Raw genomic sequence first — 72089 nt, forward strand, 5'->3', positions numbered from 1 at the left:
GCAAAATTTATACATGCTACAAGCTCATTGGACCCCTCTCCCCCTAGCCAATCACATGCAGCCTGCAGTCAAGCACATGGGTAGTCTTTTGACAAGTGTCCTCCTTACCCCTTAGAGAGCTTGAAAATATCTAGATATTTGTTAGATGGAAGTAGAATATCATTGGACCCTCTTTAGCCCAACCAATAGCATTCAACCACACCATGTGGTTAAGCTTAGTGAGAGTCTAACATGTGTCCCATGTGCTCTTTTAGAATTCCCCTAACTTTGAGATTTTTATGCATAGGCAGTTTCTCAAGCAACTTCCTCATTAAGTGTGTAGGTCTCTTTTTGACTCAAGCATCTTACCCCCCATGCATAGGGAGCTTCTCAAGCAAGTTCCTCATTAAATGTGACAAGTACCTCAAGTACCTTAGTCATCAAGCATGACAAGCACCTTAGGTGGAGTTCCCACCTCAAGCACAACCCTAGCTTGCTTAAGTTTAGGTCGGGTTGCCACCTCAAGCACATCCCTAGCTTGCTTAAGTTTAGGTCAGGTTCCCACCTCAAGCACAACCCTAGGTTGCTTAAGTTTAGGTCGGGTTCCCACCTCAAGCTCAGCCCTAGCTTTCTTAAGGTCAAAGGACTTTTAACACTAACCATTGGAGGTCTTTAATGAAGCTAACCCTAAGGTCTTTTAAGCTTCATTAGTTAACCTTGCTCTTTGACAGACCATCTCTCATTTGTGCCCCTTTACCATTGGCTCCGTGTTGAGATAGATCCGTAAGCACATGTCTATATTCTAACTCTTGTTCTCGTTTATTATCCCATATTAAATGATCATTTTAATATGAGAAAATTGTTATAGAATTGATATTTTATTATCCATTGCAGTTGACAGGTGGCAAAAGCATCAGAAGATAATGGATTATGCAAAAGGATGTTACATTTTATGTATATTTGATTATTCAAGTGCTCTTTATGAGCTTTGGCCAATTATGTCCGGTCGGCCAGTTTGTACTCACATTGACCATTGAAGAAATCTATAAATGAAATACGTGCAAGAGGGAGAGGGTCACTCTTGCACGGGGGGAGATTGCACCAAGTGTCCGTCTCATTCTTCTCTCCTCTCTTCTTTCCTCTCTCACTGTGCTAGGCGTAGCACTCCGCTCTAGGAGGTGCGCTTGCACGTTCTCGCTCGCTCTATCTCGCTCTCTATCTCTCTCTGTTTGCATACGTCGTGGTTATGTGCTATGCAAGTCGACAGGTACGTAGATTTAGTCATTTATGTCTTGTTATGTGCTATTTTCCAGTATGTTGCAGGGCAGCCATGCTTCCGGTTGTAGCAGTGGTATCAGAGCGTGGGCTACGCTCCGAGACTAAAGATTTTTGTCAAGTAGCAGCTAAGCGTTTTATTTCCTTATGCTTGTAGATTTCGTTAATTACTTCAATTTATAATAATTAGTGACGATTGTATGAGATAGATAGTGATCTTTAGAAAATTGAAGAGAACCCTTTCTTTATTATGATGATATAATGATTATTAGTATAATTATGTTAATTAAACATAATAATAGAATGGATTAAACTAAATTATACGAGGACATTAGAGAGAGCGAGGAATTTCGTGGACTATGAAAAAGGAAGATTTGCAGAGCTGCGAACTGAGTGCAAGCTCGGGTGTGATCATTGTCGGATGTCTTTTGCACGTAGCCCAGATTCATAGTCGCCAAATGGCAAGCAAGATGAGGAGGGTCGGAGAGAGCGTCGTGTGAGGGAGGCGGAGGTAGCAAAGCAATTGTATGTTGTTGCTCTCCCGCCCTTGGCAGATATTGCCCAAGCAGACTTACAAAGACCACCGGCAACGTCACTGGCATCTTCCATCCGACAACATCCGCAACCTGCAGGGGTACTGGCATTCAACCACCCCCTACCTCTTCCTCTTTGGACTCACCAACTAGCACTCATGGTGAAACACTAAGGACGACCACAAGCTCGTGCAACTGCACTGTTTTTTTTTTTGCATGGCGGCGAACAACCTTACCCACATACAAACGGTGGTCTCAATTTATATGAAACAATAATAATAATATGAATAAAGGGAGTGTGATTGAGATCTCATGCGCATGCAGGTCCACAGCCTTACTAGCTTACGATGATCACCACCCCATTATAAGCCCCACGTTTTCACCCTATTCTTGTATGCTTCCATGCAAGGTAGGCCTTGACCAGTAAAGGGTGGCGACAGTTGCACTACACACCAACTCTCTCTCTGCCCACCAACCCATTGTTGATGACCTGCGGTCCCTCTACTTTGCATGGCCATTTTTGCGCATGAAGTGTGCATGGCTTGAGAGCAGTAGTAGCGATCCACTTGCCAAAGCATTGGCCAGTAATTTCTATCAGTGTAGATCACACTTTCTCACTCTCTCTTTCTCCCCACTGCAATCGCCACTCCGTAGAATGCTATGCCGCCCACCTTCTCCACGCATTCCCTTGGCATGCAGCTCCCACCACCTCCCCCTTACTTTGGCATGCTGTGTCTGTGTGTCGGTTATCATTTCACGTTCTTCAAGTTCTAGGGTATGCGTTTAGAAGTGAAGGCAAAAATCTGCCTCTGCTTGTTGTTAATGTAGGGTTTCATTCATTTTGTCAAATTAGATGGATCCTATGCGTTGTATTGTTGCCATTCTTGCATTGTGTGTCTTTGTCTTCTCTAACGACTATCAGAGGTCCTTTTCCGGTTGAAGCAGAACTAGGTGGCGAACTTGCAAGGTGGTTGCATTAGCATATCGGCTGTGTAGATGAAAGCTTGGAGCTTCCTAGCCTCTCATTCTGCTGGCATGCTGTGATTTGTAAGCTTTACCATTGGACTCCACATAGCTCATCTCATTGTGCCTTTAGCGTTCATCTAGAAACCTGTTTCTCGAACTTCAGAAACCTTGAAACTTCAACAAACAGAAATGTTTTTTTTTTTTTAAAGGTGATGTCAAGAGGCCAAGCTTTCCAAGTTTTCACATTGCTACATTTCTTCTCATTGCAAGTTGCAGAGTACATATACACGCAAATGTAAATATGGGTGGGCATGTATGTGTATCTATGCCAGTATACTGTTTGGTAGGGGTGTGCGTGTGTGTGGATGCTCACACAAATGCATCGACATGTACACTTACACTTTGCAACTCAATGTGCACACTCTCATACCCGTTTGTTTTGTACAACTGCACTTTACAATCAATGTCATAGCACAGGCACATGTGTACATGTATTCTCTCTCTCTCTCTCTCTCTCTCTCTCTCTCTCTCTCTCTCTCTCTCTCTCTCTCTCTCTCTCTCTCTCTCTCTCTCTCTCTCTCTCTCTCTCTCTCTCTCTCTCTCTCTCTCTCTCTCTCTCTCTCTCTCTCTCTCTCTCTCTCTCTCTCTCTCTCTCTCTCTCGTTTCTCCTGGTATCCGGACATCTTGGGACGTAGAAGCAAGCCATGGCCACAATTCCTCTTTCTGCGTGCTATTTCACTAACCTCAGCTTGTCCTTCAATTTCTGCTCTTTGTCCCTGGATCTCAGCCTTGATGTATAATTCTTTCTCGGCCTCTACATCAAGTTTGGCCAAGGGCGCAGCAGCTGCTATGGTCAAAGCTTTTGTATTCATGACAATTTTCAGGACTTCCTCCATCGGAACTCCACTGTCCTTGCAAGCCATATTACATCAGTAGGCCATGCTAACTAGAAGAGCAAACGTTGGGCAGTAGATAGTCGAATGGTGTTTGTTGGAATACACTGGTAGGGAGGACATATAAACTTTAGCATGCCTTTATCAGTGAGGAACCAAACAAACCAAACCAGCAGTAGCTCAATTACGAAGCTGTCGCAGTTGGAAATGGTAGAAATCCACAGTTGAGAGCAGAGTCGCTCATCTATGAAAATGTGGTTTAAGAGCCTTGTTATCTGTTTTGAAGGCGACAGTAAACAATTGATTGTATTTGTTTGCCCAAAGAATCTCTCGGCACTTTTGGCTTGCATGTGTTTATGGTATCGAAAGCTGAGCTTCTAAATGGGATCCATTAAAAGCAAACTTACATGGTCCTTGTCATTCTCTCCCAATTAGAGTGCCTTTCTTTTTTGACAAAAGCTGGCAAATGCATTTGCAATATTTCCTAATGCCAAGCTGGTGCTTATTCTTTCTGGCATGGAAGATGAACTTGAGATGCCACTTCTCCGATCCAAGCGACCTCAATTACTTTGATTGTATATGTATGTGAGTATGTACAACATTCTACACTACAAAAGAAACGAGATGCTTCTGACTCTCGCTCCTTATCAAATGCCCCAAAGCACAGGAGTGTACCCTTGTCATCACCACTACACTTTGGAGATCGACGTAGCTGGACTTGGAGATTTTTTATAGCCATTGGTGGCTCTTTATAATTGTATAGATGTATGATTGGTTCTAGTCGTCGTATGCATCATCTACTTTTGTGATCTAGTCTCTTGAGTCTAGTATCTTGCATCCAGCACCACACAAGCGTAAGTGCATAGGTGTTCCTCATTAACGTGTATATTACAATCCTCTATTCCAACTGATGATGCAAACTTTTGATCACCCTTATGGCCATTTGCAGAGGTCCACCTTGGACATATTGACACCGATTGATACAATAATGGGAAATAGTAGACATGAATTGGCATTTACGCCCGTCTAGTTAGCATTATCGTCTTACAATTTCCTATGAGCTCTTGATCTGTCTAATAAAGAGGATGACGACGATGAACATGTGGTGTTATAGAACATGGGACCCGTTGTCTTTTAGTTTATTTTGATACTTTCATGTCCTACATTGTCAACACCGTCAATAATCATAACGTGCTAGGGTCAAATTTTCATCCTCAAGATACATCCTGCCTTAATATTCTAGCAATGATGAACCTAGGCGAACTCTAATTAGGTACATTTTTTAGCTACCAACACCCGGATTATTAAGCAATTATCAGCCATAAACAAGAAAATCCCTCTCTCATCATTATTTGCAAGAGCCATTATCCCCATAATGTAAGTTTATACCCATTAGCAATGATGTTGTGTAATTAGATTTTCACTTTGATTGCTCTACAAATTGTTTTAAATGTTACATCATATGGCAGCCAAATTGTTTTTGCATATTACTCAATATTATTCCATTTATTTGCTTCTGTATCACATCCCTGCCAATGTTTCTAATACTCCTTCGTAGAGGACTGTGTTTATTGCCCTCTACAACAGAATTTGAATCCAACTACTTTAGGAGACCTGATTTTGACCTATCCTAACATTCATACATTGAGTGTGACCTCACTTTCTCTGAAGACTGATATCCACTGGTAAACCCAGTCTTGCAAACCACCGTGTAAATTTAAATAACACCTCTCTTATCCGCTCATTTGTACTTCAAGTTGTGTACTTTCATTCTCTTTTCTTGGCAAACTGACTTTGTATCAAATTTTTCCTTCATGGTGTTTCAAATGTTAATGCATTTGATATGTAATTATTAAAGTCTTCTTAAATCTAACAAGCAATTGTTTTTAGTGCTTTGTTTTTTTTTTCTTTGAAAAGTTTTGCAGATAAATCTAAATACAATGTTCTCATATCAAACTCCAGGTATGACACTCCTTAGTGCATTCTGATAATACCCCTCTTGAAACATCATAAGTAAGATCTATCTATGTATCTTTAGACCTAAAAGTAACATTAATAAATTCTAGATAGGATCAATATTATTTTATTTTACGGCCAAATTATTAACACAACATTCACACATTTTCGATTTGTTAACTATCCCTTGGTGAAAGTTTAATAGTCACACTTTTCTCTTATTTGTACCTCTCTCTACATGCACACATTGTTATATACATTTTTAAATATGATCTATTATCCAGGAAAGTACCTCCAATACCTCATTTCTCTTTTCAAGTTATCTTATGAGCTATCAACCCAGTCATCTCTCATATAATGGCTTAAATTTCGTACTGAATGGAATTTTTATTAAGGTATTTGATATTATATAGCTCCTCGCATGAGCTAAGGTGTTTTTCACCATAAACAAGAGTTTGTAAGTACTTTGCTATTCCACTATACTCCAAAGTGGTGTCAAACAAATAGTAAATATTTTTTTGTTTTATGTCTTGTCTAGTCCATTGGTCACATGCAGACAAATCCGCCAATTTAGGCAGTGTGTAAATGCTCATCCTGGTGCAGATTCGCCTAGATAACAAACTGCAAATTCACACTTTTTCAACAATACCAAATGCAGATTTGCCGATTTAGGCAACACCGATCACAAAATCATGCTGCAGTGATGACTGGCCACCACTGTAACTGGTATGATTTTGTTACCTTGGTACATAATGAAAGTGAATTGATTTGGACTTATATTGTGGAATTGGAATTGGATTGGGATTTGATATATGGTGATTATTATGGCAATGTTTATGTGATGAGACTTGACATTATGAGATTGATTATGAGTGTGACCAATAATATTCTGATTCATCAGGGTATGACATATACTGCTTATTCTAGTGGTATGGGACACTAGAATAGGTAGTATGTGGATGACGGCAGGCATAAGCTAATGTTGCTTAGTTTCATAAATTTTTCTGTTATTATGTGATGTTTTGACACAACTATCATTGTTTTTGACAAGTATTGTTTGCAGATATCTATCTTCGCAACTGAGGACAGTTGCTTTCCAACGGAGAGGTATGTTATAGAATTGATATTTTATTATCCATTGCAGCTGACAGGTAGCAAAAGCATCAGAAGATAATGGATTATGCAGAAGGATGTTACATTTTATGTATATTTGACTATTCAAGTGCTCTTTATGAGCTTTGGCCAATTATGTCCGGCCGGCCAGTTTGTACTCACATTGACCATTGAAGAAATCTATAAATGAAATACGTGCAAGAGGGAGAGGGTCACTCTTGCACGGGGAGAGATTGCACCAAGTGTCCGTCTCATTCTTCTCTCCTCTCTTCTTTCCTCTCTCGTCGTGCCAGGCGTAGCACTCCGCTCTAGGAGGTACGCTTGCACGTTCTCGCTCGCTCTATCTCGCTCTCTATCTCTCTCTCTGTTTGCATACGTCGTGGTTATGTGCTATGCGAGTCGGCAAGTACGTAGATTTAGTCGTTTATGTCTTGTTATGTGCTATTTTTCAGTATGTTGCAAGCAGCCATGCTTCTGGTTGTAGCAAAAATCATTTGGGTTGGTTAGATATTAGATATTTAATGACACCGTCTGCATCTATACAAACTCTTAATAACTTTCATCCCTCAACAAATGAACTATTAATCACAAAACAAGCAATTGATATAAAGTAGTGTTAGTACTTGCATGTATCTTTGTAGCGCAGACTCTTTTGGGAAGCCATGATTTTGAAACACAAAAACTTACTCTCATTTTCTCCTTTTCTCGCATCTCTCTCGCATCTCTCTCTCTCTCTCTCTCTCAATAAATATGATACCCCCTAGCTCCCTTATTTTTAAGCTTGAAAGATAACTTATCGGGGGCCTACCCTTAACTTATACGCTTATGTAACTTGTAAAATAACCCCCCTGCACACGTTGGTGCACCCAATCTGTGTCGACCCATGGAAGTTCCAGTAGTAGCAGCGGTGTGGAAATCAGTAACCTGATGGGGAAATGCTTGGGTAGGTACTAGATGCAAAGAACAAAAGATGTTATCAAGAATTGTATGCCGAATGTGTTTTTTAGCAGGTCAAGCATGGGTTTTTTGACTCGGCTACTCGAAGTGCCCAAAGGGCACTGCCTATCAATGTGTCCTGCTCTTGATGCTTTTTGTAGCATGGTTTTTATAGCTCTACATTTGAAACAATTGGGGACAAGGCTATTATACCAGAGAGAAGCGACCTGTTTTGCAAGTGGGCGACCTTGATGTAATCACAGTCATGCTTCATTATTGCGAAGTTTTTTACGAGTTGCGCTCTAGGTGGATATCGATGCAAGGGGCTTCAAACAAAGCGAAGCAGATGTTTTTTAAAAAGTGGAGAATCTTGGGAGTTGAAGGGTGTGCAGGCAGTGTGGTCAAGGGGGAAAAAAAAAAGTTTTTCCAAAGTTCGGCAATTACGCGGTTACGGACGTGGGAAAGTAAAAAATTAGCTTATAGCTAAAGATTTAAAACGGCGCTGATTGCATGGAGAGGGAGCGCCATCTGTTTGGATGCATGGGAGGACAAGTTGGAGTAGCCAGGGCAAGCAGCCAAGGAGAAGAGGAGAGTGTTTTCCGGGTTGGTGGGGGGCCATGCAGAGGAGCACTGAGCTCGGGATGGAAAGAGCTGGCCTGGAGTAGCTGGGGTGGCATGCCAGAAAAGATAATACCATGCTTGGGGTGGCCACCAATAGGGTGAGCAGGGTTTGATAGGGTTGTCAAGGGGCGTGCATGAAGGGGTTGTAGAGGGAGCTCGACCGAGCTGGTGCAGAAGCCGCGAGGGCTGCAGCTCATCAAACCAAGGAGTTGGAGGGTTATGGGCTGCAGGGCAGCGCCACAGGAGTTTTGAGGTGGCAAGGGGCTGCCTTTGAACGACCGAAGGTCAATGCTTCAGTTGGTGGCAGGGCTGGTATTAAGGAGAAGGGTGTGAAGCCAGAGGGGGGCGCTATTACAGGCAGGGTCGGCCCGTTTGCAGAGGGGGAGGTTGGGACCACTAGCGATATCGCTAGTGGCCCAAAGCAAGGAAGACCGGGGGATTGTTACGGTGAGCATCACAGGAGGGACTTGGTGCTGTAAAGGAGTCGGGGCATCCATGGCTGCAGGCTATATAAGGCAAGGCCGTAAGCAGGTGATGGGAGAGAGTTATAGGGCTGCAAAGAGGATCACCGAGTGCTAGCCGAGAGAAGGGGCGGCAAGCAGTGGATGAGGCAAGTGCTGGAGAAAGAGGGGGCTGCAGAGGCCTGCTTCAGAGACGGGTTTGTGATGGGCCATGAAGAGGGCTTGATGGCGCAGGCCTGAGGACCTATGGATAAGCCGAGGGCAAGTTAGCCGACAACACGAGGAAGGCACCGACTGCATGAGAGAGAAGGGGTACTGAGCGGGCTGACATGCCGAGTACAGGAGGGCCCAGAGCTGCAGGAGGGCGAGACCCGCTACAAAAAGACAAGGAGTCCGGGACTTTGAGGGCTGATGGCCGACACTGATTTTGCCCCTCTCTCTATTTAGTGAAGTAGTATGCTCTCAAGCTTTTTACCACATAATGATGGCATGGTAATTTTTTTTATTATTAATGATGTAGCACAATATATACATATATATATATATATATATACATACATACATATATATATATATATATATATATATATATATATATATATATATATATATATATACATACATATATATATGTACGTTTTTTTCGTTTGTGGAACTCATTGTGTTGATAGTGCATTTGTTCTTTTGTGTATAAACTTGCCAGGTGGTTTTGGACATTGTTTTTTGCATGTATATTTTCTCTAGAATAACGACTCTAAAAAGCTCGCAAAATTGTGCAATGTTTAAAAAGCACGAAAATAAAAGCTCATTAAAAAAATGCACTACAAAAATACAAGATCTTGAACTTGCATTGTTGCAAGACGTTGACACAAGTGAAAAGGTTCACAAGGTTGCCATTCTAAGATTGCTTGAAAAATAGACATCATGTCCTTGTACATGGAAATTTCTTTTATCAACTTTTCGTATGCGATCATTTCGATTGCATTGATTGCAAGATCACCTCTGCAAAACCGAGGTAGGGCCCAGAAGGTCTAAGTTGTCCGTCACAAATGCAAAAAAAATTCTCTCTCCAAATGGTCTCTTGTAATGGAGTTTTAGGGGGAGATGTGTAGCAAGCATTCTAGCCAAGAAAGCTTTGGACTATTTCAATGGATGCGACAAGAGGGCATCTCCCATATGGAATCACTTCTGTTTATGTGTTCAATGCAAGCAATCCCTCAATTTTAATGAATGGAGCTCAAATGTATTTTCACAAAATGACAAAACAATATACCATTCTAGTTACAAATAACACTACACGTCTTACATGGTTGATTTCTTTGCATAAAGATATTTTGTCAAAGCTATGAGAGGAACCAAGATGATTCGATCATGTGATTATCTCCCAATTGGAATGTTCTTCTAGATACTTGTCAAAAATGGGGAATGTGAAGCTTAGAGGTTTCCATTGAAGAACTAGTAGAATGGAAGGGTGCAACACTGCCATTTGGTACAAATCCATGAAATTGGATGTATCTATGCTTAATTATTTTCTCCAAGAGGTAGACTCTAGCTTGATATCGCTCGATGTTTATACATTGTGTTAAGGAGACTTTTGCACGTTGGGCTAAAAATTTGGCTGCTAAATGCGACTCCTTTGTCCTTATTTTCTCTTGCACAAAACACTTTGATAAGGCAAACACTCAAGGTTTTTTTCCCGAATTGGTAAGAGCTAGGTGGAATAGGGGGTGTGACAAAATTATAACCACAAAAAAAAACCATTCACATTATTTATTACAAATAAGAAGGATTAATAAAACCAAATCACTCAATGGTCATACACAATAAACAGCTAGATATTCACGGTGATTGCTATGTGGTTAGAGTCAACCAAAATGCATCTCATGGAATAATGGTGGAAGGGATTTCTTTCGATGCTTTTTTGAATAGAAGTAGCACTCTTGTGAACATTAAGTTGGAAGACGATGGCATCATCACAATGAATATGATACCTTAGCCACAAAACCTCGTACATTCGTCATTGAAGAGCTACCTACCCTTCTGTAAGTGCATTCTAAAGGGCAAGATCCTAGAGACAAGCTCATCAACAACTTCTCCTCTACACGAAGCATTGGTTTCTTGATCCACACTTACGTGTTCCTATGTGTTATTTCCAAGTAGCCCCTCGCAGGGAACGTTGGCATGTATCCTATTGCCAATCCAGACATTGCTAGACAAAAAGCAACACACAAAAAGAGAGAGACCAAACAAAGACTTGGATCTTACCTTGATAATAATATAGCCTTTTGAACAAGCGGCATCTCTTTTGGGAGAAGAGATTGATAAAATTTTAAGATAAACTAAGTCAGTTGACATGTTTAAGTATAAAGCATTGAATTGATCCATCCTCTTGTATGTTGGGGTACTTTTCTTGCAAACACTAGAGAATAGAGCCATTGAAAAAATGCTCATGAAACGGTTGTAACAAAAGAAACCTAAACAGAACCTTCAAAAAAGTGGCAAAGCTTGGTCGTACTGTGGGAGAAACGACTTTTCAAAGGCAATATTGCGCACGCGCGCACACACACACACACACACACAGAGAGAGAGAGAGAGAGAGAGAGAGAGAGAGGAAGAAGAAGTAGAGAGGAAAGATTTTAATGTCTACCCACTTGAGCCTTGCTTGAGTCGCTCGAATCATGTTGTTCCATGGAACTCAAAAAGCACTTTAATCAAGTGTGAGATTTGTACTAATGGCAGTGCTATCAGTTTTTTGACCAGTAGCATCTGTATTGAATGCGTTGCATGTCCACTAGGCCATGGCCCAAAGCCATGTATTGCTTCCCCTCTTCGCCAAGGTCTGTCCAAAGCCATGATGAGACAAACTTAATGAGACAAAAATGGGATACTCGAAAAAAGCTTCATGGCATTGAAGAGCGAATTTGAGGTTACACGGTCGAATGCAGGAGATCGGTAATTGAGCTTATGTGAGCAAAGCTTGCAAACGACAGGAGAATCCCAAAAAACTGACTCCAATTAACAGCAGCAGTAAGCTTCATATGATACATTGCAAATGGTGGATAAAACAAACAGCCCACCAAATGTGCTTTCATAGGACTGAAGACCAATTTGAGCCATAAGGCGCAGAAGAATCTCCTTGCCAAGCTGAGCACGCCAACTACATCTGGCAGCAAAAAATATGTCTCCAAATATACAAGCCCACAAACAATAGCAATTACTGCTGTGTAGAGCTCCCTGACTCTTGATAAGATGAGCTAGACGAGAGTTCCTGCGCTTTGGAAGAGGAGTCCTCAAGAATTTGCTTCAAGTAGTCTAAGGTCCACTCTGATGGCGCATTGTATTCCTCCACAAGGTGTGAGACAAACTTTTCAACTTCCTCTTTCTGACATCACAGCAGGGCAAAAGAAAGGCAGCAACTTAAAACTTGTGGAGCCCTTCATACCAAGACAAAATCCTAAGTCCTAATATGTATGTATGCCTGTACATATTTACTTATTTATAATATGAATCTATTTATATTTATAAATAGATACATATATTTCCGCATATGTTCAAGCCACCACTTAGAATACAACATTAAGCATTGAATTCTTTACCTCTTTTGACCGTCTGAACAAACCTTCAATAACTCTCCACTTTTTACCTTCAACATCTCACTCTTAAAAGAACTGACTTACCTGGTCATCATATGGCTTCAAAGGGTCAATAAACTGCAAGCCAGCAGCCTCAATATGTTTCTTTAGGAACAGTTTCTGGTCAGGACTTGAGCCCACCAGCTCCTGTATATCAGCAACTGGAAGGCTTTTCGACATCTGCATGAGCAACATGCAATTAACTAGTCAAGCAAAAATGTGGACTCTCACTTGCATGCACGTGCCAAATTTCAAATGTGACTGAAGGACCAGAGTAATTAGAGTTGGTTCACTTCTGTTTCACAGAGGTAAGCTGTGTATACTTTCCCCGCGTTGTAACATGCATGCATTACCTCTTTCAGTTGTTCGTTCTCTAGATTTGCTTGATCTCTTTCACGAGCTAGCTGAGATGCCAAGGACTCCAAAGCATTGTTCTCTTCTTCTTTGGACTTTGCAAGAGTTAATTCTTCCTTCAGCTCAGAAAGCTGCAAGCTAAATAAAAATTCCACTTAAACTGAAAGATCATGCATGGACTAAAACTAGCACATGCTCTCAAATCTATTTCCAAATCCAGACGATGACGATGAGAATATGCATGCAGCTGAACTAAAAGTAGTGTACTTTAGTATGGAACCTCTTTCAAAGCAGAATCTCGTTCTGAAGCCAACTGCAGTGCCACTGTTTCCAGGGCCTCTGAGCTTTGCTTTAAGGGCTCAAGTTCTTTCTGTAGAGCATTTTCAACAATCTGCATTCGACCTGACATTGCATCTACAGCCTGTTTGAGAGCTACGACCTACATCCACAGAATTAGGACTCCTTCACTTTGAGAGCCAAAGTTAAGTCAGTGTATGCCAAATTTAAAAAATACCTGTGTGTGCACTACATTTGGAAATACTTCCATTGTCTTACCTCTGACATAGCTTCATCCCGCTCCTGAGCTAATTGCACTGCCACAGCTTCTAAAGCTTCTTTCTCAGCTTCAATCCTGGCATAATCTGCAACTTTTCTCCGTAGAGCCTCCAGCTAAAAATCAAAATGATAATCTATTGGCTCTCTCTCTCTCTCTCTCTCTCTCTCTCATCTTTTCTTCAGCCTCCCACATCACGATATATTTTGTTGGTTTTTTTCCCATTCCTTCTATTTATAAGGTTGGTTATTTCAATGTCCCCACATTTCTCTCTCTGGATCTGTTTTAGCTCGAGGTACGCAGAAACAGAGAGAGCCTGATGAGAGGAGAGGCTAGCCAGTCTCAGAGATGGATCACAAACTTCTTTAGAGTGGACACTAGGCAGCCATAGGTGCAACTACCACAGCAGAGCTCACATTCTCCTCACACCAAAGGCACGTTGATTGATCGTGCGATCGAGCTAGGGAGATCTAGACGCCCATGACTACGGAGGACTACACAGCATCGACGGAGGCTGCACCAGAGGATTCGGATCACTTTGGCCCGACATGCACAACGCCCGGTCAGACTATTGACCATGGAGGAGATTGATGAGATCTGCCAGCAACCGATGATGGATCTCCTCTTTTGAGGATTGTACATATTGCTCATCTTGTATCATCTTTCACCCATTATATCCCACACGCACACCCACATTGTGTTGTATTAGCCCCCAATCACTACTTTCAACCCCCCACCACTCATATCCTACACAATTCTAGCTAGCTGCTTAGTTCACATCTAGCAATTAAGATATTAGTTTTTCACTTTACTTCATTTTATTTTTGTACCCAGACATTGTATTGAATTCACCAAGATTGTATCAGTTTGGTCTCATAGGTCATTTTGGCCTTTTGAAGATGTCTAATATAACATTTCATTTCATTTTCATTCTCTCTCTCTCTCTCTCTCTCTCTCTCTCTCTCTCTCTCTCTCTCTCTCTCTCAAGTTTTTGGATGCTACTGCTGCCATGTGGGCTACAAGGTTGACGACGCGGCAACTGCATTACAGATGCAAGAGTAAATCGAACTGACTTATTAAGATCAAGCTATGGTTGAGGTCGTCGAAGGGCAAGCAACGTCGGCAAGCAGCGTCAGCAAGCATTAACAGAGGCAGCTTGGGGCAAGCCCAGCGTGCACGAGTGACCTTTGATAGCAAGCTGCAGCAAAAATTAAACCCTGCAATAAATTTTTCAGGCAGGGTTTCACACGTAAGGTTTCGAACATTGTTTCCAAAGTGTTCTCTTTCGCTGCCTCAGCCCACGCAGGTTCGCGTGCTCCTTGAGAGCAGGTTCACGTGCTGGCAGGTTCACGCTGCACGCTTAGGGTTTCTGCAGGCTGAGTTCAGTCCTTTGCAAGATGTTAATGTGCATTGAAACAACAGCCTGAACAACAGCAAAGCAGCTCTGACCAACCAGCAGCAGACCCGCGACTGTGCAGCACGCCCTTGCGGCAGAAGCAAAGGAAGGGGGATTCGCGCAGATTTAGGGCTTGCAGGAATAGAGAACAGGTCGTACCTCTCTCTCTCTCTCTCTCTCTCTCTCTCTCTCTCTCTCTCTCTCTCTCTCTCTCTCTCTCTCTCTCTCTCTCTCTCTCTCTCAGGGTGTTGGACAATGGACCAACCAATCGATGTCCGAAATGATAGCATTTATGAAACCACGCCTAAATCGCAAGCGATATTTAGGCGAAGGTTTCGAGAGAGCACACTATCGTCAGGTCCTGTGAGAGCAGAGAAACTTTCTAGAGTCAAAGATGACTTAATGTATGAGAAGGTACATGTGATGATTAAGGCAGAGCTGAGCCTCTTGGCTGACAATGAAAAATAGATGTATGCAAATGCAGAAACTTACAAAAAAGCTATGTATACAGATACGAGGAAAGAATTGGACAAAGAGATGCTTAGTAAGTGTGCCGAGATGTAAACATCATTGAAGCCAAAATGTAGACGATTGTGTGGAATGTATGATGTAGAAAGATTAGAAGATGCACTTGCTATGTTTGAATCCTGGAATAAAAAATGGAAGAACGCATGAATGAAAAGGATGCATTCTTCGAAGCACTTAAGGGAGACCTTGCAGTTTGCAAAAATACCCCTGCAAAGAAGGCAGAAAATTAACCCTCAATGGTCAAGGAGCTCGAAAGCATTAAAAAGCAGGTGAAAACTCTACGAGAAGAGGAAAAGCAAAAGGCACGAACAACCTCTTCATGGGCGGAGCACCTATTCAAAACACAAGAGAAGGTTGATAAAGCTGAAAAGTGGATTGAGGACGCAAAGAAAGGAAAAGATAAGATGCCTGAAGCCACACCGACATCGACTATTATCAATATGACAATTGAGGAGGAGCAAAAGAGAAAGACTAGAGCCCTTCATGTGCGTGTTACAAGTCTCAAAGACACTGGAAAAGTAGAAGAAGAAATGCAAGAGCTCTTGAAGCGCATGGGTATTTCTGAACCCACACACACAGGTGCTTGGAGAGTTGGCAAGATGGGAAGTGATGAGAAAGGAAGGCCCAAGGAAAGAGCACTTATTATACGTTTCCCTATATTGGAAGCTAGGAAGGAATTCCTGAAGAAGAGATCAACACTCAAGCAAACTGGGATATTTTTGGGTGATGACCTCAAGGCTCACTCGTAACACAGGTAGCACACATGCAAGAGCAGATGCCAGAGATCAAGGCGGCGAGGGAGAAAGGGAAAATTGCTTTCTATAGGGGAGGGCGAGTAGTGGTGTTGGAAAAACGCACCGTCATGAAAACGCACCGCATGACGGTGCGAGACCTATGGGACCAACCTTAAAATGGCAGCATGGAATTGTTGTCTCATTCGAGCTCAACACAGCTCGACTGGCACAGACACCTACGCATACCGATACACTTTTACTTCAGAGACTGATTCTGTCTACATAGATGGTATCTACAGACACTTATGCACAGAGGATCTGGGGAGACCTTTAGGGGAGCTCACTTATATATTGACAGAGACACTATAGGATGCAGCCGCAAAGGCATACCCACACACTAAGCCTGGGCAACGACGACGTTTTGGGAGCACACCCCAAAATAGCTGGTATGATGAGTTGTGCAGAGAGACCACAGCCCGCGACTTCAGAGGAAGGTACTTCTAGGAGTATAAATATGAGTGCTCAACTCTAGGTGTTACGAATGCTACAGGCCCATGAAGCCAATTTGTTTTTTCTTGGCATCTTTGAAACAGAATGCCTCGAAACAACGAAACGTTTCTAGGTCCTCGATTCTGATTCGGAGTAAAGCCTTTCTTGCGAAGCTCATTGTGCAAGAGCTCCTTCCGGGAAGCAATGGTACTTTTGCTCCATTTCCAATCAACCTGATAGGGAACCCCTTGTTTCGTATGTAGTGGTATTGTTTCGTATGCAGTGGCATTGCTTGGGAACCAAGTACACGTTAGATGGGATCCAATGGCATCAGGCCCAGCTTGGAGTCTTGAAAATTGGTTACACGTTTGTAGCCTGCCACAGGACGGCAGATTGATCAATTGAGTCACATCTGGGGTTTTGGGCAGAGCACCAGGCTCATATGGCAGAGGGAATTCCAAACAAATAAAAAGCTCTCTTCTGAGATATATACACCTAGTTGAATCCAAGAAGAGCCTAAATTCACCTATGAAGGAAAGTGCAGCTATGGAATCATGGAAGTCACCCATAAGACAATATAAAAAGCACCCTTCTAAGATGACATATCCAGCTTGAATGGGAGACATACCCTCGCAGATACTGCGTGCACAGCTGTTAAAGATTACTTCATTTTTTTGAAATCCTTGAAATATTATACTGCAAGAGTCAGAGCTGATTCACGAGTTCATCTTGAGAGAATTAGAGTGGTTGCTAGCAGAAAGAAGACAATGTGCGCCTTCAAGAAAATTATTAGGATGAGTGCAGCAAGAACCGATAACGGAGAGAGTAGTCCTTGTTACATACGCTCTGGAGTGATGCTGAGATTTTTTAAGCCCACTCCCTATGAACTAAGAAACTCAATACTTCTGAATCGAGCAGCCCTGAAAAGCCAAAACATGCATCTGAAAGACTACACAAAGTATGGAGGAGCAACAATCAGAATGTTATCAAAGTGTCATCTGTAAAGGAAGGCTCACCAGTCTAATTGTGCATGCAAAGAACCTTCTAAAAGAGGAATTCTTGGTTATTGTAGAGAATTGCTGATTGTTATATTTATATTCATAATAAAGAAGCACAAAGCATATCGAGGCTGCCTCTAAGTTAGCCTGTGGAGACCGGCATGAAAATCTGATCAACTCCCTCCCTCTGAAAATTAAGATGTGAACAGGCATCGAAAGAGCCCAACTTATGGCACCCTGAGTGAAGAACACCCATGTATCTCTGCTCTAAACATCAAAATGCAAACTGCACTCCATGAGCTTGTGTGCCTGAGGACAAGTCCATCAATGGTACGTTGGGAACTAAGAGTTGCAGGGTGGACACATGCGTTTGTACATACATAGATAAATATATCCAAACACACATATGCATTGCACATGTCCACATATCCACAGATTCCACCCATATCAAATCCCATGTGTGGGTGGACACTTACACAAATGTAAGAAAAACATTTAACACAATCTGCTTAACTCGTCCAAAGAAACTCAAGCACACAAAATAAATGTCGATTTCAATCACTTGCCTTATTCACTGCATCATCTCGCTCTCTGCTTAGCTGTTCCATCTTAGCCACTACTCTTATATCCAAGTCCTGAAACCGGATAGCTTTCAGAACTAGCGCATGTGAACAGGACCATCTTGTGGGCTTGGATTCCCAAAGCTTTTAAGCTAAATGCTCCAACAAGACAGACACACCTGAGGCAGCTTGAGATTTGTTTTCTGCACTAAAGTGCCTTTGCGATCAACAAGCTCGGTTATGGCCTTAACTGGAGAGGGCATTAAGCTGACAGGCTTCCCCTGAAACAATCGACTACCAGAAAGATGATTCAGAGTGTTATGTTGCATTTCATAGGTAAGGAAAAAGAATTAAGTTAAAATTGAGCATGTAATAATCTTAGCAAATTCATTTGACTAAAGCAATAACAATACATTTTGCACATTCTCAAGAGGATCTGACGTAAAAACTTCTGGAGCAATGTCATTCTTTTTGTTGGTTCTGATGATCTTAGAAATAAGTACATTGGTTCAAAAATTTGAAGCATTGGTTGCAAGCACAAAATGCACAAGGTCCGTGCAATTATTATGTGTCACCTTTCTCATAGAGCACATTTAACAGGAGGTCATAGGGGCATAAATGCTACAGTGAGAAAGATTGAACGATTCTGTGTGTGTAAAAAATGTGACGAAATAAGCTGTATGTTAAAAGTCCAAAGTCCCCCATCGTAAGCAGCAAGGTCTACTCATGCCTTCGCCTATTCCTAAGGGACCATTTGAGGACATAAGTATGGATTTTGTGACTAATTTGCCACCTTCCTTTCTACACAGAACACTCAATGTTTGACTATAGTCTTATCGCTTTAGTAAATTTTGCATGTTAATCCCTTGCAAGGCCAATGTGCCTACAAAATGATGGTGCTTGTGCGGAGTGTGCAAGAGAGGGAAGGAGAAGAGGATTGGGGAAGGGGATGAAGCATAGACAGTTTGGGTTAGTCAAGAGGAAAGTGAGAGAGAGTCAACTCTCTCACTCTCTCTCCCTATATTGATTAGGGAGAAAAGGAGAGGGTGGTTTCCCACAGCCATTGGCCTACATCCCAACAACCTCCCACTTGAAGGTCATGGTGGCCAATAGTGGCATCTGTATAGTTAGTCTATACAAAGTTGATGAAGCATCTTGTAGACTTCATCCTACACCCATAAGTTCTATGCAATGTGTAAATCGCTCCGAGGTTAGGCTCTTCGTGAGAGCATTTGTGGGGTTGTCGTCAGTGTGAACCTTGACAAGCTCGATGCGCTTGCCAACCAATGCATCTCGTATGACATGGTATCTGACCTCTATGTGTTTCGACTTTGAGTGAAACACCTGATTCTTTGCCAAAACAATGGCACTCTGACTAATACAATGCAGTATTGGAACCTCGTGAATGCACAAATCTCTCACTAGACGAGCTAACCGTATGGCTTTCTTGCTTGCGTCAGACGCAACAACATATTCTGCCTCGGTGGTAAATGAAGACGTGCAATCTTGGAGACACGATCTCCAAGAGATAGCTGCTCCAGCAAACATGAACACATAGCCAAATGTGGATCTTCTACAATCCACACAACCCGCATAATCCGCATCCGTGTAACCTACAATAGATGCATCGCTATTTCCGAAGCATAAACACTTGCTAGCTGTACTTTGTAAGTATCTGAGGATTTTCTTCACTGCTTCCCAATGCTTCTTGCCCGGGTTTGCCATGTACCTACTAACCACTCCCACTGCATATACAATGTCTGGTATGCTTGTTAAGTTTGGAGTATGCTTGCACTGGGGTACGCAGTGACTTCCCCCTTGCATACTAAAACGTTGCAAGACTTTGTGGATGTACTTTTCTTGAGATAATTCAAGAATTCCACGTTGCCTGTCTCTCTTGATGCACATACTAAGAAAGTGATTGCCATTTCCGAAATCTTTCATGGAAAACTGAGTGCTTAGCATCTTTCAACTGATTGATCTCATCAATTGATTTGCCTGCGATAAGCATGTCATCTACATACAAGATCAAGATGATTAAAGAAATTGTGCTACCTTCTTTCATGTTGAGCTTCATAAGCTTTTTCATGAGAAAGACTTTGTTGGATACACTTTTGCTCTCCCATGCTGAACATAAGCTATTCCAAAGTTCCTTGGTTGTTGTCTTCCCTATGATAATGAAGAACACTAACTTGGCTAGATGTAGATGTATCGTAGCCATGGCTCTCGCATCCAAAAGTTCCCACTGAGCTTGTGTATAGTCATCATCCTCTGCACGCTCTTTCAACGGTTCTAATAGGCCTTTTTTGTTTGTCAAAACATCTTTTATAAGCTCTTTCCACATGGTGAAGTTGTTGCCATCGAACTTGCGAATGAAATACTCCTCCTTTTCTGAAGAAGAAGCCATCGCTAACAAGAGGTTTGAGAGGTGTCAAACTATCGCGAGAAGCTTCAAAATTTGGGGAGAGTAACCTTTGTATCGGGAGTAAAATCTCAACCGAAATAGTCTCAAAGGTGCCAACAATGGAAGTCACGACTCATCGGAAGGAAATCCGGTAGAGTCTCCTTTGTAGGAGGAGTCAAAACTCAACTCAAAATATGCATAAATGTGCCAACTGCACTAACTAGGCATCAAAAAACTGATACTTTCACTGCCAATGTGATCGCCAACTCGGCGTCAAAAGCATATGAAACCTTCCAGATACATTTCCTATGGCGAGGGTACCGAAAGTGGGAAACTCCAGCTATTTGTATCACCGAAGGTGTCTCAACATTCGAGCACACCCAAGCTCAAAGAAAACCTCACGCTATCGACCCTCCAAAGGCTAATGCAGACACAAATGGACTAGCCACAGTCTCAGAAAGGACTCTTCCGATCCGAGTCTCAAAAACGGCAAGAAAAAACTGCCAAAATAGCCAAAAATGGCTCCACACGTAGTACAGTGGGCAGTGTCCGCAACTCAACGTACATGAGTGAACCACGCTCAAACAAGTAAAAGTGATCCCTACAGGGATATCTGCTCTCAAAAGAGCTCAGTAGCACTAGATATGCTTACACAAAAAATGCATCTGTCAACGTATCTATCCGCACAGAAACTATTGTCGAAAAGACTGCTAAATCGCCTGTGAAAGTGCTATGATTGGAAACCTGGAGACTGTGTGTGTAAACCAACTGAAAAGCCCCATGTAACCTGCGTGTCGGTGTCCCTATGTGCCGATTTCCGCCGCTGGGCGGAAATATGCTAATCGAATAGCTGCCAAAGGTGTCGTAACCAAAAACCGTGCCGTAGAGCGCGATCGGTGCCGATGCCGGGTGTCACTCCTCTATGTTAGAGGTACCTCACACGTGCGTGTGGCAAGCACGACTGTCGATCAGGGAAAAAGTTGTCCGCGTGAAACCAGTGTCGGGTTGGATGTCGAAAATCCACCGCAATAAGAAGTGAGGTCGAACTGATGCTATAACGTGAGAGTCGGTGTCGAAACGGCTCTAATCGCCGATGTTGATGTCGTCTCCCGATGCTGGACGGGAGTGGCTAGCCGAATAGCCGTAGACGCGCCGAGGTCCACGTCGTTGATGCTCGAAGCCGCCGTCGACGCTCTCTCTCTCACTCAATGCCTGAGGATGGAAATGCCCATACACTCAATTACTCTCTCTCTCTCTCTCTCTCTCTCTCTCTCTCTCTCTCTCTCTCTCTCTCAATCTAATGTCTCAAGCTCGGTCTATCTAGTCAAGCTGTCCGTGTGTGAGCGGGTCGAGAAGTCTAGATTGTCAAACACAAGCTTGAAAGAAAAGAAAATGGCCAATCTTTCTCTCTCTTACAAGTGGGGGCTGGGTCAGAGATGGAGTGCAAGGGAGAGAGCACCAAGGAGTTTTCAAGGTCCAATTGGTGGGAAAAGTCTCTTGCACACACACAAGCTTTGTTTTAGAAGGCTTACACAAAAAAAAATCAAATTCTGCTCTATCGATTTCTGTCGATTTCTACACGGCCTGACGAGCCAGAGCAGACGAGGATGTGTGTGTGGATGCTTCCAAAGCCCCAAACTTCTTTGCTCTTGGCGTGCATCACCACAACGCTACCTTGCTCTCTGCTGCTCACGGAAACCCTGCCTTGCAATCGGGTCTGCTCGATCTGCCCCTCTCTAACCTTCGATTGTACTGCAAGCCTTGGAGCTTCTTGAAATGCACTGGCTTCTCTCCCTCAATGGCTGCAGTGTGTGTGTGTGTGAGAGCACCACCACACAAATCATGCCCAATTTCCTGCTCTCGGTTTCCTTGGCTGTATTCCCTGATGCTCGCGATACCCAAGCTTGTTAGCAAGCTAACACACAATGTGTGTGTGTGTGTGTGTGTGTGTGTGTGTGTGTGTGTGTGTGTGTGTGTGTGTGTGTGTGTGTGTGTGTGTGTGTGTGTGTGTGTGTGTGTGTGTGTGTGATGCATTTTCTCTCACAAGCTCGTAGGCTTTCTATTCACTTCCTGAATGCCCTGCAAGCTTTCAATTTGCTCAATTCCCTTGGAAATTGCTTCAAGGTCTGCTCACGACTATGCTAGTGTCAGCTCGTCTGCCCGACTTACGACCTCAATGCTCAAACTACAAGTGACTGGCTGCAATTGAAATTGCCCCCGATTTCGACCTGCATCTGGTGTGCAATTCTCTATGTAGTGAGTGTGTGTGTGTGCAACACAACCACACAACCTAATCCCGACTGGCTTGATTTCTACTGCAATCCCCTTTGCCAAGGAGTGTGTGTGTGTGTCTGTGTGTTCACGCTTGCCCAAGGGCTTCGCTGCCCCAATTAACTGCTTACTGCCCGGTTCCCTGCTTTCGAATGCCTCATACTTTCTTTGGCTCTCTGGCTCTCTGTCGACTTGCAGTCTGTGTGTGTGTTCAAGCACAATCATCCCAAGCTCGCAACTGCCGACATGAGCTCGCTCCCGGTTTGAAGCTTTTCCTTGCACATGAGCTTATTGACATGAGCTTTTCCTTGCACATGAGCTCAACAATCCAAGTGGGAACAGTATTTCCCTTTAGTTCAAGCTAACTTGAATGACAGATACTCTAGTGCAATTGATTGTGCTCCTTACGAGGTAGCTTTTGGTTGACTTTTCCAATTTCTTGACTCGGTCAACATCAAAATTGCCTGATGCTAATCTTGTTAGTCAGACCTATGCAAAAGTCAAGGTTGCATTTCAAACACGTATTTATCAGTCTTCCCATAACATGCAATAAATACCATGCTGGTATTCGGTACTTTGTGTATTGGTTGTTATTTATCCACAGACACAAATACAGATACATATCAGTATGCATGCATGTATCTAGGGTTGTGTACACATGATGTATACATGCATGTACATGTGTGTGTGTGTGTGTGTGTGTAGTATAAACATGCATGTATATGTGTACATGCATTAACGTGTATACAAGCATGCATAAGTAGACATGTACATCTATTTGTATTCAATACCTAACGAATTTTTTGTGCTAGTAGTGATTACCCATATTGCACAACGTTTTTTTCATGTCGTACTTATCGTACCTATCCACTTGGTCGGAGGTTTTTGAGAGTATTAAGCTCAAGTTTAGCAATGCTCAAGAGCCTTACTCTAGGCATACAAATAAGCATCGTTAGGATGTCTCTTTTAAGGAGGGTAATTGTGTGTTTGAGAATCATGAAGCAACGTCTCAAGCAAGTTGATAAGAAGTGTCCTAAACTCCGTATGTATCGTCAAAAAGGTAAATGATGTTTCCAAGCAATTAGGTTTGCCACCTTCTTGGACAATGCATAATGTTTTCCATGGTTCTTGGCTTAAGTTGTTTCAGGGTGAACCTCCATGGAGCATTCCCAAGGAGGAGCAATTATAAATAGTTCATGAAGCTAAAGTTATAACGTCAAACACATCCTCTTACATCGACTCAAGCATGGCACTCGAGGAGAAGTCTAGCAAACAGTTGAAGACTATTTCTGTGGACAAGGTTGAAGAGTTTACCTCCAATGCTTTTGCACACTTTTGTGCAGACCATAGAATCAAGTGAGAGCTTATGGATATTGGATTGCCCTCAGAGAATGGAGTTGTGGAGCACAAGGATTGTGGTAGAGATGGCGCTAACAATGCTCGAGCATTGAGGTTTGTGGGCGGAGGCAATTGCGACAACGGTTCGGACCCTCAACCGGACCCTCAACCGGTCTCCTACAACTTGAATTCCTCGACTAACTCCATTTGAGGCATTTTGCATTTTCAACCCTTAGCCTCGTAGACCCAAGCATCTACCGCAAGATCCCATCAGCATATCAACATCTAGGACCATTGCATCACCATTTGTGTAGCCTAAAGCAGATACCTCTCTAGCGATAGACAGGGGGACCCTTGGAGGGGAGGTTAGGACCCCATCCGCTGTTACTCTTCTTCTCTCTCTATTACTTAGAGTGTCATTCTCTCTTCTCTCTCTAATCTTTTGCACATCTCTCTCATGAAGTAAAAGGAACATTAGAGTACGTACTGAGCACTCATCTTGCTTCTACTGCACATAACATTAGTATCAAAGCTCTTTGGCAGTGTTTAATATCATCACTCAAAGTATTAGCCACTCCCACCGTTAATCCATAGCCCGTCTTCATTGCTATGTCCTAAGGGTCATTAAACCATAGTTACCAGGAATGAGAAACCAGAACGGGAACGGGGAACGGGAACGTGGAACAAAATGCCATTCCCTGTTACGGGTACTCACGTTTGAAACACGGAACGGGGATTCGGAACGGGAACTTGGAATGGGAGCGGGGAACGGAGACCTGAAAACGGCCATTCCCTGTTACTATGCATTAAACCATAAAAGAACCACATAAATTGTTTTTTTTGCTTGTTTGTGATGGCATGCAACCCATGACCACTTGTGCATGTCGATCACTCTAATCTATGGTTTTAAAGAGTGGCAGGTAACCCAAAAAAGAAGGGCTTGTTCAGCCTCCCCTCATTCCTCCTTTCCACTCATTGAGGACGGACCTTTCACATTGCGGCAGGCCAATCAACATGAGGTGGGAAAAAGCAACCATGGTGTGAGCACAAGGCTGCAAAGGGGTGCACCCGCACAAAGGAGTTGAGCTTGGGTAAGACAAAATCCTTCTTAAAAATAGATTGCAAGCAGTACCAAGTACCAAAGCCCCAAATACCCCAAGTTCCCAAGAACCCCGGATACCCCAAGGATTTAGGGAACTGCTATTTTCGACCTGAAAATGTGTTCGCGTCATTAGCTCTGGAATGATAAGGGGAATATTTTATTGCTCTAGTGCCAAGTCAACTGACGCACCAGTTGAGATATTTTTAGCCAAGTTGGCCAAAGTCGAAAACTAGGCGAGGTGTCATTCTGTGAGAACTTCTGCCACTTTGGGGCGAGCCTACAAAAGAAAGGGGGTGCCATTTTCAGCTGCAAGCGGATTGCAACAGGTGCAAGAGCTATGGAGTGCTTCCTTTCCCTCTTATGTATAGTGCAGTGCCAGGAGTGATGCCCTGCACGCTACGCACTGCTCTCTCTCTCCCCTATGAGCAGTTATGTTATGCCCCTCAAGTGGGCTTCTCATTTGACCAATGTACAGCTATGTGGATCTATGCTTCTGTGCCGAGGCAAGAGTCTCTCTAAACAAGAATGGGTGTAGCTGACTACTACACCAAAGCAGGCACCGGTGAGGGTGATAACCTCACCAAACAGGTGCGTTTTCAGCGCTGCGTACACGCGGAATTTGGACTGTTTTGCAGCCGTCTTGGTGCCGGGAGCATTGGGAATAGTGCCCCGCTGTTAGATGACAGTTCGGGGGACTGTTTAGGACAGAAAACAGAGAGAAAACCAGTAAATACAGCATGCTGTAATTACTGTTTTTGCGCAGGAGACATGGGGTCTACGCTATTGGAAACGAGTCAGAGCTTGGGAAACTGTCCAAGGCAAGTTTTGGGGTTGTTACGCAACCGAAGTTTTGCCTGCACAGGTGATATCTAGTCATAGCTTGGAAGATTGTCCAGGGCAAGTTTTGGGGCTGTTATGCTGCCGAAATTTTGCATGCACAGGTGCCATCTTGCTGGATTCACGTAAAGGTCTCAAGGACTCTGGTTTTTGTAGTCTATTCCTCATTCCTGGAAGATAATAAAGAAATACTGAAAGGGGTGCCAACCTTTGGGGCCTACACGTGTCACTGTTTGCTTGGGAGCATTCTAGCTTCCTGGCCGTGCTATTTGTCTTGAAGTGTAATTCAGTCTCAGTTACAGGTTCCTTTTAAGTCATTGCTTTGTGTCGTATAGTCAAGTGTTAAAGAATTGGGTGAAAATTAACGTCTACCGCCCCACGGGCCGGTTTCATGGTTCCGTTGTCGGGACAAGATCACTTTTTCCTCGAGAAGTGAGCATTGGTTGGTTTGCGGCGAAGACACAAAGCACAAGAACTTGGAATTACACTATGGCTAACAGGACAGACGATGCTAGAGAAGAGGGTTCCTCTTCCTAGGGTAGACAAGCTATTCCTTTACAGCATGAAGTTGGTGAGAGTCCACGACCGCCACTGTCTACGCCTTTTGTTCGTGTGAATGCACAATGAGAACAGGTTCAAGGGTTCATGATTGGGCACTTTGAAGAGGACGCGTTCGGAACACAGTTAGTTGCTGCTGTGAATGTCTTCACTCAGTTGGTGCAGAATCCCAGGTTTATGGATTATCTGCAAGCACCATTAAAGTCACAACAGGCAAGGGAATGCCCTCAGCGTACAGAGCCCGTTGAGGCTCAAGCCCAGGTCCCCCATGCGACTGAGCAGGATAGGGAGCATTCACATGTGGCGGAGTCACGTCAGGCTCCTAGACAGGTCCCTCCTGTCCACGAACAAGTGGCGAGGATCTTTACTCCACAGGTTTTGCCAGTTCAGCCCGCCACCTTTCAGGGTCAAAATGTTCAATTGAATGGACAGGAACCGGTCTCCAGGCAATGCATCAGGTTTTTCCACCACCCACGGCACATCCCGGGTATTTCGGGAGTGGATCCGTGTTCCAAAGTATGGCTGGTTATGTGCCTAGAAACCAGCAGTACATGCCTGGAACAGTGTTTAGGGGTATGCATGGCATGACGCCAAACCCCATGTATGGTAACATTGGCATGCAACAAGGCTTTCAGAGCAATCAGGGCCAGCTTGGGGTGCCCACAGGTCAATTTTGGCATGGCTGGTTTTTCTGGACAGCAGCCACATATGGCACCTTTGATGCAGAATCTCAATGACCAGGGGGCACAGATGGTCCCTACTACAGTGCCCACGCTGCAGACGCTTCCCTATGACAATTTGGGACCAATAGAAAAGCCAAAACCATACAAAGAAGGTGGTGCAGCTGTGAAGTTCAGCACCTTTAGTGGCTTCGAGGATAAAGCAAAGGCTCTCACTTTCTTCCAGCAATTTGATACAGCTTATGCAGGAGGGAATTTTACAAAGGCTTCTAAAGTAAGAAAAGTTGTCACTTTCTTAAAGGACAATGCGCTCAAATGGTGGACGACATTGTTAATGCAAGGACAGGCACCCGCCACTTGGGTTTACTTCAAGCAAATGTTTGCATCTGCTTGGCTGTTAGATGAATTTGAAGCTGAAGTCATGCAGATTGGCACCAGCTTACTTCGGCTACATCCAAGAGCTTGCTGGAGTACAATAGGAGGTTTTGTAAAGCATTACTCTCAGTGACCTCCAATTGATTTGTGCCATTGACACAGCAGATTGAGAAGTACAGATTGAGAAGTATTGTTGTGGGTTGCCTAAAGGGCTTCGCGACTACTGTACCAAGAACAGAGTGGCTACCCTCACTCAGCTTATGGAAGTTGCTAACATTGGTCTTGCCTTGTTGAAAGGAGAAGACAGTGGGTTTCTGAGCAACGAGAAAGGAGGGCAGCAAAAGAAAAATTCAGCAAAGCAGCCCTTTACGAGAGCGGCTCCTAAAGTGTTCCACGGGCCAGCGAAGTTCAATAAAGGCAAGGGTTCAGCCGAGACTTCTAGAGCGCAGGCAAGGAAGCAGAAAAGGCAGCCTTTTATGCATAAGACGCCCGAGGAAAAGAAGGTCTTGATGGCTGAAAACAAGTGCTTTATATGCAAGCAGACTGGTCATTTTGCAACCAACTATCCACAAAAGAAAAGGCCAGTTGACTCAGATGACAAAGAGGACAGGAAAGGAAAGAAGCCTATGCCCTCGACAGGTTTAGTGCCAGACATGTTGGGCGACAGGCCTAGTACAGATGCCAGTGAGTTATGCAAAGCGTGGGGTAAAGTTAGAGACCAGATGGCACTTATCTTCTTTGATCCAGGTGCCAAAGAGAACTTTATCACGCCAGAATTAGCTATGAAGCTGGGCATCAGAGCTGCAGAGGCAGGATTGACATGTCCTGGCCACTCAGAGTGCGTTCCTCCCATCATTGGAAAGCTACGTCTACATATTCAGTCGTATGTGGACACAGAAGAGTTCTACATCATGCCGTTGGAAGGATGTGATGTCTTGTTGGGGATCGTGTGGATGTTCCGAGTGCATGGAGTCTTGGATGCCTACAACAAAAAGATCATTGTACACAATAGGGGCAAAACTCACATCTTGGATGTAAAGCTAAAAGGAGAGTCAGTCCCTATTGTATCTGCTTCTGCTATCACTTCTGTAATAAAGAATCGTCTTTCTGCGTACTTGGTTTTTGCACGTGATGTTTCAAATAGTTGTCAGTCAAATTTATCTGTGTTAGATAAAGATAGGTTAGTATTTTTGCAAAAGTTTAATGGCTGTTTTTCTGATTCATTACCGTCTCAACTACCGCCGGAGAGGCCCGAGGATCATGCGATTGATTTGGTGCCAGGTTGTAGCCCACCAAATAGGCCACTGTATAGGGTTAGGAGGCGTAGCGGAAAGAGATTATGAGCCAAGGAGAGGAGCTCTTAGAGAAAGGACTGATTCAGCCTAGCTCGTCACCTTATTGCTCTCCGATGCTCTTCGTACAGAAAAAGGATGGCTCGTGGTGCATGTGTATTGACTAACGTGCGTTGAATAAGAATATCATCAAGAATAGGTTTCCTATTCCAAGGATTGATGATATTCTTGACTTCCTAGAGGGTGCGGCGATTTTCAGCAGGATCGACCTTAAAAGTGGGTACCATCAGATTCAAATTAGGCCTGAGGATGTGCACAAGATTGCGTTTAGAACGACATTTGGTCTCTATGAGTTCTTAGTGATGCCATTTGGTCTTACGAATGCTCTTGCTACGTTCAATACGATGATGGATAGGATCTTCCGTCCATATCAGAACTTTGTTGGCACATTCTTTGATGACATAGTAGTCTATTCGAAGAATGAAAAGGAGCATAGGCATCACTTGACCATTGTGTTCGAAGAGTTGCGCAGGAACAGATTGCTCATCAATGGCAAGAAAAGCGAGTTCTTCTTGGAAGAGATCCACTTCCTCGGACACATTGTGTCAAAGGATGGTGTCCGAATGGATCCTGCGAAGGTGGAAGCAATCAAGACATGGCCAGCTTTAAGGATTGTGCACGATGTCCGTAGCTTCTTAGGGCTATGTTCTTACTACAGAAGATTCATTCACAACTTTGCAGAGATTGCTTCACCTTTACATGCTTTGCAAAAGAAAGAGGTCGCTTTCAGATGGACCCAAAAAGAGATTTCAGCTTTTAATCTCTTAAAGGAAAAGATGACTTCAGATCCAGTCATTGTTTTGCCAAATCTCAGGAAGTCATTTGTGGTCTAGTGTGATGCTTGTGGCAGTAGCATTGGTGCAGTGCTAATGCAAGATGGCAGGGTAGTAGCCTATGAGAGCAAAATCTTGCAAGGGCCAGAGATGACGATGCAGGTCTGTGAAAAAGAGTTACTGGCTGTGATTCATGCCCTCTTAAGTTGGAAACACTTTCTGCTAGGTGCTGATTTTGTTGTCCAAACGGATCACCAGACCTTGCGATACTTCCTGACACAGTCAAAGCTATGGGAAAAGCATATGCGATGGGCAAACATTCTCTCCATGTTTCACTTCCAGATTGTGCATGTGGAAGGCAAGAAGAATGTTGTGGCTGATGCGTTATCAAGAAAGCCACAAATTTCAGTTGTGTCAATTCCTTATCATCATGAGCTTGATGATATGAAGGAACAGTATGCGAGTGACGAAGATTTTGCAAGGATCTTCGAACGGTTACAGGAAGGACGTCATGAGCACTACCTCCTCAGACATGGTTTTATGATGATGTATGGCAGACTCTGTGTCACCAGGCCATTGCGACATAAGGTCATGGTAGAGAGTCATGTCCCATCGTATGCAGGGCATTGTGGTATAGATGCTACAGTGAAAGCGGTTGAGACATTCTTTTATTGGCCTACCTTGAGGAGAGATGTGGATGCCTTTGTGCAGCATGCGTGATTTGCCAAAAGGTCAAGTTTGACAGGCAAAAGGCACCAGGGCTGTTACAGCCATTGCCGATTCCAAATAAACCATGAGAAAGCATAGCAATGTTTGATCTTCCAAGAACACAGACAGGGAATGATGGATCCGGACCATTAGTTGCAGACTCAGCAAGCAAGCTCATTTCATTCCTGTTAGGAAGAAGATAAAACCAGATCAGATGGCACGTCTCTTTATGTATAATATCTTTAAGTACCATGGTATGCCACAGTCAATTGTCAGTGAACGTGACCCACGGATGACAAGTCTATTCTAGAGAGGCATATTTGAGAATATGGGCACTACGCTTAAGTTCTCATCATCGTTTCATCCACAAAAAGATGGGCAGTCAGAAGAGGCAATTTCTACTGTCTTGGATCTGCTAAAGTACTATGTGTTCGAGCACAAGGCGAAGTGGGAGAAGTATTTGCCGTTGGTTGAGTATGCGTACAATAATACAGTGCATTCTTCAACAGGCAAAGCACATTTTGAAATTGTCTAAGGTCATGTGAAAGTTCCTCCCATTTTGCATATCAAGGAAAAGATCTTTCAAGCAGACCAATATGTACAAAATATGGATGAAATGTACCAGAAGATAAAGCATGCCCTTGAAAGGACACAGGCAAAGCAAAAGAAAGTTGTTGATCTCCACTGCCGTGAATTGTTGTTTTCACTTGGTAATTGGGTACTGTTGCGGTTTGAAAAGGCATGCTTAAAGAAGCGAAGAGGTAAAGAAAGTCTCTTTACAAAGCTTAGTATGCGTTACTATGGGCCTTTTCAAGTAACAAAGAAGATCAATGACGTCAGTTATAGGCTGAAATTGCCTAACAACTGGAAGATTCACAATGCTTTTCACGTGAGTCTTCTCAGACCATTTATTGGTGATGTACCAGAGGATATGCCAGCTGAAGAGCAGCCAGACGTTGAAGAGCTTCATGAAATTTTGGTCCCAGAACAGATCGTGGCACACAAAGAAAGAAAAGTCAAAGGCAAGGTTACCAGACGATATTTGGTGAAGTTCAAGAACTATCCACCTATGGATGCAAAGTGGATGGAAGAGAGCGAACTGTTAGAGTCACCAAATGTATTGCAGCTTTACCTTGAGGCCTTTGGTTTACCACCTACGTATTCTCCAACTCAAGAAGAGCAAAGGTCAAAAGGAAAGAGACCTGCACTAGAGGGGAGTGATCTAGGAGCTAGCACTTCTCATGTATCTATAGATTTAGTGCAATAGAAGTGTACCTTGCTTGGCAATTGCCCTTGGGGAATAAAAGTTTCGTCCAAAAGTCTGTTCAGTGCTATAGAAGTATGTCTTGTCAGTTGTCAAGAGTATAGTAATTGCTTCTAATGAGTACATGTTGACGCATTTTTAAACTACTAGTTTATTATACTTGAAAGGATTCGAAGTGTACTAAAAATTATGGACTCTATTAAAGCCAGTGGCACAGTGTGAAAGCTGTCCACTATGTCAATGGAACAATCTCACAGGTAGATCATACATGAGTTAACAAGTATTGAATACACAAGAGTGTTAACTATGAGCATGTATGTCTCGTACCATGTTGACCAGGTGTGTACACACGAAAAGGTTGACAGCCGTGATACGGTATCCACGAAGTGCTGTACACAGTAATGGATTGATATTCATGCAAACGAGGACGTTCGCGATTTCAAGAGGGGGGTATGTCACGCGTCTGTGGCAACTTCACTTGTTGATTTCTTTTTGGGGAAATTTTATTTGACTTGTTTTAAAGCACCCCTCTGGAAACATCAATGCCCGAGTTGCATGATGTGAGGCGGACAGTGAGAGTCTAGGCCGGACGGCCAGTGAGCACTGAATTTGGGCAAATCGACTAAGGTTAGCCACGGTGGGGCTACGAGTGTAAATCACCTGATAGCTAGCCGACATTGCATTTTTCGATGTGGTTCCAATGGTGATTGATGGTCAGATGATCAATGTGAGTGCCATGGAAGCATCTCCTAAAATTTAGGAAACTGCTATTTTGGATCTAAAAACGTGTTCACGTCATTAGCTCTGGAATGACAAGGGGAACATTTTATTGCTCTGCTGCCAAGTCAACTGACGCACCAGTTGAGATATTTTTAGCCAAGTTGACCAAAGTCGAAAACTGGGCGAGATGTCACTCTATGAGCACTTCTGCCACTTTGGGGCGAGCCTACAAAAGAAAGGGGGCGCCATTTTCAGCTGCAAGCGGATTGCACCAGGTGCAAGAGCTATGGAGTGCTTCCTTTCCTTCTTATGTACAGTGCGGTGCCAAGAGTGATGCACCGCACGCTACGCACAACTCTCTCTCTCTCTCCCCTATGAGCAGTTATGTTATGCCCCTCAAGTGGGCTTCTCATTTGACCAATGTACAGCTATGTGGATCTATGCTTCTGCGCCGAGGCAAGAGCCTCTTTGAACAGGAACAGGTGTAGCTGACTGCTACACCAAAGCAAGCACCGGTGAGCGTGATAACCTCACAAAACAAGTGCGTTTTCAGCCCTGCGTACACGCTGAATTTGGACTGTTTTGCAGCCGTCTTGATGTCGGGAGCATTGGGAACAGTGCCCCACTGTTAGATGACAGTTCAGGGGCTGTTTAGGGCAGAAAACAGAGAGAAAACCAGTAAATACAGCATGCTGTAATTACTGTTTTTGCGCAGGAGACAGGGGTCTATGCTATTGGAAACGAGTTAGAGCTTGGGAAACTGTCCAAGGCAAGTTTTGGGGTTGTTACGCTGCCGAAGTTTTGCCTGCACGTGTGATATCTAGTCGTAGCTTGGAAGACTGTCCAGGGCAGGTTTTGTGGCTGTTATGCTACCGAAAGTTTGCATGCACAGGTGTAACAGACTTGGACACTCCAAGTCAAGAATCAATCGCGACAGCACCCAATAACCACTTCAAAACAATTCACAGATCACAATAGATTTACACTGGCCCGGCGGAGTTCCGTGCCTAGAGATATTGGCCCCAAAGACTGGCGCCCCTTTCGGTATTTCTTTATGTATTAATCAATATCAAAGTGCTCTGCAGAGTGAGCCCTAAACCGTGTATATAAAGATTACAAGGGATGCCCAAAAGCAGAGCCCCAAAAGCTTGAAAGCAAAAGCAGATTCTCTCTCTCTCCCAATGAAAGCAACAAAAAGCAATTATGCCTTTCTCTCTCTTTATCTTCCAAAGCGTAGCCAAAAGCTGAGATTTGCGTCGCTCGAAAAAACAAAAAACAAAAATTTATCTTTTTTTCCACCTTTGCGATTTCCAAAAATTAGGGTTTTTGGCAAAAATTAGGGTTTGCAGGAATTTTAGGGTTTCTGCTGTCGATAGCCACGTCATCACTTTGTGACATACCCCCCTCTTGAAAGCATTGTAATCGACTGAGATTACGCCTGCAAAACCGACAAAAGCCATAAACCGTCTTAGCAGACACTGACTGTTAATACCTACGTACTAGGGACACACATCTAGCACATGTACCAAATCGACAGTCACATCACACAACATCACTAGACATCACAGGACATCACATGACATTCAACATTCATTCGGATCTTAGACCATGATTTATCGGCAATGTAGCTAGCAATCACATCTAGGTCCAATCGGGACCTCATCGATGTCCGATTGACTAACCCCTATTGCAACCATGTCTATTCGAGATGAATCAGACCAAAATGCTGCAGCCATTTCGTCTATCAATTCCTGCACTCAAAAGAAGTCAAGAACAAATCAGTATCATTATCAAGAATTCCATTTCATAAAGTCATCCACCAGAATACTGTCATCTCTCAATGTCCCTGAAGCTCAAAGAGACATCACTAACTGTAGTATCAAAATCAAGGCATCTGTTGACAAAGGAGCGGAGTAACTCCCCTCTTGTGCATCCCACTGCACCAGATCTTCGGCCAAGCTGAATTTCTAGGTTCCGTTTGGAGTAGATTATGCTAAACCAAAACATCGAGGTAAAGTTTCACAATCCGAGGAGTATCTGCTAGGTCCTCCTCCTCCATCCACTTCGCATCAAGTGCAAGATAGTTCTTGAACTTAACCAAGAACCGCCTTTGGACTTTACCTTTAGTCTTCGTATCCTTATGTACCAAAATCTGTTCAGGAACAAGGATCTCCTCGTTTTCTTCCACTTCGGGTTGCTCATCAGGCTCCCCATCATCAGGCACATCACCCTTAAAAGGTTTCAAGAGACTCACATGGAATGCATTGTGAATCCTCCAAGTATCTGGCAGTTTCAATCGAAAGGAGACATCATTTATCTCTTTTCAGTGATCTGGAAAGGTCCGTAGTATCGCATACTAAGCTTTGGAAAAAGCCTCTCCTTTCCTTTTCTAAACCTGCAGGAAAACACAACAGGCTGTAATTCCCTGTTTCGGATCGTTTTTAGCGGAGCGAACACGCCGACGCGTGTCCCAAGAGCTCCCGCACGCAATGGGACAGTTCCCCTGTGAATTGGACGAGTTTTCATGCAAGAAAACTCTCCGAACTCGCAATCTTTCGCGATAGAACTATGCGTACCTGTCGGGGATTAGTAATTAGCTAATCCGGTTCCTGATCAGAAAGCTCTTGCCTTGGCAAACGCGCATAAACCCCCCGAACTGTACATATTCATTTGAGTAGCCCAACTAGTGAGGGCATTACCATATGTGCCGAAGGAGGGAGAGAGATGCACGAGAGCAAGTCATCGTGCTACATGAGACAGAGGAGAAGGCAAGCTTTCCATTAAAGCTATAGACCTGCACCCACTACTCACACACACTATAGGTCACTTCAAGTCAAAAATCAACCTCCTCTCTCAAATTGGGCGCCCCCTCTTCATGCTGGATCTAGCAAATCTACCAAGAGCCGCCATGTGTCTAGTTTGCCCCTTTTGAGTTAATTCTCTAGTTCCCACTGACTTATAAAGTTATAAGTGACTTTCCGAGTGGCCCCGACCTCATTTGGCGCACACAGGCTTCCATACTCATCAGAATTCAGTGCTAACTGCCCCGATCAGTCCCAGACTGACCGACCTAGACTCCAGATGTAAGAACCTATTCGGCCACAGCCATTTCACACTGGCCATGCAATGTCCACTTGCACCTTTTCAAGGGTCTCGGGGAAACAAGTAAAAATAAAAATATCTAGTACTTATTTATGGAAGGCGACAGGAAAAATACACCTCCCGGTGACAGCAGTCTTGCTTAATAGAAGCGTGGACCACCAAGTTCGAGCATTCCCCTTAAAGTAAGAGGCAGCTCTTCGAATCTTAGAGTGCTTTGAGTAACGTCCTTCCGCGAAAGCGATGTCAAACTGCTGTACAAAAGACAAAGCCTTCGAAGCATCTCATAACCAGAAAACGTGTCAAACTTAATTGACTGTCTACCTTCCTTAAACTCTCGGACTTTCTTGCTTTTGTCTTCCAGAAAGTCATACTGGTTGGCTTTGTAAAAATTCTTCTTCTTTGCATAAAAGTTGCTCCCATCAGAGTCTGAACTGTCTGTAGACGAGTCCTCTGTAGAACTGTCACTCACGGGGCGAGATTTAGACTTCTTTGCCTTTTTCTTACCCTTTCCGAAGCGTTGCTTCTTGCTTCGCTTTTTGCCTTTGCGGTCTTCTTCGCTCGAGTCAGATGAGCTAGAAGAACTGTCAGAAGAAGAAGAAGAAGAAGAACTCGGTACTTCTTCAAATTGAACACGCTTCTTCTGTTTCTTTGTCTTTTCAAATGTCGACTGACGACCCAAATAGCCCGGGAAGTCAATGCCTTTCTTCTGCTTTTTGCCATTCTTTTCAACTTTATTTTGCACGTCAAAAAGCTGAGCAATTCGTGCATCAACCACCTCTTCTAATTCCTTCTCTATATACTTCTTAGGAGCAGGAGGTTTTTTGAGAGCGGGTTTTGAAGGTGGTGGTGTGATTTTCTGCCACTGCGCGTGCACTTCCTCCAAAGAGGTATTGCTCATATATTTTGCCCTTTTCGAGTCCTTGGCAAAATTAAGCATCATCTTTGTTGCGTCGCCGATCAATCGTTGACGCTCCATCTCTCGACGCTCCGCCTGAGTAGGCCGAGGCAGGCCATACTCCTTGCCGGAATCTTCGTGTTGTGATCCCTTCCCGCATCTCCGATGCAAAGGGAGTCGACTAATCTTTGCCTGAAGCCATTGGTGCCGCGGAAAAAAATTTGGAATCGGATTTCCCGTAGAAGAGAAATCGGCCGTGCTCTGATACCACTGAATAGACTTGGACACTCCAAGTCAAGAATCTACCACGACGGCACCAAATAACCACTTCAAAACAGTTCACAATTCACAATTTTATTCGACACTAGCCGTGCCTAGAGATATTGGCCCCAAAGACTGGCGCCCCTTTCGGTATTTCTTTTTGTATTAATCTTCTGGTGTCGTATTCTTCTCTCTCTATCTCTCAATCTCGGCACTTTCTTTCACAGTGTTCACCACTTTGTTTGTGTTCATTGCACTCTCTCACTAAAGGAACGGAAGGGTTGGAAAAGCACTTCTTTTTTAAGTTATCTGTCACTCTTCAAAACAAAGATTAGAGGGATCAACATGCCGAAGTGGTCTTGGATTACGTGCAATCTTAAACAAGCAAATATGTGTGTGTGTGTGTGTGTGTGTGTGTGTGTGTGTGTGTGTGTGTGTGTGTGTGTGTGTGTTGGGGGTTCTTTCATGGATTAATGGCCCTTAAGACAAGAGCGCGCCCGATGTGCGATGGGCTGAGGGTGGAAGTGACTAATAAGTCGAAGGCAGGGACATGAAGATTCTTTCAAAGAAAAAATTTGAGGGAGATTCTTTAGGTTTTTTTCTTGAGTGATGATATCGGACACTGCCAAAGAGCTCTGATACCAACGTAATGTGCAACGGAAGTGATTGATGGTGAATGCTCAAGATGAGTGCTCAGAGCATACTCAAAGTTCCTTTAACTGAATGAGAGAGTTCCTTTTGCTTCATGAGAGATGTGCAAAGACGAGAGAAGAGAATGATTTTGTAAGTGAAGGTTGTGTGTGTGTGTGTGTGTGTGTGTGTGTGTGTGAGAGAGAGAGAGAGGACTAACACCAGATGGGGTCCCAAACCTCTCTCCCTCTTGAATAACAGGTCTTGAGTTCAATTCTCCTCGTCGGATAGATCTTTAAGGTCTCTTGGGATAGTTTCCTACGACATTAAAATTCCCTTCTTCTTCTTCTTCTCTCTCCGGGGGTTCATGCTTCATACATTACACTACATGTGTTGCTCCCCATAACAAAACCGTCTTCTTCTACAAACGAGGAAACCGCACCCATCCTTACACACGCGAGCCCATCCCTTTGAGTCCAATCCACACTAGCGCCTCCATCACACTCAGCTCCCATTCTCTACGATGCAAGATAGGGGGATGCCGCACAAGCAAGGAGTCTCATCGACTACACTTTATGCCCCCAAAAAGTTCACGAATCTAATATCACACCCTACTTGAGTATTGAGCTTTTAATAACTTGCTTTCCCCACATTTTCAAACATGAGCTCTCCCTAACCTCAATTGTGAGGCTCGGTTCCATAATTCTTGAGGAATAAGAGTCTTTGAGGATAATTATGGCATCTCTCTCTCTCTCTCTCTCTCTCTCTCTCTCTCTCTCTCTCTCTCTCTTCTTGCTCGCTCGCGTTTGTGTGTGTGTGAGAGAGAGAGAGTGTGTTCGGGTTTTTTTTTTTTTTTTTTGGGGGGGGGGGGGGGGGGGCTTCATCCCTATTTGTGTGTGTGCATTCATGGTTGCTTTGCCAAGACATCAAAGGAGGAAAAGGAGTGTACCTGCCAAAGAGGATGGCGTAGACTACTCCGACAAGTTGCAAAGTCTCTGGTAGCAAGGGAAGGACTTCAAAAGAGTTGAGAAGAGACTCAACAAGATAGAGACCGCCAGCAATGAGACCACCATAGATAGCTAACTGAACACCGGTTGTCTTCCCAAGGCGTTGCAAAGCCTTACTAAGAAGTTCCGTGTCTTTTTCAGAAGCTTCCATGTCTACTTGGGATGCAGGCTTGTTGTCTTTGCCACTGGAAGCATTCGGGTCTGCTGCTGCTGTCGATGATGGCAACTGGCTTGCTAAAGGTAGGGACAGTTCAGAGGGTATGGTTGAGCTCTGCTTAACTGCTTGAAATTCGTCCTTGAATGAAGCGCACAGTATTGATCCTCTCTCTCGGAAGCTCCCATGGCTGCCCAAAGAGGAACCTTTCTTATCGATAACTAATGCTCCACTGAAGCAGTGACTCAATGACGAGACCACCATTTCTGTGACAAAATGGTGAAGCGAACTCCCTGGCTTTTCCTACCCAACAGTAGCCATCGCTGGTGGTAGATTGTAAACAGGTGGCATTCTATGTATTCTGACCTTCTCAGCCTCGCACAAGGCTAAGGCTAATGGCTTTTTATCTCATTAAAATTTGAAATGGCCTGCCTTTAATGTTCTTTTTTAGCATGGGCTTGCCTCGTCTGTAAATGATACGGGGTCTAACTCAAGGGATCTACGGTTGGCGCATGATCGGCGGAGCGGGGCCGGTAGGGCTTTGGGCCGTTGGATCGACGCAGCAGGGGGGGGGGGGGGGGGGGGGGGGGGGGGGCAGACTTGTATAGTACTGAGGTTGCATAGCTTTCAAGCAATCGCGTCAGTTGGGTTGGATAGGTTGTGCGCCTGTGGAGTGGGAGGTGGCGTGGTCGAGTCGCGATGCGGGCAGCTGGGGGCTGGATTTTTTTTAATACCCAAAGATGGGATCAATGGTGGATTGAACATCCACCATAGATCCCTTGAGTTTCTCCCGTGACGCTTATAGACGAGGATGGGCTTGCGGCGTTTCTATCGGCTCGCAATGCTATTTTTTAAAATTTTATCCCATGAAAGAGAGCCATGTAGACATCTTACAATCCACTAAGCCGTTTAGGCTTCTCGTGTAAAGAACTAAAATGTAAAAGATAAAAAGTGATAAATGTAAAATCAAAGCAAACAAGTGATAAAATCACCAAGCCAGGCATGATAAAAATTTATTTTTGACATGCAATTTTTCAAGCCCCCTTACATATGCTTTGTGTAATGCAATCAACTTATATAATTTGCCATATATAACGTTAACTTAAAGATATAAATTAAAAAAATGACAGGCAATTTTGAGATTGTTTTGGTAGGCAAAATAGCCCTTGACAAAAAAAATAGGCGTCAATTTAGACTTTGAAATTCTAAGGCTAAATCCCACTTTAAAATCACTACATCTTTATGCTTTTTAAAAAAAAACATAAGCACATAGAATTGAATTAAAAAAGCACCCTTAAGCTCTACACCCTAAGCTTTAGATCTCCATGCTCTACACCCCACTTTAAAAATTCTACATTTTTAAGCTCTAAAGCACCCTTAAGCTCTACACCCTAAGCTTTAGATCTCCATGCTCTACACCCCACTTTAAAAATTCTACATTTTTAAGCTCTAGAGCTCTTTTTACAAATTTAAAATTGTGATCCCTAAGTTGTAAATCCCATTTTAAAAGCTTTAAAGTTTTAAGTCCTAAAACTCTAGCATCTCGGGGTGACCCTTCCCCTACCTATGGATCCATGTAACATTTTTAATTTCTTTAATTCAAAATTTTACCTTTTAATAAAAAAAACTCTAGGTCCTCATTGGATCATTGGAGACCTTGCTTTAAAAGTTCTACATCTTCAAGTTCTAAACTTAGCTTTAAAATGTTTAAAAATAAAAATAAAAAATCTTTAAAGGTTAAAGCCCTAAATGATAAATTCCTTCCATAAAGTTTTAACTAACAAAAATGATAACTTCTGATGCATACAGGGTCCATAAGCACATTAATCGGAATCCTCCCAGATGCTGCACGCATATTCAAATGAAAAAGCAAGCCTCAGAACCTCTCCCCGGTTCTCGCGCGGGCTTGTGGTCCTCCCACTCCACAGATAGCTACTGCTCGGATGCGTCCATCACCATTGCCAACACACAGTGTCTCGCCGGCGATAAGATCATCTCCCTCACCCATGATGTGGCGTCCCAACAGACACTGTCCCGCGCCCGGTAACGCCATCTCCCTCACCCTTTAACGTGATGGACGAGTTCCAACCTTGCATGGAGACATCGAACTTGCTCCCGCTCTTCACACTACTGCAAGCAAAATCTTGCCACAGTACCCTGTCTCGCATTCTACTCCACGCGCCAGCTCACTCGCTGGTTTCGTTTGGATTTTTTATTGCTCTCCGCGCTCCTGCTGACACATCGCAGGCCTCTCTCTCTCCCTTCCTCTCTCTCTCCTCCACGCGCCAAATTGGCTTCATTCTTCCTCCCCTTTTCCCCTTAAACTTTGGGAGGATCTTTCTAGATTCTCCCTAATCACCTCCTTCCCAAAATTGGGGAAACATACTACCTTAAGTTTAAAGGGGTGAACTAAATTCTCAAAATGAAAAGGTGGCTAAAAGAACTTCTTAAATTTCAAAGTGAAAAGGTGACTCTTGGGATTTGTGGAGCCTCTAAGGCTTTATCATTTAACAAGTAAGGCTGTCAACGTTCCATGCTTTCAAAGGCATTGGGCAATCCAAAATCTTTTCCTTGATATATGAGAGTTCATTTCATATTTCAAAACTCAAAACATATCCATCATTAAATTTACACAATTCTTTTCAATGAGTGCCCACTATCTTATTTCAACCAATCAACATTTTTGACCTATCAAAAAAAGCTTAAAAATACAACTTAACCTTTTTCCTATTTTAGTCAGCAAAAAGAGAAAGCAATGTTATAGCCTTGCCCTTTGGGCAGGCCAAAAACTTTATTATCTCTCTCTCTCTCTAGAATGAGAGAAATACTTTATAAAACAAGCATAAGAAATGTTGAATCATTTACCATGGTCTATCTTTATTAAACCACCAAAAGGAACAAAAGTAAGTATATAGTTATGTCTCTCTCTAAGGAGTGAGAATGTGTGTGTTAGATATCTATGTATGTATGTGTGTCCGGTGTGTGTGTGTGTATGGGGGGGGGGGGGGGGGGGGGGGGGGGGGGGGCGTGAGAACCCTGTTGATCCACTGCGCGAGGTTTTTGTCGCTAGCAAGCTCTTCTGCAGAGCCTTCCGTCGTTGTGGAACATCCCTCTTCAGCATGTGCACGCGTTGTCCTCTGTTGTTCGCATGCGTGACCTGCAGTTCGTAGCCATCTGTCAATCTGCACGTTCCTGTTGCAGGTTTTGCGTGCCAAGTAGGGTGTGTAGCAATTTTCTGTAGGGTTGTGGGTGTCTGTAGACTTTCTGTGGTACTCGTTTTGTTCAGAATTATGTAGAGCAGAGTCTTTTTTTATGTACAGTCTTGAGGTTGGTACAGAGAACGACTGATAAAATAAAAACAAAAAACAGAGTGTTTCTTTTTTGAAGTTCAAGCTCTGATTTTTAATCGAAGTAGACTTTTGTATGTACAAAGGGAAGGCTTTTGTTGGTCATGGCAGAAGAGGCTATATATAAGCGTAGCAAACAGGTTGACCTTTCCTCCATGGATGCTGCAAATATCATTAAAGAGTGTTTGTCGGAGGATTTCGCGGATGCTTGGGATGCCTGGGAAGGTCAGCAACCCGCTACTGAAGTGGTTATTCCGGTTCAGCAGTTGATGGACCCCGTTGCACGTATTGCGTTGAATGCCGTTATTTTGTTTTTCCTCGGCAAGATGCCATCGGCACAAGATGTAGGTCAATGGGTTGACTTTTGTTGAAAAGACAAGCAGTCCGAGGGGTGTATTTTGGTGCCCGCGGGTTTTATGAGGTGCTTTTGGAAGACATGGATGCTTGTTCGCGTTTGTTGGAAATGTCGCCTTTGTTTTTCAACATGCAAATGACACATGTTTTACCATACTAAAGATTATCAAGGTTTGATACGACACAGGTGCCCGGTTTGGGTGGAAATAGTCGGATTTCCGCGGACTTGGAAGCATTTCTTGCCTCTTTTGGCTGCGCAATTGGGCAAAGTAATTTGCCCCCCAAAGTTGGATACTAATTCCAATAGATTTTGCATGCTCTAGGATACAGATAAGCCAACGCCGTCAAGAATTACGATTGACAGTGGTGATCCAACGGTAGGCAAAAGGCCATTTAAACTCAAATGGGGGAAGTTTGCAGGTGCTTGTTTTGGTTGTGGCAAATTTGGCCATATGCAGTCTAAATGCCAGGAGTCTTTGTTTAAAGTGCCACCATCTGCTGTTCCTCTGGAACTCGTGTTGCTCCTCCTTCCTATTTGTCCGTGAAGCCAAAGATGGGGGATTCTAATAGAAGCATGTAGGCCAAACAAGGCAAAGAGTCCATTAAGAATCTCGCTAATGCACAGCCTGTTGTAAAGGCTGATACCAAAGGTAAAGCCAAATTGGTAGATTCCACTGATGGTTGGCAAACTCCCAAGAAGCCTGCAAAACCTCGTGTTTCGCCTGTCTCAAGGAATTATGTACCTGCTCTTGATGGGAGAGGTGGTGGAACCTGTGCATCCGCATCCCATGATCATAAGTCGCTAGTTGAAGCGTGGGATAGAGTGGTTCATTCATACAAAGACGCTTTGCTTGGGTCGACATCTGAGTTGTTGTCGATGTATCAAAATCCCCTCCAGGGAATGCATATGGAATCTGCTATGTTGAATGTCAATATGGAGGCGGATGTGCCTATGGGCAATCCTACTTGATGATTGTGCCTCGTGGTTCGTTTGTAAATATTGTACAGATGCATTCTCCCCTTAGATGTTTTACGTATAATGTGCACAAATTGTGCAACCATGACAAGTGGAAGTTGATCTAGCACTATGTACATACAAATAAAGCAGATATAGTGGTATTGCAGGAGCATAATAAACATGACTTTGTTGGTCAATCATTGTATTATGCAGGATTTTGGATTTCTTATGATGAACCTGGTTCTTTTTCAGGAGTTTTAATGATGGTGCGTCATAAATTGCAGCCGGTTTTGGCCCATAATGACCCGAGGGGACGTTGGATGGTTGTTCAATGTCTCGTGCAAGGCAATATTCTGGAATTTGCCGGTATTTATGCTTATGGTGCCTCGGCACAAAGATCTCGTCTTTGGCAAGATTTGGTCAAATATCCCTAGCATTCACATGCTTTTTGGTGCGGGGATTTTTAAAATGCGCCGACAAACACGGACAATACAACTGGCCATTCGCATATGTTAAACTTGGAACCTTCTTCCTGGGATGCTATGGTCAGTGGCACGGGTGTTTTGGATCTTTGGGCTAGTACTCACTCTTTGGAGCGAGGCTACACTTTTGCTCATAATGCTCGTTCCGAATATAGAGCACGATTGGATCGGTGGTATATATTGGGCTCTCCGCAATATGACACATTTGCATGTGATATGAGGATTGATTGCTCCTTTACTCTATTTGATCATTTTCCTCTTTGGATCTTGATCCATATTGAGACATTGGATGAAGATTCCCCACTTCCCACTAAGAGATTGCTGCATATTTATAATGCATATCTCTCGCACAAGGCATTCCAGACCTTGATTGAAGCAGTGATTCCGCCGCTTGTCTCTTATATGTTTATCGATGTGGATGTGGCTTGGTATTGTTTTTTCATGCGGATTTAAGTAGCCATAAAGAATTATGGTTTGTGGTACATGCACTGGTTGAGAGATAAAGTATAGGAAGATAAGGTGACTAGTCAAGCTTTGGAAAGTCTTGCAGATACTAGATGGCTTACTCAATCGGAACAAGACAAATTATGTGCAGCTAAAGCCTCTTTGATGCATAATAACAGAAGGAAACTTGAAAAATGGAAAGTTAGATCAAGACAATACGCTTTTATGGATAAAGGTTGTTCATCGAAGCAGTTCTTTAAGCATTTGCATCATTCGAGGTTATCCGTGTCTATAAAAAGGGTTAAGATTGATAGCAAGCAATGGATAGCCAATAAAAGTCAATTGACGGGTTTCCTGGTGGATCATTTTCAGCGAGTTTTTGCTAAGCCTGAGGCTCCCTCAAGTGAGGTTTTGCAAGCCAGACAACCACTGCTATCGTATGTGCATCCTATATTGACAATGAATGATGCAGCTACCCTTGAGGCTAGTTTTGCTGAGGCTGAGCTGCATGCCAGTTTGTTGCATCTTGGCCATTGGAATCCCCTGGATGGGATGGTTTTACAGTTGAATTTTTCCTTCACTTTTGGGTGTCTCTGAAGCAGCCTCTACTTTTCATGATCAATCATGCATGGGCTACACAGTCATTGCCGTAGTCGTGGAAAGAAGGATTGGTGAAATTGTTGCCCAAGCAAACGTTATATGAATACTTCTCGCATTAGCGTCCGATCACGCTTATGCTGATAGTTTATAAATTGTTGTAAAAAATGATAGATTCTCGTATTAATGATCATTTGGTCTCAGGCATACATCCTACTCAATATGGACTCATTCCTCGCCTGCAAATTCTGGATAATATTGCTAATGATTTCGTTGGGATTGAGTATGCGAAATATACTAGACAGGATGTACTTATCATGCAGGTCGATATAGAGAAAGCATTTGACACTACTCATTGGGACTTCATTGCTCAGATTATGACGGCCTTGGGCTTTAGTTTCAAAATGCGTCGAGTGGTCTACTTCCTGTATGAGAATAGTCAATCTGTTGGAATTCTTGATGGTGAGTTGACTCGGTTATGGGATCTTGGTAGATCGGTTAGGCAAGTTTCCCATTGAGTGCTACGTTGTACGCTATTGCTACGCACCCTCTATTGTTGTATTTGGACTCCTCAACTGCGTTCGGGCATTTACATGGTTTGTAAATGCCATCTTGAGATCATTTTGTGGCGCAAGCATAAGCGGATGACTCCATGTTTTGGCCTAGAAATACACCTGAGGATTGTTGGAATTAGGGTTGCAGAGAAACGCACACAGCTTGGAGAAGACGAAGGAAGCTCAAGGCACACAATAGAGAGTGTGTTACTTAGTGTGCAATGGAAAGATAGATAGCCCTAGAGTGATGGGCGTATATATAATGCATAGGGGAAAAAACCTCCTAAAGAGGGAAAAAATGCCCCGGCGGTCCTAGTGTGTTCACACACATCACTACCACATGTATATGGTAACAAATCCCCCCTGGAGTGATGCGGTGAATGAGAGCTGGCACATGAGTAAAGCGAAGTACCATGCCCTGAGGACAGGATCAATCCACAAAGGGGAGTAAGCCCAAAGCTTTGCGGAAAGCTTCAACCTTCTCACGAGACAATGCCTTTGTGAAAAGATCTGCAAGGTTGTCCTGTGTTGGCACATAAGCCAAGCTGATCTCTCCTACTGAGAGCCTCTCCCTGACATAGTGGTAATGCACCTCAATGTGCTTTGTGCGAGCATGAAAAACTGAGTTCCTCGCAATTGCCAATGTGCTCTAACTGTCAATGTAGATAGTGTTGGCAGTGTCCTGTCCAACACCCAAATTAGCCATAAGGCGTCTGAGCCATACACACTCAACCGTAGCTGTGAAGACTGCCCTGTACTCAGCCTCACAACTCGAAGTGGCCACAGTAGGTTGCTTCTTGCTCAACCATGATATACATGAACTACCAAGCATGAAACAAAAACCACTTGTGGACACTCGCGTGTCAAAACAACCAGCCTAATCAGAGTCTGAAAAAGCATGTAAGTTTGGCGGCAATGATCCCCCCTTGGGATAAAACAAGCCAAGATGTAAAGTGCCACTAAGGTAGCGGAAAATACTCTTGATAGCCTGCCAATGCTTAGACCCTGGGCTATGCATAAATCTGCTAACCTGTGAGACTGCAAACTGAATATCCGGCCTCGTGTTGCATACATAAATGAGGTAGCCAACAGCAGTTTGGTAAAGAGTGACATCAGCAGGATCTCCAGCATCATGTAGACTCAACTTCAAACCTGTTTCCATGGGAGTGGCAATAGGTTTGCAATCCTCAAGTCCAAACTTACATAACAATGTCTCTATGTAACTTTTCTGACACAAGGCAATACCACCATCACACTGCTTAAACTGTATACCCAAGTAATGATGCAACAGCCCCAAATCTTTCATCTTGAAAGTAGCATTCAAATCAACCTTAAATTCAGCAATATGTCTCTCATTTGGTCCAGTGATAAAAAAATCATCAACATAAAGAACCACAATGAGAAGTACATCACCCTCACATTTTACATACAATGTGCTTTCTGTTGGACTGTTATTACGAAAGCCTCGTTTAACCAAATGAGTGTCAAGTTTCTCATACCAAGCACGAGGAGATTGCTTCAACCCATACAAAGCCTTCTTACATCTGCACACTTTGTCCTCTTGTCCTTTTATGACAAAACCGCGAGGCTACGTTACATAAACTTCCTCAAATATGTCACCATTCAAGAAAGCAGTAACAATGTCTGATTGATGTACATCCCAACCAAAATGAGCTGCCAATGCACATAGAAAATAGACAGTAGTCATACGACAAGTGGGAGCAAAATTCTCTTCATAATCTATGCCTTTTTGCTATGCATAACCTTTTGCAACAAGTCGAGCCTTATGGCAATCGATCTCACCATCCGGCTTGCGTTTCAACTTGTAAACCCACTTCGTACCAATGGCCTTTTTGCCAGGAGGCAAATCACATAAAGTCCATGTGTCATTTTCTATAAGTGCATCATATTCTGATTGCATGGCAGCCATCCAATTTTCTGAATTCTGTGCTTCATCAAAAGACAGAGGCTCCTCAACATCTTGTAAGCTAGACACAGCCAAAGCATAACAATCTGATGCATAAGATGCATGGCGAGAGCTTGAACGAGTACGACTAGACAAAGGTGCATCCAATTTACTGTCACGCAAAGTGTGCACCAGCCATTTTGGCATACCTATAGCCTCATCATTTTCAGCCCTTTCCTCATTAAGTACATCATGTACATCTGCATCAGTAATAGGCTGATCTAAAACATTTTCAGAAACCCCCATAGACTGTACATTTGACTCATTGGAACTTACATTCGTATTTCCACCACTGAAAAGAGGCAACAAAGTATCATAAATGTCATGTGATCTTACATTATTGTCTCTAGTACACGACAGCAAGGGCTGAACAGAATCTTCCAGAAACACTACATCCCGTGAAACCAGAATACGTTTTATTTGCAGATGATACAACCTGTAACCTTTGCTTTCAGCACTATAACCAACAAAAATACATTTGACAGTTTTATCATCCAATTTTCTACGTTGCACTTGTGGCACCAAAGCATATGCCAAACAGCCAAAAACACGCATGTGCTCAGTAGAAGGCTTTCTATCATGCCATGCTTCATATGGAGTAATAGACTGCAAAGCTTTCGTAGGACACCTGTTAAGTACATAAGTGGCACACATGATGGCCTCAAGCTAAAAATAATGTGGCAAAGCTTGACTTTTGACCATACATCGTGCCATTTTCGTAAGTGACCTGTTTTTCCTCTCAGCAACACCATTTTGCTGAGGTGTATAAGGCACTGTACATTGGTGTTTTATCCCACGACTAGCCAGAAAGTGCATTAAATTCATGAGACATATACTCCCCCCCTCAATCTGAACGGAGAGTGCCCATAGTACATTTCGAGACATTTTCAGCCATAGCTAGAAATTGTTTGAAGAACATAAAAACTTCGGACTTCGCTTTAAGCGGAAATACCCATGCATGCCTGGGGTAATCATCAATGAAAGTCACGAAGTACAGGTAATTGCCCAAGGACGGAGTTTGAATGGGCCCACAAACATCACTATGCACAAGCTGCAACCTGCATGTGGCCCGAACTGAACCATCCTTTGGAAATTTAGAACGTTGCATCTTACCCAAAATACAGCCTTCACAAACATGTTTGACAGGTGCCAACCATATCAGATTTCTGCAAACGCAGCAAACATGCAAAATTCAGATGACCAAAACGTGCATGCCAAAGTTTTGCATCTGAAATAGCCCTTGAATCTGCAACAGCATTTGCAAAATTTTGTCCACACTTGTCATACAAAGTGAGCTTATACAGCCCACGGCACAAAAGCCCAGATGCAACAATTTCATCACCAAAACGGAGATCACGAACTGTACATTTGTCATCCACAAATTTGACTACAAGTCCAAGTCTAGCAAGTGTGGATATAGACAAGAGATTCTTCTTGATCCCAGGTACATAAAGTGCATCAACAAGTGTGAAGGAACTCAGCAGTGAGCACAATCTTTCCAACTTCCTGAACTAGATAAGAGGCATTGTTGGCACAAGTGACTGAATTCCGATGAGGGACAGACTCGAGAGAGGTAAACAATTCACGATGTGAGGTAATGTGATTTGTAGCACCACTGTCGAAATACCACACATGTGAATCTGCAGCAACTGACAAGCATGCATCATGGACAGCAGGATTGTAAGTGCACTCTGCGCTAAAAGCCCATTCTGCATCAACATCAGCAACACAGTCTCCTTTCACAGAAGACTCAACAATGGCTGCATTTGTAGTGGAACTAGCATTTGCAGTGGAACCACCCTCTTTCTTCTTAGCCTCTTTGGCCTTCAACTTAGGACACAACTTGATCAAGTGATCATTCGCTTTACAATAATGGCAACGCATCTTGTTTTTGCCCTTATCACCAGAATTTCCAGACGAATTGATGCCAACAGAAGCATTAGGAACAAAATTTTTGCCACTCGCAGCAGAACCATAAGAAGTGGCTGCATTGCTGTTACCACCCTTTCTTTGAGAAGCAATAAAAGCCTGTTCAACTGCACGCTGTCTAGTCTTGTTTTTTCTGGAAATTGACTTTGCAACAGCAATGTGCATAATGCATCAAACTTGACAACTTCTGGATTTCCTTGGGTCATAAGTCTCCAAGTACTAGCAAAAGTCTGGTAAGAATCTGGTAGGGCATCAAGAACAGTCTGCACAAGGGAACTGTCTGAAATAACTTCACCTGCAGAAATAAGTTGCTCATTGATATCCTTGACACTAGCAAGGAAAGTGTCCATATCATCTTCCTTATGCATAATCTTCGACTCCAGCTCTTTACGCATCAAAGAAATTTTAGCCTCATTGCGGCTTGCATAAAGACCTGCTAGAATACAAGCCCTCGTACCATACCTTTGCTTTTCCACGAACCAGGAGCAGGAAAGCTTGGGCCACTCCCTCTTCTTTTGACAAGCCGCTCTCCAGCAGAAAAAGGCCGTAGTCTTGCAGCAAACCTCAACATCTTCAACACCTGTAAAGGTTAGAAAACTAGACCACATCTTGCTTAGCAGCACTTGCTCTTTGAAAGTGGTATCACCGCAACACCGTCTTCAACTTCCCCAAGAAGCAATCAATAGCTCCTCAGTGGCGGAACCACTGATGGAAAGGGAGAAATGGGAAAACCACCAACACACAATCTGAATGCCTCTCTATAGCCCAGTGATTTCACAACACCCCTATCCCCTAGCAAACACATACCTAGACTCCCTATCTACAAACAATCACTGTCCAAGCCCGAATCCGACCAACCCTAACAGCATATGCCCGATCGCAAAGCATACCACAATGGCTTATGTCCATGACCCTCAGAGCACTACAACTCAAAGTCGACCAACATATGCGGATTCTTGCAAGACCTCTAGCATATGCTTGCTCTACCACGCGTATACTTCGGCAAACAGTTAATCATGAGAGTGAGGGAGGAGAATGACACAATTTGGAGAGAAACATTGGCCAATATCACTGAAATAACTTTCAAAAGGGGGTGTGTAATGATGTGTTTCAAGAAAAAAGTGTCCTCCTTTGCTTCACAATCACCTTAGCCTTTGGGTCGCCCTACCCTTCATTCTCTGCAGGTTACGGAGTTTTCAAAGACTCATTGAGAGGAATCCAAGCAATAAAAACGGCTTACAATTAGTATACCGGAACTCTTTACTTATCAAATCTACATGAACTCACACAAAAGCAAGCCAAGTTTGTGCACAGCATGTCATACAAAATCAACACCCTAGAAGCATAGAATCATATAACAGGTCAATGGTTGCCATGAGGAACGTGATGGTGGATCTAACCCAATTGCAAAATCTCGAGGTGGAGACCTCTGTAGTGCTCTCTAGAGTTTCCCCCCAACTCGGCCTTGGTCCTCTCCGTATAACTGTGGGGTTGCCTATATTTGATGTGGAAACTTAAGGGTTCATAGACTGGGGATTACAATACGAGGTTGACTAAGTATGAAAAGCAACATCCATCGCTGTTAGTGTAGGTTGACGTATACCATGTGCTCCTTAGGTTGCAGGTCCAAGACATTCACATACACATAATACATGTGCTTACAAGCAATAAATGACTTTTGAGGTATCACCCTTTTCTGAAAATCTAGACATGTACAGCTTGGCTCACCTTTGATATGAACATCATAACAGCTTTCAGTGAGTATACGAAACACAACATGTTCCTTTTCAATTATAGAGACTTCCTTTAAGAAGGTTGCAGCTATCACTTTCTTCACTTTCGTCACCTACTAGTTGAACCTCCTTCTCCACATGGTGAGGAAACCGTGTTTCCCTTGCAGTTTGGTGTGCTAATACTAGCCACTTGAAAACCTCCTATTGTAAGATTAGCGAGCTCTTCTGTTGAAACTTTTGTCCCCCTTGCGCTGGCCAGATCATTGGGGCTATCGGTGATTCCTTCACGTGCTTTTTAACTGCCTTTGTGTGCTCCACGTCATGATTGCAAAACCACAGCCATGCTCTATGGTTTTGTCTTTGTAGCATCTTTTTGACCAAAATCATGGTGTAGTCAAACCTGTATCATGACTTTTAAGAGTGTTATCACAAATTTTCATACCCACAACACCAAAACACTTCCTATTACAATGAATGGGCATTTTACGCAAGGCCCATTGTTCACGTGGAACATCAGATTCCTCTACATAGATTAACTGCTTTGTGTTGCATGTTAAATGATTATTCTTAGGCATGTAGTCTTTTTCAATCTCCTCTTCTTCAATATTGCTTGATTCCATGGTGTCAAGTGTCTTTCTGTCTGTACTTTTAGGACCATAAAGTTAAAGTGAAACATTAATTAGATTAGCTTTCAGCTACAATCTAAGAGATTTTGAGCTCTTTGGTCATCTACTTGCACATGGATGATCAAAGAGCTTTTATATCTACCTTGAATTACATAAACAATTGATAAAAGCTCTAAGTTTTGAATACTTTTATAATACAATTTTTATAGTGTATTTAATTGCACCTTCAAAATAGATCAATTTTGCTGCTTATTTTTAGCTATTGTGTCAAAATTATATAAAACATAGGATTTGTTAAGCTCTCCAATCAATCGCTTGCAAGCGGATGATTAAAGAGCTTCAAACACCTACTATGGTTTAAGTACTTATAGAAAATTGTGCCTTGAAATTGATTTGAAGTGTATTGTTAAATTGAAATTACATAAAACATAGAAGTTAATGAGCTCTCTGATCATCCGCTTGCAAGCGGATGATTAGAGAGCTCAAACACTTACTATATGCTAGGTACTTATGGAAAATGATGCCTTGAAACAGTTATTTGAAGTGTACTATTGTCTTGAAAAAGAAATTAGTTTTGGTGGCTATTTTAAAATATTGCACTAAAATTATAAAAAACATAGTAGGTGTTTGAGCTCTCTGATCATCCGCTTGCAAGCGGATGATAAGAGAGCTCAAACACCTACTATGCACTAAGTACTTATGGACGATGGTGTTTTGAAATAGTTATTTGAAGTGTACTATTTTCTTGAAAAAGATATTATTTTTGGTGGCTATTTTAAAATATTGCATTAAAATTACAAAAAACATAGTAGGTGTTTGAGGTCTCTGATCATCAGCTTGCAACGGATGATCAGAGAGCTCAAACATCTACTACGCACTAAGTACTTAAGAAAATGGTGCTTTGAAATAGTTATTTAAAGTGTACTACTGTCTTGAAAAAGAAATTATTTTTGGTGGCTATTTTAAAATTGAGCTCTCAGATCATCCACTTGCAAGTGGATGATCAGAGAGCTCAAACACCTCTATACACTAAGTACTTATGAAAAATGATGTCTTGATATAGTGATTAGAGACCTAGACCACTTACTATACACTAAGCCTTCAAATGTATTGTTGTTTATTGTAAAGTTTTGAATGTCCTAGTCTCCTGTTAACCCTCACGGCTCACGGACACCCTATCACCTACGAGACGGACGTTGTAACCTACGGCGGACATTGTATTATTTATTTGGTAGAGTCAGGTACCGGGATTGTCGGTCCAATAGGAAAAGGGTAAGAGTGATCGCCGATGAGAGGCACACTCTAACTGGAACATTCAAGGGATTAGTTGGCTAAGCATGGGCGCCCAAGTGTGAATGGGGCGAGCTCATATAAAAGTCAACTAAACCTAAAATTCACTAATTCTCTCCTTTGTGCAATAGAAGAGTGCTCTTGCTCCATCTCCATCTTCTTCTTCTTCATCTCCTTGTGTGTGTGTGTGTATGCGAGAGAGAGAGAGAGAGAGAGAGAGAGAGAGAGAGAGAGAGAGAGAGAGAGCATTGCGACGACAGCACGGCGGCGGCAAAGCGGTTGAGCGTGGTGAAGCGGCGGCTCCTTCTTCTTCGCGGCGAGGAATCCTCCACGAAGCAAGCATAGAGCAGTGAGTGACACACCATCGCCTTCTTTGAGCTTACTAGTTTAGGCTTGTTGTGTGCTTGGAGCCATTTGTGGCTTGCACACGGTGTATCGGCAAGTTCCTTGCATTGACACGTGCGACATACGTGCACATTTTTGGCGCCGTTGCCGGGAAATGCCATACATTAAGCTCGAGTAGCACTCTGTGCTTCTCCGTGGTGCAATTTCAATTATAGGAAAGGTAGGGAAGGAGTGTGTGTGTGTTGAGAAGAGGGATTTGGTGTTATACTGTGTGTTTTTTTTGTTAATGGAGTTTTCAAAGGTACTGTGTTTATTCTCTGTGTATTAAGGTAGTTAGTTTTCTGTGTACAGTAAGTAGGAAGTAGATCTATGAGAGCTAATAGAGTGTGTTAGTGTGTAAGAGTAGGTGTATTAGTTAGAAGTAGGTAGATAGAGTGTGTGTGTGCTCTCGCGCAGGCCGCGGCGACCTTATTCCTTAAAAAATAAAATAAAATAAAATAAAATAATAAAATAAAAAATAATAATAAATTTAAAGATAGGACCGGAATTGGGAATATCTCCCAGACCCAAGCCCAAGCTCACGCTCAGGCCTAAGCCTCAGTTGCCTTTTAAAAAAACGAATTTTAGCTTCACACGTAGCTAAAAATAGATTTTTTGAGGACCAACGGAACGTCAGATGCCCGAAAATTGTGCTGTAAAGCACACAACGACTCTCTAAGTGATACGCTCATTTCGAGCTATCACGCACTTTAATCAAAAAAATCAAACATTAAAAAACATTTTAAAAAAACATTAAAAACGTAAAAAACACGAGTGAAAATGGACGCTTAAAAAAGGTAAGCGGTTAACCTTCGAGGTTATTCGCCGACGTTTGTAGGGTGCCAAAGGCACATGCATCTGCGCTCTGGTCGTGTGCTAGAGACGGAGCAACTAGAGAGAATTTTGACTTACGCGAGTTCTCAATATCCACCTACTTTAGGTTCTGGACCCTCGGTGGGGACCCAAGGTAGTACAAACCAAGACCCGAACATAGCGGCTAGTGACTCTTCCTCTGACTACGATGTCATGGAGGGTTTCCCAATGCCTAATCCTGATAGCTCGAGCCAAGACATGCATGCCATGGGTCCTCGGTTTGGGAAGCGTGCTTAGCCGCCTGAAGGAAACCTTTAGTAGAGCCACTCGCTCCGAACATGGAGCTAATGATGTAAATGAGGGGGGTGGGGAGTAAATTCTCCATTCGTGAAAAACATAGACCCTATGCCGTTAGAGAATGTGCAAGTGAATACTTCATTCACTGCAACTCCTGTCTCTTCAGAGTTAGTTCCCTCCGAGGTCATATTACCCGATGGGTAGAAGCCTTGCCGAAGTGCAAGAGGTTGAGTGATATATCCTTGCAGCGAGGGAAAAGGAAGTCGAGAGCTTACGCAAGGCAGAGCAACGAAGAGAGTTAAAAGCGAAAGCTCCTATGTCAATATCCTTGCTAAGAGAGCAATCAAGTGCTCCTGATTTAGAAACCGCTAAGGGCCACAACCCCTAGAAAGCAACATTGCATCTAGCTCAAAGGACACCCCTAGCACCTCAATCCTAGATGGAGTGTTCTTAAATGAGAATTGGGAATACGAATTACAAACAGAGACTCTGACCGACCTATACACAGGTCACACCTATCACATGGGTTGGTTAGATGTCCTACAATCCACAATGGGTGCTACTAGTGTGGAGGATCAACAATTAAGAGTTTGTGAGGTCATCCATAGGGTCATTGAGTTAGAGAGACAGAACAAGGGGATCAACATGCCTTCAATGGGTCTCATGAGATTCTTGGATACACGGAAGGCTAAACAACCGACCTTATCGCAAATGGAGACTCCCTTGGTAAGTCCGATGGATCCCCCATATGTTGTTTCTCCAGGGTTCTCAGTGCAATATGAGCCCACAAGTGATAGCTTCACCTTTCCAAGTCTAGCTCATCTTTCCCTTGATGACACCACGGCTACCATGCCTACCCCAATGATGGGCATGTCGAGAAACACGCCATGGACCTCATTTGTTAGTAAAGCACCACTACATGATAGCTCAATGCCTGCAACAGTACCTACAAGTGTGTACCAATCGTATGCACCTATGGGTCATCACACTCATGTAGTCCCTACCCCTCCCATTGTTTCAACTACCTATGCTCCACAACCACAATACACAAGTTCTTATTTCCATGGGACTATACCGGCTAGCATTAGCATGTCACATCCGATGTCTGCTATGCCTAGGGCCACCCATATGAGCTATGGACCACCACATGGCACAACATCATACCCAACGTGGAACCCAAGGGCTTCCTATGCGCCAAGCCCAATGCCAATACCTACTCCACATGTAGTCTCTGGAGCGCCTTCACCCACGGTGCCTGCTCACTAAGGTGACTTGGAAACATTTGCTCAAGCTATTGGTCGATCTATTGCTGAGAATATGCGTAACACACCTGATAAAGGGCCTAGAAGTAAAGCAGTACAAATAGCCAAGCTCACACAAAAATTTAGTGGAAATGGGGATGTGAGAAAGCATATCCAAGTGTTTGAACAAATATGCGATTCTCTAGAAGAACACAATGACCTACATAAGAGCAATGCTTTAAGCCTAACCTTAAGGGGAAAGGCTGGGGATTGGTAATATAGAACCCTATAGGTGGAAGAAAAAACAATTTACCCTACTCTTAGGAGATTGTTCTTAAAAGAATACATACGAGAGGGAGTGCTTTGGGGTGTAGCCTTTCAGCTCCAGAAAGCCCAACGAGAGGAAGGAGAGTCAGTGAGAGACTTTATAAGTCGCTTGAAGCATTTGAATTCTCGTTGTAATCCAAATGAGCGCTTCAACAATAACCAATTGCTTGATAGATTCATTAGGGGATTCCGGCATGAGGATATCTACAATGGCCTAGTCATTAGAGGTATCACCACTTGGGAAGCAGTCACCACCAATGCGATCCAGTTGGAGGATAATCTAATGATTCAAGGAGAAAGAGTGTCTGTTGAGTCTAAATCTATTAGCTCGCAAGCATCAGGGCATCAGCCAATGACCCTAAAGCCTATTGCTAAGGAGCCAAAGATATCTGAGATGACTTTAGCAGATCTCACCAAGGCTATTCAAGAGAGTCTTAGAGACAATCGTGCTCTGCAGAACAATCATATGTATCCAAGAAGGGAGCAGCAATGGTTTCTCAGTATGCTATGGACTGCATAGTACCAGTGAATGCCCTACTTTTAGAGTAAGATTCAATGGGAACTGCAATGCATGTGGGAGGTATGGTCATCAAGCTAAGGATTGCATAGTATTTAAGTGTGCGATGGCCAATAGACCAACCTTAGCATGGACAGACACACCTCGAGTGCCTGCATTGATGCCGGCCCCACCTCTTGAACAAACAGCACAACACATGGTCCATAGGGCCCAAAATGTTGTTCAAACAACACTCTTATCACCTCCAGTGCTAGGACCGCAACCACCACATCCGAGAATCACTTATGTGAATCAAGTGGGTTGTGAGTCATCTATTTCTTGTTTGGAAGGCTGTGAGGAAGATATAGATCCTAATATTTCCTATGGGATGGATGTGCTTGAAGAAAGTCCACAATACTACATGGAGGACTATTGGGGACAAGTCAAACCTGTATATCAAGTAGCTGCTCTTGCAGCAAGAGGCCAAAATATCAATTACACTGCTAAGAGACCACCTCTTCAATGGTATGAGTGTGGAGATCCACATCGTGTAGCCGAGTGTCCTATTAGGCTACAAAAGAACGCCACACTAATGCAAACCAATCAAGTGAGCACGTCTACAATGCCGATACTCATGTGTAATTGATGTTGCATAGATCATTTGATTGCCCAATGTCCAAATAATCCAAATGCACCGAAGATCACGCCATTAAACTTGATTGATGTTGCTGAGGAGCCATCACCAAGTATACCTGTGGTACCAGTAAATGTACTCACACGATCGATGCTCCAAAAACAAAATTATATTCTTGAGGAAAGAGACACGGCAGCAATTGCCCAATCTCAGGAAAAGAAGAAAACACGAAGAAAGAGATCGCACAAAGCAGCGAAGTCAAACCCCAGTTCAAAGACCAACATAGGGACTGGTGACGACCCCGTATATATGAACGACGCTGAAGAAAATTCTGATTCAGGTGAAACCATGGAGACCAAAACGACCACTAACATAGAAACCAGCAAGGAAGATCTTCATGAGCCACAATGGCCAGGATCCAAAAAGAAGATAGGAACTAACCCAAACCCTACAGAGGAGATTGAGTGAGTCAAGCAATTAAAGAGTTTGGTAGAAGATACCCAAAGGGATCTAGAACCAGCACCTAGGAAGATCCAAATTAGAGACACCATGTTCCCTACGCAACAACAACCTCACCAAGTCCATAGACCCTTGGACATACCTAGTGTCATCCAAGAAGAAAGTGACTTAAAGTCATGGGAAAGTGGGCGTACTCACTTCTTGATGGAAATAATGTTTACAGAGGGATGACCTGATCCTATCGAAGAAATAGAGATCCCATCTTCCCCACGTCAAGGGACTCAATGCCAAAAGGTGCCGTTAAACATTGCCAAATTGATGGATTTCATGTCTTCAGAAGTTAGAACCACCATCATGTCCAAACTATATAAAGACCCTGAGCTAGTCTCAGCTCTTCGAGCCTTCCTCAATGGAGAACTGAAGTTTGGGCTACCACAATTTGCACAGATGGATGGAGCTGGGGAGATGCCAATAGAGGAGGAATACATAGATCCACAACCCAACCTAGATGAGAACCTTGTTATAGAAATACCTGTTAACAAGTTGGGGCAATACTTTGAGGGTGATGAATCCAATGCGACTATACCAATCACTACTAAGGGATTAACTGTGAAGGGAATCCTTGATGGTGGCGCTGGGGTTAGCATTGTGACTAAAAATTGATGGGAAACTATGGGAAGACCTCACCTTGCGACCACAACCATAGTAGTGAAGGTGGCCAATGGGTCTATTGTTAAACCTATTGGGATGCTAGAAGATCTCAAGATCAAGGTCTTTGGACATAAAATAAGGATTACCTTTATTGTTATGGATTTCTCCAAACACACTATGGCATTGGAGATGATCTTAGGACGTCCTTTCATGAGGGAAGCAAAAATGGTGCATGATTGGTCTAAAAACCATGTCTACTTGCAGTTCCAAGATTCTATCATTCGAGTGGATCTTGTGACGGGTCAAGCACATCCTCTAGGAAACAGGTTTATAATTGATCATAGATCTGACACCACAGTTCACTCGGCCGCATTGCAGTATTGTTATATGTGTAAAGCGGACACTGATGTTGGGGAAGATTCTCCTTATATGGATGTAGTACCTGGGATGACTGAGTCGGACAATGTGGATTGGGTCCACCTAGCAGCAACCATAGACACTTGGGGAAACAGGGGGACGACCTAGGTAACACCTGAGGGGGATGAAATGCCACCACTTGTACCCTTAAATATGCTACAAGCAATGCATATAGCTTCTGACAAGACTCAACCTCATATAACAAAAAGAACATACAAGTGGGTCCCTAAAGCTTCTTTAGCGACCATAGCTAGTGCTAAAAAACAGAAGCCTTGTAAGAAACGTTCCACTCGCTCCAAGAAATGTAAGGAAACGTGGCGTTGGATTCCTAAACGACTATTGGAAGCCCAAGGCTACTATCAAGGAAATGATCAAATCTGGGTGCCAAAACGTAAATTGTGCTCTTACTTGTTACATGAACTATGTGAGCCCAATCCCGTAGCTCCAAAACGAATCAACGATCGCGGAAAGAAAAAACTCACAGAATGCTACACACCCGCTCCAGAGCTAGTTTGGGTACCGAAGAAAGGACGATTTGTTCCGCCTAGCTCAAGAACGGGGGAGTCCCATGAAGCTTCTAGCTCCTCATATAATGCATCCATAGAGGTAAAATCTTCTTCACAGCCTCCACCTACAATAGTGGACCTCCATGAAGCTACAAAGGAATCCACACCTCCCAGTGTTCAAGAATCACCTGATGAACCACTTCAAGTTCGATCCTGGGAGACTACCTTACCACCCTTGCAACTTGACGAGGCACCTAAGGTAAGAGAAAACTACTGGCAAAAATCCTCACCTATTACCAACTGGAACGATTAGTTTCAAAGGGTGACGAGCCCATTTCAAACGGTATGATCTACCCAAGGAAGGGGGGAGTCTTTGCTGGCAGTCATCATTCACTCATTCTCCTCTCAACCTTCCTCCCTGACCTCTCAATCTCCCAATCTTAGGGAATGTATATATAAAGGCTTATACTCACAAAAAACAAAAATAATAAAGAGCAAGAGCAATTACCAAACGAGTATGCACAATAAAAGTCAAAACATTGACCCAGACCTACACATTCACATCCGGTACACTGAAACAAAGACCTATGTCATAAAACACCTTTGATCCTCATCACTCGAGTGATGGAGGGTAGGTAGACTTAGTACGATAGGAGTGTTTCTGTTTTAGAGTTTAGTGATTAGCAAAGTACCTTTTCCCACTGATGTGCCTCCTAGAGGTATTCTTTGTGTTTCCTAGTGTGTATAGGAACATGTTGCTGTGGTTAGAATTTGGACCTTCATGTAATATTTCTCTCATCCACTTTTCATATCAAGTGCGATCATCAACACAAACAGGTGTTTCTTATCCATTAGCATTGCCCCTTATCTTTTTGCATCCATGTTTGTCTGCTTTGATTGTGATTGGTAGCATAATATTCAGCGCATTTTCTTAGTACCAAACATTAAATTCAATGTAATTTTTTGTCATAAGCACTTGTCTAGGTTTAAAATCATGCAGTCCGACTAAGCTAGTTTGACCAAGTTAGGTGTTACAGATCTTCTCTTAATACCATGGGGAATGCCTTCCTAATAATTAATGGTTACTTAGGTTCTTAATCCGATTTAGGCAGCATTGTGTGAAATGTACTAGGGCTTTCTAGTGGGCTTAGTCCCTATTGACCTTTAGCTTAAGTATTATAAAGGGAGTTTACTAGTGTGATGAGCTTGGGGAGGGTAACAGTGTTATATGACCCCCCAAAGTTACAAAATTAAAATGCTGAAAATGAACAAACAAAAAATCAAAGTGCCACATTGTAAAATCTTAAGCTGAAAGAGAAATCTCACCTTGATTGGGTACTTCACTCACATGTATCGCCTATGGTACTAGAGCCCTAGAGGTTCCCAGTGTGGGCGCTTTTCCTTGAAAAGCAAAAAACCCAAGGCATACAAAATAAGCACACACATCAAAATTGAATCACTGTGAAAAGAATTTGGGGGGTCAAAGAAAAGGTAATCAGTCAGGCGATGATTTCATGAGAAATTCCTTTTATCGTAGCTTAACTACAAGGTCTTCTAGGTATAGCCTCTAGTCAGCCCTCGAACATGAAATACTTGGCTCTCGCGATTAAACAACTTAATTGACCAGAGAAAATTAAGGAGCTTACCCATGGTTTTAATAGTCGATCTCTAGTGCCTTTCGATCGTTAAATTAGCGACCCAGACTTGTTTAATTTTTTACCTTTACATCTGTTTATGCATTTGATTATATTGCAATTTAATGTTTATTGCTGACAAATTGTTTAAAATTCTGTTACCAATCAATTTGTCTGCCTAAAACTGTATATGCTTTTTAATCGCTTATGAGAATGCAATTACTGTGCCAATGTTGTTTGATTTTGCAGTGACTGAAGAAGGCTAAGGACATTCATCTCAAATGCTCTTCCACCTCGACGAACGAGCTTTAACTCAATAGCTTCCGAGGACGGAATCTACATCAGAAAGGGGGGGCATGTTAACCCTCACGGCTCACGGACACCCTATCACCTACGAGACGGACGTTGTAACCTACGGAGGACATTGTATTATTTATTTGGTAGAGTCAGGTACCGGGCTTGTCTGTCCATTAGGAAAAGGGTAAGAGGGATCGTCGATGAGAGGCGCACTCTAACTGGAACATTCAAGGGATTAGTTGGCTAAGCATGGGCGCCCAAGTGTGAATGGGGCGAGCTCATATAAAAGTCAACTAAACCTAAAATTCACTAATTCTCTCCTTTGTGCAATAGAAGAGTGCTCTTGCTCCATCTCCATCTTCTTCTTCTTCATCTCCTTGTGTGTGTGTGTGTGTGTATACGAGAGAGAGAGAGAGAGAGAGAGAGAGAGAGAGAGAGAGAGAGAGAGAGAGAGAGAGAGAGAGAGAGAGAGAGAGAGAGAGAGTGATCGAGCATTGCGACGACGACACGGCGGCGGCGAAGCGGCGGCTCCTTCTTCTTCGCGGCAAGGAATCCTCCACGAAGCAAGCATAGAGCGGTGAGTGACACACCATCGCCTTCTTTGAGCTTACTAGTTTAGGCTTGTTGTGTGCTTGGAGCCATTTGTGGCTCGCACACGGTGTATCGGCAAGTTCCTTGCATTGACACGTGCGGCATACGCGCACATCTCCTCTGGAGGCCTTATAAATGAAGGTGGAGAATTTTTTTGGAAAACTATATGAAAAAACAAAGGAGACTCTGTCCAATTTTTTGGTTTTTTATACTCAGGAATAATTTTTTGATTTTGATAGATCTTTGAGTTTTGAATATTTTTATTACTTAAATTTTGTATTTAATTGGACCTTGAAAAATAGATTTATTTTGTTGCTTAATTTTAGCTATTGTATCACAATTATATAAAACATAGGACTTGTTAAGCTCTCCAATCATTCGCTTGCAAGTGGATGATTAGAGAGCTCAAACACCTACTATGGTTTAAGTATTTATAGAAAATTGTGCCTTGAAATTGTGATTATAATATATTATATTAAAATTACATAAAACATAGGATTTGTTCAGCTCTCTGATCATACGCTTGCAAGCGATGATTAGAGAGCTCAAATACCTACTATACACTAAGTACTTATGAAAAATGGTGCCTTGAAATAGTGATTTCAAAAGTATTATCATCTTGAAAAAGAGATTAGTTGGTGGCTATTTTAAACTATTATATTAAAATTAGATAAAACATAATAGTTTTTGAGCTCTCTAATCATACGCTTGCAAGCGGATGATATGAGAGCTCAAACACTTACTATACACTAAGCTTTGAATTTTATTGTTGCCTTAAAAAATAGATTTGTTTTGTTTTCTTAATCTCTTGTGGAGGTCTTCATAATGAAGATGGAGAGGATTTTTTTTGAAATTTTGTGCAGAAACAAAATAGACTCTACCCAAATTTTTTAGTTTTTTATACTTGGATTTTTTTTTGGTTTTGACAAACCTCTAACTTTTGAATATTTTTATTGTTTAATTTCTATAGTGTATTTAATGGCGCCCAAGAGAAAGAATACAAAAAGAGAGATCGATGTCTCTCAACATAATAGCCGTTAAGTGAACATGAAGTTGCGTTCAAGATGTACTTTTAAAAGGATGATAGAATAAGAAGCATCATCATGTGTGCGTCCTTTAGACACTACCCCCAGAAAGAAAAAATCCATGTGTGACAAAAGATGTGTTTTCATTGATGATGAAGCTGAAGTGGACGAGGATTCTAATCATATAGAAGATGAAGGTATGTATAACCCATTTCCATGGTTTATAGCATTAGCTACTTTTGCTTTCATTATTTTTACGACTTTGGTTTTTTTGGTTTGTTTTTGTAGAGGCTAATTTGGATGAAGAAGGTCTTGATGAAAATGAAGATGTGAGTAATGATAGTGATGATGATGAACGTTGTGCTTAACTATTCACTTCACTTAATTTATTGTTCTAAATAGGATTTTTAGACCTCATGTGACTCCAAACATTGCTCATGAGGTGTACATGTTTCAAAAGTTTGGTGTTGCCAACAAAGAATCTATTCTAGATAGATTGACACTAGAAATGAGGAAGTGGATAGAAGTTGAGATGAGTGTAGAGGCCCATTATTATCATGGTGTCCCTCCATGGTATAACTCTCCTTGTGGATTGATTTTCACAGCTTGTTTGGAAGCTGGCTACTCTTCCTTTTCCTCCTTACTATTGTATTGCTTGATGATTACATAATTAATTTATGATGTAAGGATGAATTTCAAGCATTCCTCTTTAAAGAAAAGGCAAAGATTGAAGCATTTGGTTTAGATCAGGCTGAGAGGAAGAAACATTTAGATAAAGCTACAAGAGCGGAGGAGGAGCGGATCAAAGACAGAGGCTACAAGTACCTATGCATTGCAAATCCCCATAATGGAGAGGATTTTTTCAAAGTGTTGATTGGCATAAAGTGGGAGGATGCAAGCATGTGTAAAATTACAAGAGCCAAGTTGTACTGCCTTACAAGTTCTAAAATCTCTCCTGAGAGGTATTTTAGATGCATTTATTTGTCTATATTTGGTCTTGTTCAATGCTTTCTTTAAGTTTAAGTTTGTATGTATTATAGGAAGAAAATATTGCTGCAACTCATGAGTCCGACAAAGTCCAAAGACCCCTATGTCCTCAATTTCAAGATTATAAGGCATTACGGACTTACATGAAGAAAGAGACATATTGGGATCATATGCACACTGAAGCCTCTCTTTTAATCCAAAAGATACAAGTTGAAGGGCGCCACAATTACCGGATTCATTTGATGAATTCTTCAAGATAAGCTTCAGGAATCATGTTGTGCAGGTATACATAAAGTGAACTATAAGTTAGAATTTATGAATATGTTTACATATAGAGTAATTGTGAGGTAATTGTATGCAGGCTTTGGTGTATCTTATGGATGGGGTGAAGTCTTCAGATGTTGCAGAGAAGATGCCTGAGCTTTTGTTTCCAACTGAGAGCGGATTTTTTGAGACTGGGCTCAACTCAAGGCTCCCACCAGACAACCACTCCGTGAGACCCTACACACGCATATTTCTTAGGGGCACCACCCTCTTTTATGGAGAAAGAAGGAAACCAAAACAAACCGCACACACACACACACACACACACACACACACACACACACACACACACACACTCACACCTTCCTTATGTGCTTCAACACAAAATGCCCTTCAACCATTCAACACACACTCCTTAAGCAATCCCTTTGAACGCTGCACAAACTCACATGCAAAGATTGACCTTCACCATATTAGTGCTCATATACTTCTAAGAAAAGCAAGCACAAAACCTCAAAACTCAAAACACCACGATGCACAAATACTTGACAACTCCTTTCCTTTCCCAAAAGAAGAGACTACTTACACACATAAGGCGGCATGCATAGAGAGCTCTTCTCCATCTATGCAGCCCCAAGACTTACTTACACACAACATAAGGAGAGAAGCCAAGAAAATAGACACCATGGTGCACAAAAAACTTTCTCAACAAACAAGCAACCCAATGAGCACAAAATATGAGAAACTGCCAAGATAGGCTTACCAATTTTACATGCGTTTAGAGCAAAAGTGTGACGACGACACCCCAATTGAAACAATTTGTTGATCAAACCATGAGATAGATCATTGAACTTGATATCCTTGCTCTCATATAGAATCTACAATCCTTATTTAGAGATGAGTATGATAAGAGAAATGTTTGCAAGAGAATGGTAGCAATAGCATATTGATGCTCTCTCTATGGTGCCGCTTATGATAGCGAGCTTAGGAAATGGATAGGGAGACAAGAGGAGAGAGAGATTAGGGCTTCCCTAACCTTAGAGGAGCTTATTTGCAGCAATGGGGTAGGTGTGTGTATTTTTGTGCTTGCCAAAGGGCCTTTTTATAGCTGTACAAGACCTTGGGTTAGGTTAAACTTGACTAGGGTAGGTAATTAATCATAGTTAGGTTCCCTTTTGACCATTCCTTCAATTATGCAAATAAGGGACTTATTTTTTCATTAAAAATAGCCTTTTAGGTTGTGGAGGCTCCATAAGGGTTGATAATGTATGTGGGCCCCACCATGATGTCCCTCTAGTGGCTCCTGCTGAGTGTCCCCATCTTGTTTGTTGTGTCTCTGGAAGCATCTTGAGCCGACCCCTCCACATGCAAGTGGTTTTTAACTCCCCATTGGTATTTTAGAATGTTGAAGAAGTCAAGAAAACTTTTCACCTTTGTGGTTTACCTGATTGTAACTTTGACCTGCAGTAACAGTGTTCGTAGTACCTTGTTTTCACCATAACTTTTAGCCTGTAACTCAGAATTGGGTACTGTAAAAGGCAAAGTTGACCTTCTCAAAGTGTTTAAGCTGATTTTGGAGTGTTCCTCAAGTATACCCATGAGCTAAGGCGTTCAAGATACATCCAAAACACCTTTTGAACCAAGTCTCCTTGTAGGGGGCCCTTTAGCATGCATCCAAGGTGTAGCATGCTTTTTCAAAAGAGAATCCACCTTAAACAAATGAGGTAGGCTCCAATAAAGTTTGATTTATTGGGGATATACATTATATTTAAGATTTGTTGACCAACACAAGTAAATGATCCAAGACTTGGGTCACATAGTGGTGGGGAAGGGAAGGCCTACAAGGTTAACCCTACCCTTGAGAGAAGATGGGTAAGATAAATGCCCATAAATTATTTATTTACAAATTATGGGATGTAGATAGCTATTTAAATTAGTAAAGGTAATTAGTTAAAAGAATGTGCAGTAAAAAACTAGGAGAGTAGAATTAATTTTATTATTTACATTTAGCATGAAGAGAGAAATATGATGTAAATGCATAAAGATCTGAGAAGGGTAAGGTGTTTGTATGGAAAAAGGCTATTACGGAAAGAGAGAATGAACACTAGGTTAAAACTTTGATAAAAAATATATACATTTGAGTAGAAATGTAGTGCAAATGCAAGGTTACCATTTAACGCTACTCATATTAGCCCTCCCCCTTCATCTAGGATCATTCATGCTCCTAGAAGAATCAAAAGAGTTTTTTTTTTCTTTTTTTTTCTTTTTTTTCTTTTTTTCTTCTTTTTTTTTCTTATTTTTCTAAAAAAAGGAGGAATGATATACACTCTTTTACTCCATTAGACCTGCTTTTCATCACCTCAATCCCATAAATCGGAGATGGGAGGGTTGCCTTGGGTATGTTGAGATTCCAAGGCTGGTTCTTCTTTGCACATCAAAGCTTTAAAAATAGGTGGAGCATTTGCCAAGCCGAAGGGAGCCATGCCAATTTGGAGCTTAGACGATGTAGGTAGATGACTTCCTATCAACGGATTGATACGTTGAAAGTAGGGCTTTAATCTCCATCCATTGACTCTGGTCTTGTGGAGTTTTCCTGATAAATCTGCTAATCTGTAACTACCATTCCCAAACTTTGTTTTTATCATGAAAGGTCCCTCCCATCTTTGCAAAAACTTTTTGTCAAGTCGAGTATCAAGTCGATAATCATAGCGAAGAACCAACATACCTTCCTTCAATCCTTTCCCCTTGAGCTTCTTGTTGATTTTGTCCCTTTGGCTTGTGGCTTGGGCAATGTAATAGTCGATGGACTCTTCTCTATCAAGCTCAAGTCGTTGAAGATCTAAAATTATTTCCTGCAAAGCTTCTTTTGGCCTCTTTGCTCCCCGTGAGAGAATGCGTAGGCTTGCAATCTCCACCTCAATAGGAAGGAGTGCCTCCTGTCCATATACCAAATGAAAAGGAGTGAATTGAGTGGATACCTTGAAAGATGTTCTGTATACCCATAGAGGTGCGGTCAAATGATGATCCCAGTCGTTTGGTCGATCTGCAACCTGCTTAGAAATGATCTTACATATCATTCCATTCACCTTTTCAACCAACCCATTGCACTGGGGGTAGTAAGGTGTAGAATGCAAATGTTTGACTTTTAACTTTGTCAAAAGATTATCTAGGAGCTCTGCTCTAAACCCTGGACCACGATCTGACAAAATCTCTAATGGTGTGCCGAATCTACTGCATATGTGATCAAAGATAAATTTTGATACCTCCTCGGCTGTAATTCGTGTTGTACTTGCTGCCTCCGCCCATCGTGTCATGTAATCTACTCCCACAATGATGAAGACCTTCCCGGTAGATGTGCGAGGTAAGGGGCCTATTGCATCCACACCCCACTTCTCAAAAGGACCATACGAAATTATTGGAACTCGAGGTTCGTAAGTGAGTCATTGATTTCCAGCAATCTGACAACCTTTGCATGACTTACACCAATGCTGGACATCACGGTGTAGACTTGGCCAAACAAACCCTGCTTGTAAAATCTTCCTGTTTGTAATATCATGAGAAAAATGACCCCCACAGACATCATCATGGCATGAAAAGAGGATTCTCTCTATTTCTTGAACAGAGGGCACCCTTCTTAGCACCAAATCTTTCCCTTTATGATACAGATCATCTCCTATGAGTTGGTAAGGAGTTGCCTTTTTTACCAACCTATGCCTTTGCACTTTATCCAATTGTTTAGGGCACTCACCAGTTTGGAGGAAAAATATGATGTCCTTCAATTCCTCTTGGCCTTGGTACTTTGGTTCGTAGAGCTTCACACCTCCCACCATGATATGAAGTTTCTCATTGGCGAGATAATCTGCTTCCTTGTTGAGGGTTCTCACAACATGCTGTACCTGTGTAGCTTCAAAGTTCTTTATCAAAGCCTTCACCTGTCTAAGCCACTCCACTAGAGTAGGGTTCTTGCACTTCCATATCCCTTGGATTTGCCTAATAACTAGTAAGGAATCACCTCTTATTATAAGTCTTTCGATGCCAAGTTTTCTGCATTCTTCAAGCCCCAACTTTAAGGTGACATACTCAGCCTCATTATTAGAATGAACATTTTCCAAGGTGATACCTTTCTTAACAAGAACTTCCCTTTGTGGACTTAGAATAAGAACCGCCCCTGCTGCATGATCGTGTTGTCGTCGGTAAGCTCCATCAAAGCACAAAATGTGTGCATTGTCCATCTCCTCCTCATTATTTTGTGGTGTAGCTTTGTCTCCTGCCTTTGGTGACTCTTTCCTTTCTCTCACTTTGTATGTGAGAATGTCTGCCCTGCCCTTGTGCTATCTTCCACAAGAAAAGTGTATTCGAACTCTTGAAGTTCTAGAACCCATTTGGCTATCCTAGATGAGAGGCTCATGTGTTGCACAACATATGGTAAATTGTTTTCCATGGTGAGAATGACAAATGGTGCAGGTAAGAGATATGATCGAAACTTTCTTACCGCAAACATAATTGTGAATACCACCTTCTCCATATCGGTGTAGCCCTTTTCTGCAGCGGTCATGACTTTGCTTGCAAAGTATACTGGCCTCATGTAGCATGTTTTTGGGTCTTTTTGCATGAGAACTACACCGATGGCCTTCATTCCTACACTTGGCGTGATGTAATATGTATCCTTTGGATTTGGTGGCATTATTGTTGGAAGAGAGTTGAGAATACCCTTTACTTCAGTAAAGCATAATTCGTGTTCCTCTCTCCATTCGAATGTGGGTTTGTTTGCTAGCGTGTGCAAAGGTGCAATAGCTTCCGCTAGAAGGTGAATGAAACGAGACATGTACCTTACTTTGTGGTTGAAAGTCATGAGCTCCTTGGTTGTCGTTGGTGGTTGTAGTGACAAGAGAGCATTTACTTTTGATGGATCCACTTGAATTCCTTGCAAAGAAACCACATGACCTAGCAATACTACTTGTGACTCTGCAATGTGACACTTCTCAGGATTAAGCTGTCCCCCAAATTGATGAAGCCTCCTAAGCCCCTCCTCAACTTTTTGGCAATGAAGTCTTTGGCTACTATAGATACAGAAGTCATCCATAAAAACCCTAATTGACTTTCCAAAGAAGGGCTGAAAGACAAGAGTTGTAAACCTTATAAAGGTACTAGGAGCATTTGTGAGCCCAAATGGCATCACTCTATAGGCAAAGCAACCCCAAGGTGTGATGAAAGTGGTTTTTAACTGATCTTCTTCTGCTATTCTGATTTGAAAATACCCTGAATACCCATCACACACTGTGTAACATTCATAGCCGGCTACTTCGTTTAAGATTTCATCTTGGAAAGGAAGAGGAAAATGATCCCTCTTTGTTGCAGCATTGAGCGGCACAGACCCTCCATTTTTCGTTCTTTTTAGGGGTTACTACAATTGGGGACACCCACTCAGAGTTAGACACAGGGTAAATGAAACCAGCTTTGAGGAGTCGGTTAACCTCTGTCAAAAGTGCCTCTTGTTGTATTTTTCCTAGGCGCCTTAGCTTTTGAGCCACAGGTTTAGTACCTGGATTTAATTCTATGCCATGCTCTATAACATCCACACCTCTAATTTGTGAGTAATCAGTGATAAACAAATTGGGATACCTCTTGAGCATATCGATGTAGGACCGCTTCTCCTCAGGGGTAAGATCTTTTGCAAGCATCCTCTCAAAGTCTTCAAAGTGCTTGTGGTCACCTTTGTCATCCTTTGTTTGCTCCTTTGTTGGGTCAGCCTCTATTGATGGAGTTTTTGATGTGTTGAAGATGATTCCCATTACCTCCAAAGATGATTCTTCTTCGCTATTGGATGTAGTGGTTGAACTTTCCTCGTCGCTTGAGCCAAAACTCTCTTCACTTTCTTCATCATCCGTGGTCTCATAGTTGATGTCGAGCTGCTTTCCTTCATGCCAATCGTATACTACATGTTGCCCCTTTTTGAGAATCAATTGTCCTCGTCCCCATTTTTGATCTGCATTCACAGCAATGAGCCAAGGCCTCCCTAGGATGATGGGATAGCCCTCCCCCTTGGTTGGCATAACATACATGTCCACACGTGCATCTATATTACATACAGAAACTTTTACATTCTCGATGATCCCTAGGCACTTCACACTTGCATTGTTGGCCAGCCTAGCTTGACAATTAGAGGATTTAGTGATTTCAAGCCCTAGTCTATTCATGGCTCTTTCCGTGATCACACACATTTGTGCTCCACCATCAACATACACATTGGATACCTTCCTACCCCTTACATAAGCATCTACAATAGGTTCCACATCTTGTTGTGGCTTTGAAGTCAATGCCTTTACTGTCACCTTTTCTTTCTTTCTTGGGAGTCTTGTGCTTACAAGTTTGGACCAGTGCTTTCTCACCTTGGGTGATAGATGTAGGAGTTGAGGCCAAGAAATATTGGGCTTTTGAGTTTGCAAATCTTCTAAGATGTTGTAGGGTTCCATATTCTTTCCTAATGGAAAATCGTTGATGCCGATCTCCCTTCGCCTTGACCTCTGCTTCTTGCCTCCTTCCTCCTTCTTTGACTTTTTCTTCCTCTCCTTCCTTGCAGGTTCTGACTCTTCCTTCCTTGTGTCTTCATCCTTGTTGTGTGCTCTTGTGCGCTTTTCTGCTGGCATAACATCAAAATGGATAGGGCTCACCTCTATCTCCTCTTCCAGATTTATGACGTTTACTCCTCTCTCTTCCTCCACTGGTGGGACAGGAGGGATGTTTGCCACTGGAGGTGGTGGTGGTCGACGAAGAATTTGCGGGGCTTGAGCATGCTCTTGCTGCACCATGAGCGGAGGGGGTCTAGGAGGGTATATGTCCCCTGGAAGCCTTCGAGGGTGAGGGCAATTATACATGCCATGACCAACTTCGTTGCAATTCCAACATCTCAACTCTTGTGCTTGACGTCGTTGATTGCGATTCCCTTCTCTTGGTTGTCGTTGTTGGGGTAGGCCCTGCACTAGATTCAAGGTGAGACTCTCTAGTTGTTGAGTTAATCTTTGCAAGATCTCTTGTTGTGATCCTTCCCCTATTTGTGAAGTTTGGGCAAGAGAGCCCCTAACTTGTGCTCCCATGCTTGGTGAAGAATCCCTCTCAATGACTTCATTTAGGTCCCTTGTTCTATGTGCTTGAAAATTTAACTTCTTGAATTTGACCATGGCCACCTCACGTGCTTCCTCAAATGTTGATGGGAATTTTAACTCTACCTTGGTCTTCAAAATTGGATACAAGCCATCCATGAACCTATCTTTCTTTAGAAAGTTTGGTGCACCACCTTGGTTTTGTAAGATAGCCTCCCATCTATCCCATAGGTTAAGGAAAAGGGACTCATAAGATGGGTAGTCTTCAAGGAATACCTGTTTATGTTGAAGTAAACACTTCCAAAGACCCTCTGGAGTATCTCCTTGCCCAAATTTGGCAAGAAAAATTGCACGTAGCCTCTCCCAATTGGTTTTGTTTTGAGGTTGCAAGGCCTCGTACCATGCCTTAGCCTCCCCTTTGAGAACGAGTGGAAAAGCACGCAGCTTTACCTCTTCTTGATCTCTCCCAGAGATGAGGTGTTCCATCTCCAAATTATCCAGAAATTCTTGTGCATCCTCACCATTTTAAAATGAAAGGTAGGAAAAGTGCTTGACATTTTTACAATACAAGGAGGCTTGTGTACCACAAAGTTTTGACTACGATGAGTGATCACATCAAAATGAAAATATATACATCAAGTGTTAGTTCATAATTTATCATAGGCAAAATAAAAGGGTTGATTGAGGCATTAATTTCATTAAGGCGAGTGGGTCCAAAAATTCTCCTAATGGTTGCTTGAAATTTAAATTTTGTAGCAATTATGATGTGCACAGATTGATGAGCTATGGGTGTAAAAGGAGAAGCAACTCCAGGTTGGTTCATGTGACAATGTGTTCTCCTTTTTCTTTCTCTTGAAGAAAGTTTCCTTTGAGTGGATCGCTATCTAAGCGCCTCTTGTCCCTGCCTCAAAACAAAATAAAAACATGGACATCAAATGAATCATCATAATTAATGAATGGAAGAATGATGGGATTTGGAGATGCCAAGATTTCACCAAGTCTTTCTGCTCCAAACATAAAAACAATGCGTTGTTGGTAAAAAATTTTGCGATCTACACAAATGTTAATTCTGATGCGTTGTGAAAAATGAAAAGCATATGGTGCAACTCTATTGTTCATGAGGAGAATAGAAGGCAATTAGGAAATTTCCTCAGTGGGGGCACCACTTTTATGAGAGCGGAATTTTTGAGATGGGGCTCAACTCAAGGCTCCCACCAGACAACCGCTCCGTGAGACCCTACACACGCATATTTCTTAGGGGCACCACCCTCTTTTATG

General features: G+C 42.7%; 1 protein-coding gene across 1 annotated transcript; it reads right to left on the minus strand.

The window, feature by feature from the left end:
- Nucleotides 1-11725: 11725 nt before the first annotated feature.
- Nucleotides 11726-38795, minus strand: LOC147448882 (uncharacterized). Its single transcript, XM_086521323.1, has 8 exons — nucleotides 38197-38795; nucleotides 18157-18271; nucleotides 17984-18052; nucleotides 13275-13388; nucleotides 13000-13158; nucleotides 12719-12850; nucleotides 12411-12545; nucleotides 11726-12115 (listed from the first exon to the last, which is right to left on the minus strand). The coding sequence occupies exons 1-8, from the start codon at nucleotides 38670-38672 to the stop codon at nucleotides 11948-11950; spliced, it is 1368 nt and encodes a 455-aa protein (XP_086377449.1). The 5' UTR covers nucleotides 38673-38795; the 3' UTR covers nucleotides 11726-11947.
- Between the last annotated feature and the right edge of the window lie 33294 nt (nucleotides 38796-72089).

The sequence above is a fragment of the Adiantum capillus-veneris genome, chromosome 10 (genome assembly GCF_014529385.1).
Source record: "Adiantum capillus-veneris isolate H3 chromosome 10, ASM1452938v2, whole genome shotgun sequence".
Taxonomy (NCBI): Eukaryota; Viridiplantae; Streptophyta; class Polypodiopsida; order Polypodiales; family Pteridaceae; genus Adiantum; species Adiantum capillus-veneris.

Bases quoted from the DNA above. Each gene is read 5' to 3' on its own strand.
- LOC147448882 (XM_086521323.1), bottom strand. From the start codon at position 38,672: ATGGTGGTCTCGTCATTGAGTCACTGCTTCAGTGGAGCATTAGTTATC. The intron at 13,159-13,274 runs GTAAGACAATGG...CTGTGGATGTAG, and splicing joins GGGATGAAGCTATGTCAGAG to GTCGTAGCTCTCAAACAGGC. The intron at 12,116-12,410 runs GTAAGTCAGTTC...CTGTGATGTCAG, and splicing joins TGAAGCCATATGATGACCAG to AAAGAGGAAGTTGAAAAGTT.